This window comes from Daucus carota, chromosome 7 (genome assembly GCF_001625215.2).
Source record: "Daucus carota subsp. sativus chromosome 7, DH1 v3.0, whole genome shotgun sequence".
NCBI classification, from domain to species: Eukaryota; Viridiplantae; Streptophyta; class Magnoliopsida; order Apiales; family Apiaceae; genus Daucus; species Daucus carota.
The window spans coordinates 28,650,086-28,722,174 of NC_030387.2; the positions used below are offsets into that span (position 1 = coordinate 28,650,086).

Below are 72,089 nucleotides of genomic sequence, written 5' to 3' on the forward strand. Positions count from 1 at the left end.
TAATATTCTAAAAACGTTTAATATTAAACGTACATGTGTATTTCAATTATTGTTTCTTTTGAATTTATTTTACATATTATTTTACCATTTTTTGAAACAATATAGAAACAAGCATTTGTATTTTAATTGAATACTCCCTCCGTTTCTTTTTTCTTTTCCTGTTTGTAATGTCGGTACTGTTCATAACATGAGACAAATTACTAATTTACATCTAATCTATAAAATTAAATATAGTCATGAGTGATCTTGTTAGATTCGTATTCACGAGTACTTTAATACGGTGAAGTTTTTATATTTAATGCTACTACGAAATAAAAGATATGAACGAGTGTGTTGGCAAACGTGAAAAGTACAAACAGGAAAAGTATTTAGAGACGGAGGGAGTAATATTTTTAATGGAGTCGCCTAAAACAAAGATTACAATAATAGAGTAAGTAGAAATCTCATGTATTTTGATATTGATACTAAAATAATTATTTGTATTCTCATAAGAATAATTTTTATAGTCTTTTAAAAGCATTATAAAATTATAGTATGACAAAAGCACCCTCATCAAGTTGTAATGCATACAATATAAAAATTTAAGTGTACCACACATATATTTCTTGTATTATCACTAATTTAACTAAATAAATTATTTTTCTATCTATTATATTCTAGAGGAACTGCAATTCCATCATGGTTAGATTTTAAAAATTGATTTAAATATAATTATATTATCAAAGTGAAAGTGGACTTATTCTTGTTGGATTATATTTTACTAAAAATTATTTTAGTTGTGGTTATATTTATATTTTTTACTATAATATTTAAATATAAATTATAATAAATAAATTTTCATTAAACTTTATGTTTGTATATTCATTATCAAAAGAGATATTTAACTAATAATATCACAAATTTATGATGTGATTTATATTTAATTTTTTAATTATTGGAACTTTTGCTTCCTTTCAAATTGCATGTATTTGAGCATATTCTTATAATGGTCAAATCTAATATGTATCCATACATGACACATTGCAGCATGATTAATTTTTGTCACCCTTTTTTGATTGAAAAGTTGGTAAATAATGAAGAAAATGCTCCGGTACTCTTTCATTCTGTCTAGCAAGCTTCCCGCCTCAAGGTAAATGTAATATATTTGGTAGTTAATGAAATTTTTAGCCTATGGTGAATTTCTCTTTGCTCTATGCTCTGTGATTTTGTTTATCAGTTAAACCATATGTAATTTTTTGTTGGTCTCTTCTTATTTTTAAGTATTGATGTAGTGAAAAATCATTTATAGGTGGATTTACAAATATTTGAATAATTGGATGTAGCATTATATTCATGATTTTATGTAGTTCAGGATTATGTAACCTGCAATTTTTTATTTTTTTTTGTTTATAGCATTATTATATGTATACCCATACCTAGGTAAAACAAAGTGCCAATTTTTAGTTGAATTTGCATTGTTGTTTTCACAAATAGTTTCCTTTTAAGCATATAAACTTCATGTGAACTGTTAGGACCTCACACTCTATTAAATGATAACTAATGATTTTTTATAAAAGTAAATGCAAAGCATCTTCATTTTGTGTAATATATTATTATCATTAATCTATCATTCCACTGCTCATGATCATTATCTTTGAGAAATGTTTTGAGAATCATAACAATATTTTAGTTTTATACACAAGAGTTCATCTTTTACAAACTTGAGTAGCTGAATCTGCACACTTGCAAAGTTTTATTCGTGTTCTCGTGTTTCTCATCATATTGTCAATATAGCACAATAATGAAGATTAATATAAGCAGCTAATGTAAGTATAAAATTATAGCTTTTACCGATTATCACCCAACACTAATATTGGTTATAATGTCCATCATTATTAACTAGTTTAGTGTTTAATCTAATGGATTTTTTTATCAAGATATTCTTATTAAATGATTTATTTAATAATTTTAATGATACCTTGTTCACCTAATCTTAAAGCTAAAACTTCAATTAATCAAATATTGTCCCATCATAATGAGTACATGTCATGGTTAAAGTGGCTTATTATATTTTCACTATATGGCACTTTCATCCCAAGCCAGTTACAGTAAAGCAACTTGGTGATTGTCTGCACATTCCTCCCCACTACAACGGCATGCAGTGGCGGATCTAGAAAGTTTTATGTTGGGGACACTAAAAATTTTAACATACAAATTATGTAAGAAGATGTAATCAAAGGCATCCGTTCATTAACAAACAAGCGGTTTATATCTTAAACATATAGTTATTATAATGAGACTCTTCTGATATGGATTCAGGTGTACAGAGAAAATGAAATGGCAGAGGTTTCACCACTCTTCAATAATATTTATGATATACATGAAGATAATTATATAAAAAGTAAATAAAATAAAATTAATGAGGGGTCATGTGCCCCAGGGCCTTCAGGCAGATCCCCCTCTTCCCGCATGCTTCCATAAAAGTACCTACGAGCCAAATTTATGTGTCGGGTCAATCACCTTTAAAATTAAAATATTTATAAAAAAGGAATATATTATTATTTTAACGAGACGGCCTATAACTCCCCTTTTCGAAGGCCGTGTCATCTCCTTCACTTTGATGCTTGCAACTCTTTTTGTTTAATTCTCATGTATAGTTTTTTGTCGATATATATAACAGATTTTTTTCATCAACTGTATCCATATCACTTAAATATCTTAAGACAATAATTAATTATTTGTGTTGGTTGTATGAACATATAAATTTTAATTTTACTCGATTAATAAATAACCATTTCCATTTATCATGTGTATGACCCTCTTAATCTCTAACAGATTGATAATGTGTATATGAGGATGAATGTATATAAATTAATTGATAATGTGTACATATGAAATATATATGAATAAAAATCAGATATCAATTTTTTTTTTAAATCTTTAAATCATATATATCTTTAATTCTTAAAATCAATTAAATTAATAGGAATAAAAATCATATATCAAAATTTTGTGGTCTGTAGTACGTAGTACCAAACATATTGTAACATTGAGGATGCAGGATACATATGACTATGATTAAACCATTATCTAAGGCTTGTTCTAAGTTATTAATCTTGTTTTTGCTTTAAATTTGCTTTTGGATTAATTTTCCCGTGTTTAAGAGGAAATGAATCTTCTGATTCATATCCTATATGCATATCCCTCTAAATTATTCTAATATATATGTGATCTCATACTAAATAGTAACCAACTATTTTATTACATGACTTGATTTACCTAACTAGCATGTTTCTCGTCTTCCACTTTTGTGCTATACATAAGAAATTCATTTTTATCTACTCATCTAAGTAGTTTACTGTATGAAACAAAGCATTGAATTGTAGTTTATATTAAATACTTTATAGAAGTTCATGTTTCCGCTAGGTGTTGTTAGTAATCAGAAGGGACGACAATGCACAACCTTAATATTCACTACAAGAAAAGCGGCTATTTTCGACCGCTATTTTCGACCAAAATTTAATTTCGACCGTATTTGGTCGAAAATAAATGCGGTCGAAAATAATATTTTCGACCATATTTCGTCGAAATTATTCCGGTCGAAAATATGTGGTCGAAAATATGTTTATTTTCGACCGGCTATATTCGACCAAGCACCACGATTTTTCCCGCTCCCGGATTTGGTCGAAAATAATCTCCGGTCGAATATAATTCTGGGCGGGAAATTTGCCGCGCTTTCGGATTTCAAAAAAAGTCAAGGGCGCTGATTTGTCAAAATATAATTTCGACCAAAATATGTGGTCGAAAATATGTTTATTTTCGACCGGCTATATTCGACCAAGCACCACGATTTTTCCCGCTCCCGGATTTGGTCGAAAATAATCTCCGGTCGAATATAATTCTGGGCGGGAAATTTGCCGCGCTTTCGGATTTCAAAAAAAGTCAAGGGCGCTGATTTGTCAAAATATAATTTCGACCATATTTGGTCGAAAATATAATTTCGACCGTTTTTGGTCGAAAATATAATTTCGACCGTTTTTGGTCGAATTTAGCCGCCTAAAAACAGCACAGCTCACCTTCCTTTTCCAGTAGCCGTCCCCAACTTATCTTTCCCCTATTCTCTCTCCCTTTTTCTCTCCCAAGGTTATGAATTGCATATGAAACCCTCAAAAACCATCAAGTAAGTAATTTTTTTAGTCATTTATAATCTATATATACTTGTCTTTGTTGATTTTTGTAATTGTAGGATTTTCTTTTCACACATTTATGATTTTTTCTTGTTTCTATTGTTGTGATATATTTGCACATTTTAATTAGTGTATTTGTGTTGAAATGTATTAAAATAAATTCAATCTATTTATTTATTGTAGATGGCATCCGATCGTAGTTGGATTACTCGTAGTCGATATAATGAGTCAAGATATTTAACGGACGAATATAAGAATGGTGTTGAGGATTTCATTAGATTTGCTTGTGAGAATCTTAGTGGTGGGGTTATTAGGTGTCCGTGTGGAAATTGTAAGAATAAGCATTATAAGACTCCTACTGCCGTTAAACTTGATTTGTATCGGTATGGTATGATGCAATGGTATACTATATGGACTGCACACGGGGAGAAAATGCCGGAAGAAAAAATCGAGACTAGTACTAGAAATGTTGGGGATGGGGATGATGATATGTATCATGACGCCGATGATATGTTAAGAGATATTGGGGAAGCAAATAGGTATTTTGAGAATGTTGATGATGAACCGAATCCAGCGGCAAAAGAATTTTATAAGATGTTGCACAGTGCTTCGGAACCAATTTATCCAAGTAATGTCAACTATACAACCTTTGAGTTCGTGAATGAGTTACTTCATTTCAAGAACAAGCATAATTGTAGTAATAATGGCTTTGATGATTTGCTTAAGCTCATTGGATCAGTCTTGCCTGACAATCATAAACTGCCCCAAACCTACTATGCTGTGAAAAATATGCTTAAAGGATTGAATTTGGGATATGAAAAGATTGATGCTTGTGAGAATGACTGTATGTTATTTTACAAGGAAAATAGCGAGAAGACGCGTTGTGATATATGCAAAGAAAGTCGATACAAAGAACCAAAAGATCTTAACAAAAAAAAGATCTCACGGAAGATCTTGCGTTATTTTCCTCTCACCCCAAGATTGCAACGTTTGTTCATGGCTGGGAAGACTGCAAAATGTATGAGATGGCATCATGACAGAAATGTGGTTGAAGGTGAATTAAGTCACCCGGCAGATGGAGATGAGTGGAAACAATTTGACCGCAGGTTTCCAAAATTTTCAAAAGAGATTCGAAATGTGAGACTCGGACTTTCTACTGATGGATTTGATCCCTTTCGTGATGCACATGCGAGAGATTATACAGTATGGCCTGTGGTGGTTGTTATTTACAACCTTCCCCCATCTATGTGCACGAAGGCTCCGTACATGTTTATGCCTCTTCTTATTCCCGGGCCTAAGGATCCGACAAAAGACTTGCATGTTTATCTTAGACCATTGATTGATGAATTGAAAGACTTATGGCAGAATGGGGTGGAAACCTATGATAGGTTCTCATGTTCCAACTTTTTGATGAGGGCAGCATTGATGTGGACAGTTAGTGACTTTCCTGCACTTGCCATGCTTAGCGGGTGGTCAACTAAGGGGAAGTTGTCATGTCCAGTTTGCATGGGTGAGGTAAAGGCCAAACAACTGAAGCATGGTGGCAAAGTTACCTTTTATGGCACTTCTAGATATTTTTTAGAACCGGATGATCCATTAAGAAGAAGTACGAGGTTTGGAAGTGTTGAGACACGATCATGCACATGTCGTCATTCAGGAATAATTGCAAAGACCATGTGTGAGCAAATACAATTCCCCCCTCCAGGAAAGTCATCCAAGAAAAAAGCAAGGGATTATGGCGTGACACACAATTGGACTCACTATTCCCCATTTTTTGAGCTTCCATATTGGGAGACCCTTAGTCTTCGTCATAACATTGATATCATGCACACGGAGAAAAATGTTTTTGACAACATATTTTACACGATTCTTGATGATAAGCAAAAGTCAAAAGATAACTTAAAATCAAGATATGATTGTCAAGAATTACGTGTGCATCGTGAGCTGTGGATTCAAGAAGATGGAGCCAAACTACATGCACCTTATGTGCTTTCGAAGGAACAACTAAATAAGTTGTTCAAATGGATTGACACATTGAAACTTCCAGATGGGTATGTATCAAATCTATCGAGATGTTTGAATTGGGAAAAGAATTGTATTCGTGGGATGAAATCACATGACTGTCATGTTTTCATGCAAAAGTTGTTGCCAATCGTTTGTCGTGACCTACTCCCAAGACATGTGGCGGATCCTATTATCGAGTTGTGCAATTTCTTCCAAGATTTGTGCTCATCTACTTTGAAATACTCAGATTTGGTCAAAATGGAGAAAGATATAGTGAGAATTATGTCAAAACTTGAAACAGTCTTTATTCCGGGATTTTTTGATCCAATGGAGCACTTACCACTTCATTTGGCCACTGAGTGTAAGTTGGGGGGGCCGGCTAATGGTAGGTGGATGTATTTTGTTGAAAGATATTTGCACAACTTAAAATTGAAAGTGAAAAACAAAGCTCGAGCCGAGGGCTCAATGGCAGAACGCTATATCGAGGAGGAATGCATACACTTTTGCTCATTGCATACACTTTTGCTCTTCTGATTCATATCCTATATGCATATCCCTCTACATTATTCTAATATATATGTGATCTCATACTAAATAGTAACCAACTATTTTATTACATGACTTGATTTACCTAACTAGCATGTTTCTCGTCTCCCACTTTTGTGCTATACATAAGAAATTCATTTTTATCTACTCATCTAAGTAGTTTACTGTATGAAACAAAGCATTGAATTGTAGTTTATATTAAATACTTTATAGAAGTTCATGTTTCCGCTACGTGTTGTTAGTAATCAGAAGGGACGACAATGCACAACCTTAATATTAAGATGAACTTCTGAGATTATAAATATTTATTTTTCCTTTAGAAATATACCATGCTTAATGAGGTACAGGGACTAAATGTTGTGCTGATGATACAGATAACAATGAATGCCGAAACGACAAGCATTATGTTGTCAAACACCAGGCAGAGAAGGAAATCAACTAGTAATGACAGCAGACACAGAGCATGGGCCAGTTTAATACCTGAACTGCTTATTCAAATTCTTATGAAATTGGGAATTGTTGAGCTGTTGGCCTGCGCAGGTGTTTGCAAGGAGTGGAGATCGGTCACCAAGGACCATAGATCAACTCTCTTGCAAAACCAAAAACCTTTAGCACTTGTTGTATCAAAGTTCGCTAAAAGAGGGTGTTTCTTACATAACATATTTGATGGAACAAGATACAACACATTGCTACCAAATTTCTCTTCCAGATGGCTTATGGGCTTTTCTTGTGGCTACTTGATCATGCAGAGTCATAGGAACATTACTCTTAAGCATCTTATTACCAGGCATGAAATTATATTTCCTGAGATACCAGTTCTCAAACGACATATAAGCAAAGCCGTCCTCTTTTACTCAGAAAAGGTTTCAGAGAATCTGTTGATAGTTGTTAATAAACTTTATTGGCAAGTATATGTATCTCTGACTTCTACACGTGAATGGCACTGGATTGCACTCATTGGCTGTCGTAAAGAGCTTGTGGATATGGCATATTTCGACGGAAATATACTGGTCTTAAATAGGGATGCCGCTATTGGGATCTAACTTACGACCACATTTTTGGTATTTTCCCCATCAAATTGACGACCAGAACAAAGTGCATTGTCTGGAAGAAGTCATGAACTAGCGAACTTTATCTTTGCAATTTTCTGTTACATCTTGTACTTCTTAATATTGTACCCCGAACTTATTTGCATCTGAATCACATTGAACAATGTCTGTAGATTTGACATTTGAGATTTTGGTAACGATTGAAATATGTCAGAATGGTTTGGTAAATTTCTGTACTAGCTCGCTGGGGCCTGCACCTCACCTAGTTGTCCCCTTTTAGAGGTCTCAGAGTATTTTCAACAATCCAAAATCTTAGTTAAATAGAAAAAAAAAGATACTAAAAGTAAAACTTATAAAGATTGTGTAGAAGCATCTTACTCTTGTTAATCAAATGTCCTGAAGTTAATATATTTGAGAAACCTCTATACCTGTCGTTGTTGTTACCATGAATAGAATATTCTATTTATAAAGAAATAACAACACCCAATTTTTAGAATATAGATAATCATTATAGCTAATCATACCAGGTAAAATGGTCTTTAATATAATTTTAGCCAATTATTTTAGCGCTGACACGATTTAAAATGCTGTTATAATATTTTTTATTTCTTACAAATATGTTAGGCAAAGTTGTACCTAAAACAATTAAAAAACATAATAATTATAGTATTATTGTATTAGTTAAATTATGATTTATAAATTGATGGTGATATTTTTTAATAAGAAAATAATTTTATATTTTTCTTCATTGATTTTGTTACTCTTATTTTGGTGTTGGGGTTCACACCGACTACAATGAATTTTGCTTTAATTTTATATGCATACCCCTCTAAATTATTCTAATATATATATATATATATATATATATATATATATATATATATATATAAGTTGTCATACTAAATAGTAATTGACTATTTTCTTAAAGACTTGATATACCTGAGTAGCATGTTTCTCGTCTTCAATTTTTATGCTATACGTATGAGATTATTTGTCTCTACTCATCTAAGTAGTTAATTACTGTATAAATAAAGCATTGATTTGTAGCTGATATTAAGTTCATGTTTCGGCTAGGTGTTCTTAGTAATTAGAAGGGCAACAATGCACAAGCTTAATATCAGGTTGAAATTTCTGAGACTATAAATATTTATTCTGCTTTAAGAAATATACCATGCTTAGTGGGGTACAGGGACTAAATGTTGTGCTGATCAGGATACATATTAAAACCAATGCCGAATTGACAAGCATCATGTTGTCAAACACCAGGCAGAGAAGGGAATCAGGGAATCACCTAGTAATGACAGCAGACACATACCATGGGCTAGTTTAATACCTGAACTGCTTATTCAAATTCTTATGAAATTGGAAATTATTGAGCTGTTGGCTTTGGCAGGTGTTTGCAAGGATTGGAGATGGTTCACCAAGGAACATAGATCAACTCTCTTACAAAAGTAAAAACCATTGACACTTGTTGTATTAAAGTTCGCTAGATGAAAAGGGTGTTTTTTACCTAATTAACATTTTTTATAAAACAAGATATAAGATATTGCTATTGAATTTAGCTTGGAGATGGCTTATGGGGTTTTATTGATACACCTATTGTGCACAAATAACAGGCATTTTAAAAAATTAATATGTTCTTATAAAAATTCGTTCTTAGGCTAAACATATTTTGAATTTGACATAAGTAATTTCTTAGATAATTTATTTGGAAGAGTTTACTTTTATATTTTAATGTACATATTTATATTTATTATATTATCTTTTCAAATTTTAAAGTTTAAAGAGGTGGGTTTTAGTAATTTTATTAGACCGGGATAGTTTAGTCAATTTACTTCCAAACCCTAAAATATTGCATATAAATATACATTACCTGTGTCTTGCAACTCAACCCGCCGCTCCTCTTTTCTTTGTCGCCCCCTTTGTTAATTAGCTTACATCTTTCTCCTAACAGGGTGGCTCCCAAGCATTTAGCTTCTGGGCCTATATAAATCTTTAATCTATATACATCTCAGTCGGGCTAGAGTGACCAAGTAAACTACCACAAGGGGATTTTACTACCTAATTCGAAGGAAAATGTTGTCAAAATCATTATGGTATCCATTTTGTAATTTAATCACTCACATCTTGTTTCAAATTTTTGTATGTGTATATGATTATGTACAAATATGTTACAAGTTTCTCATGGCTCATCATGAGCCATCTTTGTTTCTTCTAAATTTAATGTTTAATTTATGTATAATTTTCTTTTAAATTTTCTTATGACGTCTATATAGTAGATCCATAATCAAAAAAGTTTTTGTGATTTTTCCAGAAGAAAGTAACATAGCTTATATATTTTTATAGATATTTTTCTCTCACCAAAGATTTTAGACGATCTACCAATAATTTTCAAGAATTAATATTCTAAAAACGTTTAATATTAAACGTACATGTGTATTTCAATTATTGTTTCTTTTGAATTTATTTTACATATTATTTTACCATTTTTGAAACATTATAGAAACAAGCATTTGTATTTTAATTGAATAATATTTTTAATGGAGTCGCCTAAAACAAAGATTACAATAATAGAGCAAGTAGAAATCTCATGTATTTTGATATTGATACTAAAATAATTATTTGTATTCTGATAAGAATAATTTTTATAGTCTTTCAAAACCATTATAAAATTATAGTATGACAAAAGCACCCACGTCAAGTTGTAATGCATACAATATAAAAATTTAAGTGTACCACACAGATATTTCTTGTATTATCACTAATTTAACTAAATAAATTATCTTTCTATCTATTATATTCTAGAGGAACTGCAATTCCATCATGGTTAGATTTTAAAAATTGATTTAAATATAATTATATTATCAAAGTGAAAGTGGACTTATTCTTGTTGGATTATATTTTACTAAAAATTATTTTAGTTGTGGTTATATTTATATTTTTTACTATAATATTTAAATATAAATTATAATAAATAAATTTTCATTAAACTTTATGTTTGTATATTCATTATCAAAAGAGATATCTCTTTTGATCACTAATAATATCAAAAGAGATATTTGTGGTCTCTAGTACGTAGTACCAAACATATTGTAACATTGAGGATGCAGGATACATATGACTATGATTAAACCATTATCTAAGGCTTGTTCTAAGTTATTAATCTTGTTTTTGCTTTAAATTTGCTTTTGGATTAATTTTCCCGTGTTTAAGAGGAAATGAATCTTCTGATTCATATCCTATATGCATATCCCTCTAAATTATTCTAATATATATGTGATCTCATACTAAATAGTAACCAACTATTTTATTACATGACTTGATTTACCTAACTAGCATGTTTCTCGTCTTCCACTTTTGTGCTATACATAAGAAATTCATTTTTATCTACTCATCTAAGTAGTTTACTGTATGAAACAAAGCATTGAATTGTAGTTTATATTAAATACTTTATAGAAGTTCATGTTTCCGCTACGTGTTGTTAGTAATCAGAAGGGACGACAATGCACAACCTTAATATTAAGATGAACTTCTGAGATTATAAATATTTATTTTTCCTTTAGAAATATACCACGCTTAATGAGGTACAGGGACTAAATGTTGTGCTGATGATACAGATAACAATGAATGCCGAAACGACAAGCATTATGTTGTCAAACACCAGGCAGAGAAGGAAATCAACTAGTAATGACAGCAGACACAGAGCATGGGCCAGTTTAATACCTGAACTGCTTATTCAAATTCTTATGAAATTGGGAATTGTTGAGCTGTTGGCCTGCGCAGGTGTTTGCAAGGAGTGGAGATCGGTCACCAAGGACCATAGATCAACTCTCTTGCAAAACCAAAAACCTTTAGCACTTGTTGTATCAAAGTTCGCTAAAAGAGGGTGTTTCTTACATAACATATTTGATGGAACAAGATACAACACATTGCTACCAAATTTCTCTTCCAGATGGCTTATGGGCTTTTCTTGTGGCTACTTGATCATGCAGAGTCATAGGAACATTACTCTTAAGCATCTTATTACCAGGCATGAAATTATATTTCCTGAGATACCAGTTCTCAAACGACATATAAGCAAAGCCGTCCTCTTTTACTCAGAAAAGGTTTCAGAGAATCTGTTGATAGTTGTTAATAAACTTTATTGGCAAGTATATGTATCTCTGACTTCTAGACCTGAATGGCACTGGATTGCACTCATTGGCTGTCGTAAAGAGCTTGTGGATATGGCATATTTCGACGGAAATATACTGGTCTTAAATAGGGATGCCGCTATTGGGATCTAACTTACGACCACATTTTTGGTATTTTCCCCATCAAATTGACGACCAGAACAAAGTGCATTGTCTGGAAGAAGTCATGAACTAGCGAACTTTATCTTTGCAATTTTCTGTTACATCTTGTACTTCTTAATATTGTACCCCGAACTTATTTGCATCTGAATCACATTGAACAATGTCTGTAGATTTGACATTTGAGATTTTGGTAACGATTGAAATATGTCAGAATGGTTTGGTAAATTTCTGTACTAGCTCGCTGGGGCCTGCACCTCACCTAGTTGTCCCCTTTTAGAGGTCTCAGAGTATTTTCAACAATCCAAAATCTTAGTTAAATAGAAAAAAAAAGATACTAAAAGTAAAACTTATAAAGATTGTGTAGAAGCATCTTACTCTTGTTAATCAAATGTCCTGAAGTTAATATATTTGAGAAACCTCTATACCTGTCGTTGTTGTTACCATGAATAGAATATTCTATTTATAAAGAAATAACAACACCCAATTTTTAGAATATAGATAATCATTATAGTAAAATGGTCTTTAATATAATTTTAGCCAATTATTTTAGCGCTGACACGATTTAAAAAGCTGTTATAATATTTTTTATTTCTTACAAATATGTTAGGCAAAGTTGTACCTAAAACAATTAAAAAACATAATAATTATAGTATTATTGTATTAGTTAAATTATGATTTATAAATTGATGGTGATATTTTTTAATAAGAAAATAATTTTATACTTTTCTTCATTGATTTTGTTACTCTTATTTTGGTGTTGGGGTTCACACCGACTACAATGAATTTTGCTTTAATTTTATATGCATACCCCTCTAAATTATTCTAATATATATATATATATATATATATATATATATATATATAAGTTGTCATACTAAATAGTAATTGACTATTTTCTTAAAGACTTGATATACCTGAGTAGCATGTTTCTCGTCTTCAATTTTTATGCTATACGTATGAGATTATTTGTCTCTACTCATCTAAGTAGTTAATTACTGTATAAATAAAGCATTGATTTGTAGCTGATATTAAGTTCATGTTTCGGCTAGGTGTTCTTAGTAATTAGAAGGGCAACAATGCACAAGCTTAATATCAGGTTGAAATTTCTGAGACTATAAATATTTATTCTGCTTTAAGAAATATACCATGCTTAGTGGGGTACAGGGACTAAATGTTGTGCTGATCAGGATACATATTAAAACGAATGCCGAATTGACAAGCATCATGTTGTCAAACACCAGGCAGAGAAGGGAATCAGGGAATCACCTAGTAATGACAGCAGACACATACCATGGGCTAGTTTAATACCTGAACTGCTTATTCAAATTCTTATGAAATTGGAAATTATTGAGCTGTTGGCTTTGGCAGGTGTTTGCAAGGATTGGAGATGGGTCACGAAGGAACATAGATCAACTCTCTTACAAAAGTAAAAACCATTGACACTTGTTGTATTAAAGTTCGCTAGATGAAAAGGGTGTTTTTTACCTAATTAACATTTTTTATAAAACAAGATATAAGATATTGCTATTGAATTTAGCTTGGAGATGGCTTATGGGGTTTTATTGATACACCTATTGTGCACAAATAACCGGCATTTTAAAAAATTAATATGTTCTTATAAAAATTCGTTCTTAGGCTAAACATATTTTGAATTTGACATAAGTAATTTCTTAGATAATTTATTTGGAAGAGTTTACTTTTATATTTTAATGTACATATTTATATTTATTATATTATCTTTTCAAATTTTAAAGTTTAAAGAGGTCGGTTTTAGTAATTTTATTAGACCGGGATAGTTTAGTCAATTTACTTCCAAACCCTAAAATATTGCATATAAATATACATTACCTGTGTCTTGCAACTCAACCCGCCGCTCCTCTTTTCTTTCTCGCCCCCTTTGTTAATTAGCTTACATCTTTCTCCTAACAGGGTGGCTCCCAAGCATTTAGCTTCTGGGCCTATATAAATCTTTAATCTATATACATCTCAGTCGGGCTAGAGTGACCAAGTAAACTAGCACAAGGGGATTTTACTACCTAATTCGAAGGAAAATGTTGTCAAAATCATTATGGTATCCATTTTGTAATTTAATCACTCACATCTTGTTTCAAATTTTTGTATGTGTATATGATTATGTACAAATATGTTACAAGTTTCTCATGGCTCATCATGAGCCATCTTTGTTTCTTCTAAATTTAATGTTTAATTTATGTATAATTTTCTTTTAAATTTTCTTATGACGTCTATATAGTAGATCCATAATCAAAAAAGTTTTTGTGATTTTTCCAGAAGAAAGTAACATAGCTTATATATTTTTATAGATATTTTTCTCTCACCAAAGATTTTAGACGATCTACCAATAATTTTCAAGAATTAATATTCTAAAAACGTTTAATATTAAACGTACATGTGTATTTCAATTATTGTTTCTTTTGAATTTATTTTACATATTATTTTACCATTTTTTGAAACATTATAGAAACAAGCATTTGTATTTTAATTGAATAATATTTTTAATGGAGTCGCCTAAAACAAAGATTACAATAATAGAGCAAGTAGAAATCTCATGTATTTTGATATTGATACTAAAATAATTATTTGTATTCTGATAAGAATAATTTTTATAGTCTTTCAAAACCATTATAAAATTATAGTATGACAAAAGCACCCACGTCAAGTTGTAATGCATACAATATAAAAATTTAAGTGTACCACACAGATATTTCTTGTATTATCACTAATTTAACTAAATAAATTATCTTTCTATCTATTATATTCTAGAGGAACTGCAATTCCATCATGGTTAGATTTTAAAAATTGATTTAAATATAATTATATTATCAAAGTGAAAGTGGACTTATTCTTGTTGGATTATATTTTACTAAAAATTATTTTAGTTGTGGTTATATTTATATTTTTTACTATAATATTTAAATATAAATTATAATAAATAAATTTTCATTAAACTTTATGTTTGTATATTCATTATCAAAAGAGATATTTAACTAATAATATCACAAATTTATGATGTGATTTATATTTAATTTTTTAATTATTAAAACTTTTGCTTCCTTTCAAATTGCATGTATTTGAGCATATTCTTATAATGGTCAAGTCTAATATGTATCCATACATGACACATTGCAGCATGATTAATTTTTGTCACCTCTTTTTGATTGAAAAGTTGGTAAATGATGAAGAAAATGCTCGGGTACTCTTTCATTCTGTCTAGCAAGCTTCCCGCCTCAAGGTAAATGTAATATATTTGGTAGTTAATGAAATTTTTAGCCTATGGTGAATTTCTCTTTGCTCTATGCTCTGTGATTTTATTTATCAGTTAAACCATATGTAATTTTTTGTTGGTCTCTTCTTAATTTTAAGTATTGATGTAGTGAAAAATCATTTATAGGTGGATTTACAAATATTTGAATAATTGGATGTAGCATTATATTCATGATTTTATGTAGTTCAGGATTATGTAACCTGCAATTTTTATTTTATTTTTGTTTATAGCATTATTATATGTATACCCATACCTAGGTAAAACAAAGTGCCAATTTTTAGTAGAATTTGCATTGTTGTTTTCACAAATAGTTTCCTTTTAAGCATATAAACTTCATGTGAACTGTTAGGACCTCACACTCTATTAAATGATAACTAATGATTTTTTATAAAAGTAAATGCAAAGCATCTTCATTTTGTGTAATATATTATTATCATTAATCTATCATTTCACTGCTCATGATCATTATCTTTGAGAAATGTTTTGAGAATCATAACAATATTTTAGTTTTATACACAAGAGTTCATCTTTTACAAACTTGAGTAGCTGAATCTGCACACTTGCAAAGTTTTATTCGTGTTCTCTGTGTTTCTCATCATAAATTTTAAATCGATTATTATAATTTATATGTTTGAACTATAATGTTACTTTCGCCTTTTGGACCAATTACACAAGTCTTGATTCTAATTAAAAAGCGTAACTCATATATTGTCAATATAGCACAATAATGAAGATTAATATAAGCAGCTAATGTAAGTATAAAATTATAGCTTTTACCGATTATCACCCAACACTAATATTGGTTATAATGTCCGTCATTATTAACTAGTTTAGTGTTTAATCTAATGGATTTTTTTATCAAGATATTCTTATTAAATGATTTATTTAATAATTTTAATGATACCTTGTTCACCTAATCTTAAAGCTAAAACTTCAATTAATCAAATATTGTCCCATCATAATGAGTACATGTCATGGTTAAAGTGGCTTATTATATTTTCACTATATGGCACTTTCATCCCAAGCCTGTTACAGTAAAGCAACTTGGTGATTGTCTGCACATTCCTCCCCACTACAACGGCATGCAGTGGCAGATCTAGAAAGTTTTATGTTGGGGACACTAAAAATTTTAACATACAAATTATGTAAGAAGATGTAATCAAAGGCATCCGTTCATTAACAAACAAGCGGTTTATATCTTAAACATATAGTTATTATAATGAGACTCTTCTGATATGGATTCAGGTGTACACAGAAAATGAAATGGCAGAGGTTTCACCACTCTTCAATAATATTTATGATATACATGAAGATAATTATATAAAAAGTAAAAAAAATAAAATTAATGAGGGGTCATGTGCCCCAGGGCCTTCAGGCAGATCCCCCTCTTCCCGCATGCTTCCATAAAAGTACCTACGAGCCAAATTTATGTGTCGGGTCAATCACCTTTAAAATTAAAATATTTATAAAAAAGGAATATATTATTATTTTAACGAGACGGCCTATAACTCCCCTTTTCGAAGGCCGTGTCATCTCCTTCACTTTGATGCTTGCAACTCTTTTTGTTTAATTCTCATGTATAGTTTTTTGTCGATATATATAACAGATTTTTTTCATCAACTGTATCCATATCACTTAAATATCTTAAGACAATAATTAATTATTTGTGTTGGTTGTATGAACATATAAATTTTAATTTTACTCGATTAATAAATAACCATTTCCATTTATCATGTGTATGACCCTCTTAATCTCTAACAGATTGATAATGTGTATATGAGGATGAATGTATATAAATTAATTGATAATGTGTACATATGAAATATATATGAATAAAAATCAGATATCAATTTTTTTTTAAATCTTTAAATCATATATATCTTTAATTCTTAAAATCAATTAAATTAATAGGAATAAAAATCATATATCAAAATTTTGTGGTCTGTAGTACGTAGTACCAAACATATTGTAACATTGAGGATGCAGGATACATATGACTATGATTAAACCATTATCTAAGGCTTGTTCTAAGTTATTAATCTTGTTTTTGCTTTAAATTTGCTTTTGGATTAATTTTCCCGTGTTTAAGAGGAAATGAATCTTCTGATTCATATCCTATATGCATATCCCTCTAAATTATTCTAATATATATGTGATCTCATACTAAATAGTAACCAACTATTTTATTACATGACTTGATTTACCTAACTAGCATGTTTCTCGTCTTCCACTTTTGTGCTATACATAAGAAATTCATTTTTATCTACTCATCTAAGTAGTTTACTGTATGAAACAAAGCATTGAATTGTAGTTTATATTAAATACTTTATAGAAGTTCATGTTTCCGCTAGGTGTTGTTAGTAATCAGAAGGGACGACAATGCACAACCTTAATATTAAGATGAACTTCTGAGATTATAAATATTTATTTTTCCTTTAGAAATATACCATGCTTAATGAGGTACAGGGACTAAATGTTGTGCTGATGATACAGATAACAATGAATGCCGAAACGACAAGCATTATGTTGTCAAACACCAGGCAGAGAAGGAAATCAACTAGTAATGACAGCAGACACAGAGCATGGGCCAGTTTAATACCTGAACTGCTTATTCAAATTCTTATGAAATGGGGAATTGTTGAGTTGTTGGCCTGCGCAGGTGTTTGCAAGGAGTGGAGATCGGTCACCAAGGACCATAGATCAACTCTCTTGCAAAACCAAAAACCTTTAGCACTTGTTGTATCAAAGTTCGCTAAAAGAGGGTGTTTCTTACATAACATATTTGATGGAACAAGATACAACACATTGCTACCAAATTTCTCTTCCAGATGGCTTATGGGCTTTTCTTGTGGCTACTTGATCATGCAGAGTCATACGAACATTACTCTTAAGCATCTTATTACCAGGCATGAAATTATATTTCCTGAGATACCAGTTCTCAAACGACATATAAGCAAAGCCGTCCTCTTTTACTCAGAAAAGGTTTCAGAGAATCTGTTGATAGTTGTTAATAAACTTTATTGGCAAGTATATGTATCTCTGACTTCTAGACCTGAATGGCACTGGATTGCACTCATTGGCTGTCGTAAAGAGCTTGTGGATATGGCATATTTCGACGGAAATATACTGGTCTTAAATAGGGATGCCGCTATTGGGATCTAACTTACGACCACATTTTTGGTATTTTCCCCATCAAATTGACGACCAGAACAAAGTGCATTGTCTGGAAGAAGTCATGAACTAGCGAACTTTATCTTTGCAATTTTCTGTTACATCTTGTACTTCTTAATATTGTACCCCGAACTTATTTGCATCTGAATCACATTGAACAATGTCTGTAGATTTGACATTTGAGATTTTGGTAACGATTGAAATATGTCAGAATGGTTTGGTAAATTTCTGTACTAGCTCGCTGGGGCCTGCACCTCACCTAGTGGTCCCCTTTTAGAGGTCTCAGAGTATTTTCAACAATCCAAAATCTTAGTTAAATAGAAAAAAAAGATACTAAAAGTAAAACTTATAAAAATTGTGTAGAAGCATCTTACTCTTGTTAATCAAATGTCCTGAAGTTAATATATTTGAGAAACCTCTATACCTGTCGTTGTTACCCTGTAGTTGTTACCATGAATAGAATATTCTATTTATAAAGAAATAACAACACCCAATTTTTAGAATATAGATAATCATTATAGCTAATCATACCAGGTAAAATGGTCTTTAATATAATTTTAGCCAATTATTTTAGCGCTGACACGATTTAAAATGCTGTTATAATATTTTTTATTTCTTACAAATATGTTAGGCAAAGTTGTACCTAAAACAATTAAAAAACATAATAATTATAGTATTATTGTATTAGTTAAATTATGATTTATAAATTGATGGTGATATTTTTTAATAAGAAAATAATTTTATATTTTTCTTCATTGATTTTGTTACTCTTATTTTGGTGTTGGGGTTCACACCGACTACAATGAATTTTGCTTTAATTTTATATGCATACCCCTCTAAATTATTCTAATATATATATATATATATAAATATATATATATATATATATATATATAAGTTGTCATACTAAATAGTAATTGACTATTTTCTTAAAGACTTGATATACCTGAGTTGCATGTTTCTCGTCTTCCATTTTTATGCTATACGTATGAGATTATTTGTCTCTACTCATCTAAGTAGTTAATTACTGTATAAATAAAGCATTGATTTGTAGCTGATATTAAGTACATGTTTCGGCTAGGTGTTCTTAGTAATTAGAAGGGCAACAATGCACAAGCTTAATATCAGGTTGAAATTTCTGAGACTATAAATATTTATTCTGCTTTAAGAAATATACCATGCTTAGTGGGGTACAGGGACTAAATGTTGTGCTGATCAGGATACATATTAAAACGAATGCCGAATTGACAAGCATCATGTTGTCAAACACCAGGCCGAGAAGGGAATCAGGGAATCACCTAGTAATGACAGCAGACACATACCATGGGCTAGTTTAATACCTGAACTGCTTATTCAAATTTTTATGAAATTGGAAATTATTGAGCTGTTGGCTTTGGCAGGTGTTTGCAAGGATTGGAGATGGGTCACCAAGGAACATAGATCAACTCTCTTACAAAAGTAAAAACCATTGACACTTTTATATTAAAGTTGGCTAGATGAAAAGGGTGTTTCTTACCTAATTAACATTTTTTATAAAACAAGATATAAGATATTGCTATTGAATTTAGCTTGGAGATGGCTTATGGGGTTTTATTGATACACCTATTGTGCACAAATAACAGGCATTTTAAAAAATTAATATGTTCTTATAAAAATTCGTTCTTAGGCTAAACATATTTTGAATTTGACATAAGTAATTTCTTAGATAATTTATTTGGAAGAGTTTACTTTTATATTTTAATGTACATATTTATATTTATTATATTATCTTTTCAAATTTTAAAGTTTAAAGAGGTCGGTTTTAGTAATTTTATTAGACGGGGATAGTTTAGTCAATTTACTTCCTGTTGTCGAGTATTTTCAAGAGTATCGTTCGCAGGGAAGGACTGATATCAATACTAATTTCAAATCTCTTATCTCTTGCAATTCAGAAGTGTGGAGAAGAATTTGGTGATGTATGGTTATCAACTAATTAATATAATAAATAAATAAACTATATAATAAATATGAGAGAAAACAACCCAAGAATTAGAGTTCTTCAATGGCTATCATGAATGTCTAATTTGTGTCTCTTGATTGCTAAAAACAATCCTTCAAATATATATAAAATCCTCTCCCAAGGTAGATTATAATGCCTACAATTATCCATTAAAAGCCACTCCCATGGTCAATTAAAGAACACTTGTAAACTATTAAGAACCAAAGAGTTGTCTAAACAAATCTTGTAACAATTTGTGGTTGAGGCCACAGCCTTATATATTGCCTTCTTACCTGAAGCCTGGGCATCATGTGCATCATTAATTGCCTTCTTTGCATAGGTCTCAACACTCTCTGCCTGTTTGGTAGCCTTCTCCAACTTTACCTTGAGATCAAGCCTTTCCAGATGATTATTTGAGGAGAGTGATATTACTTGAGGAGAGTGAATGTGAAGGGAATGATGATTAATTTCTAACACATGCATTGCCAGATGATCTCCGGGTTGTCCCTTATCTTCTTCCTCTGTGAGTAGCATGTTAAGATCAAGAGGATTCAGGCTGAGATCAATAATAGGGCTGACAGCTGGAGTGCGAATAATAACGGCTGAATCAGCATCACCCACATGAGGATGAGGGTTTTGTATTTCTAACTCATGGGTTCCATATGATCTCTGTGTTCCTCCTCATCTACTCCCATTTGTTTGGGTTCAAGATTTGTAACCTGCCAAATAATAAAAGTTAGCTAGCTAGATGATTGTTTTAAAAATAAAAATTGTTATACATGGAAGTATTTGTATGCTTGAATTAATACAAGTAGATGGTAATATTAAACTAATATTATTAAAACTTGAATGTATCAAATATAATGACACAACCAACAAAATAATAAAATTAAAAATATATATTAATATATCCAAATATCATATTGAATATTATTAAAAATATTATCAAGGGAATAACAACGATTACAAATTAGAACATACTTTTTTAAATAAAAGTAAATACATATCAAAAGTAGTTCTGCTCTCTAAATGATTGTTGGACTTATTTTAGACAAACTATACAAATTTTAACTAAATTTTTCTTAATAAACAATTCCAACTAATTTTTAAAATTTCCTGACTTTCTGCTTTATAAATCTGAAAAATATATGGAGTAATAAAATATTTTTCAAAATATATATCGAATATAAACATAATAAAATTTTAGAAACTCACGGTCAATAAAAAGTATACATGATTATAAGAGAATTCCAAAACAACAATTTCAAATACAAAATAAAAACAATATATAAGGAGGGTTACATTAACATACCACATCACCACCAGCAAGATGATGATTCTCCATCATCCAAACAATAGGTGTTTAAATCTGGTAAAAAATATTTGAATCTGGATCAAATAATGAATTATTGAAGGATATATAAGAACATATTAACATTTATGTTGCATTATAGGACAAAAACAAACAGGGATGATTGAGAGAAAACACTAAATAGCCATGTTGTATATGATTCAATACCTAGGTTGATGTTGGTGCTTGTTGATGGTTATTGTTGGAGTTTCGAGTGCTCTGTAAGTAATTTCATCTGATTTTTGTATAAGCGGCGTAATTGTAGGATAATGTAGAATACAAAAGAGTTTTTGTATAAGCGGCGCAATTGTAGGGTAATGTAGAATACACATGATCATATGTTATGCTTATATAGGCAGGGAACTGGGCTTTTTCATTTTTGGGCCAATGAATAACAACTCCAAGGGCTACAGGTAAAATTGCTTATGCAGCAATAACATGGGCTTCTTCAACGCAGCCCAATTATTAGCTAAATATTTATTAATATTATTATTCAAATAAATATCAATTAAAATCAATTTTTTCACAGATAATTAAAATTGTATGATGATTTAAATATTTACTTTTAAATAAACCGAAATTCATACGTACACTAGTATTTAAATATTCGGCGTATAATCATTTCCATCACATTTTATCTTATTTTAACACCTTTTATCTTTTCTTCCCGACTAAACATTTCACATCACTTTAATTTATATTTTATTATCTTCTAAATTTTAAAATAATATTGTAAAAGATGCTATTAATTAAACACTACAAGAAAAACAGGTTATTTTTGACCGGTTATTTTTGACCGCCTTATTTTTGACTGAAAGCGGTCAAATATAAGGTTAAACTCGCATGCCACCAAGTCAAGGCTAAAATTGACCGATTAATTTTGACCGCTCATAATTTTGACCGTTTTCGGTCAAATTTATCCGGTCAATTTTAAATGGTGGGCCCCGAAAAAAATGGAGGGAAAGTTCCCGCCAAACTTTAATAAGATGATGTCATTAAAATTGACCGGTCGCGGTCAAATTTGCCTGCGGTCGAAATTATTATCTAGGCGGGAATTTTCCGGCACAAATTTTTAAAAATGTGGGAAAACTATTTTTGACCGGATGCGGTTGAAACTATTTGCTAGGCGGGTCCATTTTCCCGCACAAAGTTTCAAAAAAACCCTGAAATATATTTTTGACTGAAGTTGGTCAATATTAACTAAAATTGACCGAAAATGACGGTCAATTTTATCCGTTTTTCTAGTAGTGAAATTTAATATATCAAAATAATAAAATTAGAAACATAAAGTAAGTAATATTTGAAAAGTCAGGTAGGACAAATTTGACCAAGTTCTCATTTTGTGTGCCAACTTGTCATGTTATTTTCAAACAAAGATGCCAAAAATGATGTCGGAGAGAAGATAAATAAAAATATTATTTTGATTAGAGGCAAATATGGCCTCACTTAAACCGTTGCAAAGTTTTGTTAGTCAGTTTCATTTTGAGTGAAATAGCTCATTTCAACTTGGGTCCTTGACGTGAACCTAAAAATTTCACCAATTAAGAATGAACAATAGACATCGTTGAACATATGATTATGTGCTAACATAGTGATCTATTCTGCACAACAGCTCTCTATGAAGCAACGGTAATATGAGCAAATCCAACAGCTTTTTTAAACGAATATATAAGTTCAATATAGAAAATGTGGCACCAAATTACGTATACTAGTAATTTCCTAAATTCCTAAAATATGGTCAAAATCACTAATTGTTTTTTATTTTTAGATAACCATTAGTATTTCTCTATATCATTAATTGAAAAAAAAAATCCCTTTTCTATATATGTTGATCCCCACTAGTTCGACAACGACGACAACAAATCTAGGACTAAGACACTATCTGGTGGGGAAAAACTCAAAGATGGAAGACTGCTTTCAAAAAAAAAAATACTCAGTTTGCAAACAGATTAAAAATAAAACTATTATCTTCTGATAATTATTATATGAAATCCCTTGCATCAAAGTTATCCCTAACTTGTCTTGTATACTCGGCTCCACGATCCTTTTAAGATCTCTTTCAAACATCTTCAAGATAAAAACAAACAAAACAAAGAAAATATGAGTTATTATATAAAATTTAAATATACTATATAATATAAAGAAAGTTAATAATATGTTATTAAAAATATGTTTGTATATATATCATTAAAAGAAAATAATATAAAGTCTAGTCAAGTGAAATTTTCAAATTAGATATCAAAGAAAATAAATAATAAACAAATAATAAACAAATACATAAATAAGGCAATAAAATAGCACGTGATTGCCTCCACATGCCAAAATATGCCACAATCAAGTAATTCATAAATGGTGCACTAATAGCTTTAAATTAAGACACAATTAGCGAATTATCTCATTCACAACTCTCCCCGGGCAGGGGCCCCACTTGAAAATTGTTCATCGATCGAGAACAATCGAACAAGTCTACCATTTGCACTCATTTCTACCCCTCCCTCCTCCGTAGGACCATCACTCTCAAGCACTCAGCCTCTCTCTCTCCCAACCTGCTGCCTAAACCCTCATTTGCGACCACATCGTGATACACACTCCTTCAATTCAGCTGTCAGTATCATTAACTCAACCAACACAACCGTCTCACTTCGATTTAGAGGGAAGGGAGGGGCACGAGGGAGGGGCACGAGTGAAGAAAACTGTACTAGTAAATTTGGTAATGAAAACAATTAAAACTTTGCAAGTATTTCCGCTATGTTACTTTACTAATTGAATGATAACAAATATCTTTATATTTCAGTAGTAAATTAAGTGTGTAAATGTAGAAAGAGAATAAAATGAATATGATTATTAGAGGTTCCGCAAATGTTGCTACACTATATATTAATGACACTAAAAACAGCCGATTCTACTTCTTTTCAGCATACAACCATTCACACAAATACCTGATTAGCTCAAAATTGGTGAAAATTTTATGTTTCGTTTTTCATAAAAAAGAGAAAATAAGCAAAGATATAATTTTTAACCTTCACTAATCAATATTTATATTAATTTCTCAACTTCCTTTATCAATTTTGTAGAACAATTATAATCTTATTTCACTACAAGAAAAATGGCTAAAAGCAACCGTCAAAATATGGTTGCTTTTAGATAAAAGCAACCGAATCGGGTTGTTTTTGACTAAAAGCAACCGAAAACTCTCGGTAGCAAATAAAGGGGTTGCTTTTCTTATTTCCGGTTGCTTTTATATAAAAGCAACCGACTTACTGGTAGCTTTTGTTTAATTTCAAATTTGTCCAGATTACTTAATTTTTTGGTGAAAATTTGAATTTCCCGCTGAAACTAAAAAAATTCTACCATAATCAGTAGCATTTCATAAGCCACCATGGTTGTTTCCAGTTGCTTTTATATGGTAATTTCATAAAAAAAAAACCTGCTACTTTTTTGACTACCCCAATCAAAAGATTCCCAACAACATTATATTCAATATACATCATCACATCAGGGGGAGGGGGTATTAATAAAATTAAAACAAAAAATATGTCAAACCTGCATAATATAAATATAATATTTTACATACCCTGTCCAACAACATCATCTCCTGTTTGATCTCAATCAAACAGTACATACCAAAACATTACATAAAACTAAATTAGCTAATAAATAACAATCCGACAAAGTCTAACTAATACATGTTTTAACTGACTACGGATACAGAGGATAATGAATCAATGTCCTATCCTCTTCCTCCACATTGAGCTCCCCATTTAACAAGAAATCATTCTCCACCGGAAATTCTGGAACATATGGAACCTCTGGAACATTTTCCTATAACTCAAACATAAAATATCAGGTTCTGATGTAGCAAGATTATCACAGAAAATTTGGAGTGTAAATTTGAGAAATTCTGCATTGTACTCATGTAAATTTGTTTATCCTTCCCGACAAGTAAACAGAGGCAGCAATGAAAATAGTATATATCTAATAAAACATAGCTTATCAATTAAGCCACATCTAAGCTGAAAGCTAAATTTGGAGTGTGCTGGACCATGTTGTGTTAGCCAATTGAATATACATGTTAAGAGGAAAAGTAGACAGCTACACTAGAAGTAATATGAAGACTTTACAAATTTAAGTCAACATAAAATACTAAACGTAAGACACTAAGATAATGGTGTCTTTGGACTTCTTTTTGTCGTCAAGCATTGTGTAAAATATATTGTCAAAGACATTTTTCTCAGTATGCATGACATCTATATCGAGCTGTGCCATAGAATGTAGGCTTACCACCATACTTGAGTTGCTTTGCTTTTACTTCTCCCATGCATACTGGACATGCCAACTTGCCCTTGGTCGACCATCCACTAATCATACCAAGTGCTGGAAAGTCGTTGATTGTCCACATCAAGGCTACTCTCATCATGAAATTTGAACGTGATGCCCTATCATATGTTTCAACCCCTGTATGCCATAAAATTTTCAATTCATCTATTAGTGGTCGAAGATAAACATGAAAGTCTTTTGTTGGATCACTCGGTCCAGGAATGAGAAGAGGCATAAACATGTATGGAGCTTTCGTGCACATGGATGGTGGAAGATTATAAACAACAACAATCACAGGCCACACAGTATATTCCCTTGCGTGTGCATCACGAAAGGGGTCAAAACCATCACTAGCAAGGCCTATCCTAACATTCCGTATTTCCTTTGCAAATCTAGGAAATCTACGATCAAATTGTTTCCATTCATCTCCATCAGCCGGGTGACTTAATTGATCTTCAACTACAACTCTATCATGATGCCACGTCATACACTTTGCAGTCTTCTCAGACATGAATAACCGTTGTAGTCTCAATGTAAGAGGAAAGTATCTTAAGATCTTTTGAGGGATCATCTTTTTCTTATGATCTTTTTGAGCTTTGTACCGACTTTCATTACATATGTCACAATATATTTTCTCACTATCCTCTTTGTAGAACAACATGCAATCATTCACACAAGCATCAATTTTTTGATATCCCATGTTCAAACCACTTACCAATTTCTTCACATCATAGTATCTCGTGGGCAAATTGTGATCATTCGGCAACACTGATCCAATAAGTTGAAGTAACTCATCAAAACCTTTATTACTACAACCATGTTTGTGTTTAAACTGGAGTAGTTTATTCACAAATGATAATGTTGTAAACCTCGTATTATCTGGATAAATGGGTTGAGAAGCACTATCAAGCATCTTATAAAAATTTTTTGCTGCTGCATTCGGTTCTTCATCATTCTCGAAATGTCCGGTTGCATTCACAAAATCGTCAAGCATTTCTCGTGCATCATAAAAATCATCTGTGCAACCAACATTTCTTGAACTCGTCCCGATGTTCACCCGTGATCTATCACCCTCCCCGTGAAAATACCATATTGTATATCCCGGCATAATACCATGACGATACAAATCCAATGTCACATCATCGGGATATTTATGATAATAATTCCCACATTCTATACATGGGCATCTTATTCTCCCCTTTGAATCATCAGTTCGCGCAATAGCAAATTTAATGAAATTATCAATTCCAATCTTGTACTCATTTGTTATTCTTTTACTCGAATCAAACCGGTGATTCATCCAACTACGATCAGATGCCATCTACAAGTGCAAATATACATTTTTTAATTATTCCACTTAAGATTATCTAGAGAAACAATTAAAATTAGCAACTAATTATTTTCAATTTTCTCTATAACAATTCACATCTAATTAGCAAGTAATTTCTAATTATACAAGAAACAAACAACAAGCAACATAAAAGAAAAGAGAAATAACACTTACTTTAAACTTAGTTGATGTATGAGCTTGGCAGAAGGAGATAAAATGGTGGAGAAGAGATTAAATATGTGGGGGAAGAGGAAGGAGAAATAGTGGATGAGAAGGGATGCTACGGGATGAGAAGAGATAAGGTTTGGGGTTTAAAATCTCCAAATAAAAGCAACTGACCAGTTTTGGTTGCTTTTATAAAAGCAACCGGTTTTGGTTGCTTTTATAAAAGCAACCGGTTTCGGCGGCCTTTATAAAAGCAACCGATTGCGGTTGCTATTATTTACAGAATTTTCGGATGCCCTGCGCGGGAATTTTCGCGCCTACGCATACACAACTTAAAAGCAACCACAAGAAACCACCGGTTGCTTTTATAATTAAAAGCAACCACTTAAAAGCGACCGTATATAAAAGCAACTAAACAAAAGCAACCGACTGTAAAAGCAACCGATCCTGGTTTCTTTTATACTTTAATCTCTTTAAATTTGATTGGACTCTAAAAGCAACCACATTCAGTTGCATTTATAGTTGGTGGCTTTTGATTGGTAGCTTTTGACCATTTTTCTTGTAGTGTTTGTAAAACTAGGAAACTTAACAGTATAAAAGTATATAGATAATAGTTTTTGTAATTGTTTTACCAATTTTAAATGATAGTGACTCGATTAAAACTTTAAAATGTCGCTGAAGGAGTATTGAGCAAAATTAACATTTGAAGGCTGTTTTATTTATGTTTTTGTAAATAATTTATGATCTTCAATGGTAAACACTGGAATACGAGGTACTGATCTTGTCGCAAACAAATGTGGCCCTCAAAGAGTGATTAATACAGTTTATTCTGAAATGTCAAGACGGGGAGAGTAAAATCGGCAGACTGCAGTATTACAATTGTTGTACTATTTATATATGTATAGTTCTCTTGTTTCAAGTGTGGCTTCTGGTCTACCCCTTTAAAACAACAGAGGCATAAGCACTTGACTCAAAAACAAGAGCTTGGAAATAAAACAAGAGAAATGAAGTTATATATGTTACTGAAAGCATCTTCCTTCTAAAACTGAAATTAGTTGGCCTTGACACTTGACAGTGAAGAACATAACTAAGACATCTAACAAAATGTAGAACTCCGGAACCATCCTCACGCATAAGTAAAAACGTATCAAAACCTTCTCCTAAAACTCTGAAGTTGTCTGTACATTCAAGAATAGTTACCCTGTAAAGCAACATTCTCTGCAAAACCTGTCAAGTGGTAGTCACCGGGTTCATCTTTTATAGCCCTGTCACCTTTAAGTCCTGCCATGTCGACTGCGGCATCAACCGGGGCCCTATTATCGTGTGGTATCTCCTCAATTAGCTGGTTTACGTAGTCCCCCAACGATCTGCCTTCACTGGTGGCCAGGTATGCAACAAAATTGCTTAAGCCAATCTTGTAACATTTCTTAGTTGCGCCGGCCTCGTAGATTGCCTTCTTAGCAGTGGCCTTGAAATCTTCTGCCTGTTTGACAGCCATCCCCAATTTCTCCTCAAGATGACGCTTCTCACTAAAAGCTTTAAGGGCAGCCTCTTCTATTGCCCTCTTAGCATAGACTATTGTTTCTTTTAATTCATTCACTTCACCAGCGGTAGCGAGAGAGCAATAGGCATAATGTAGTAGATTATTTGTCAATGGGCTGGGCTTGCAATAAAAATGGAACGGCTCAAAATAATTGGGGCTCTATTTCATTTTGTTGATAATTGTTATTTTGTATAGTGATTTAGAAGAAACCAACTTCATTTTTATGAGTGAAAACACTAGTTTATTGGGTTGAAAAAAATACATTTCAACAAACAATTAATACATTTTACCATCATTTAGTAATTATAAGCATAAAATACATATAAATTACGGATATTAATATCTTAATTTATAAATGAGACCATATATATATCACCTCATAAAATTTTATTTTCAATAGATGTAAACTTATTGCACATCACTAGATTAACCGCTTACAATTACAAGAGAAATGTGTCTTAGAGAAATTAGAAGGCATAAATTTATTTTATTTAACATATAGGCGTTACTAATTTTATTGAAACAAGACACGTTCAACAAATATGGCGGTGTCTCTGCAAATTGGACATTTGGTGATCCTCCTCAACCATATCTTTATACATTTCATATGATATTGATGTCCACATCCAAGACCTCCAACTAATTCCTCAGTTGCATGCTCATCCTGGCATAGGACACATATATCACGTTCACCCACACGAGGACGAGGGTTTTGTATATCTGACACATGGGTTCCTCCTCCTCGACCTCTTCCTCTGTGGGTAGCATGTTGAGATCAAAAGGATGCACGTTGAGATCAGGAACAGGGGGAACTGGTGTAGAGATAGTAGCAGCTGCATCCCTCAGCATGAGGGTTTTGCATTTCATTAGAAAGCAACAAAACCTCTGCTTCCCTGTCACCACTTCTTCCCATTTGTTCCCGTTCATCATTTGTAACCTGACAAACAATAAAAGTCAGCCAGGTTGATGATTATTTTTAAACGAAAGTTTGAAAAGAAGTATACATATGCTTGAATTAATACAAATACAAAGTATAAATAATTTTAAAACATGCATCAAATTTAACCAAACAAATAACAAACTAACAAAAGTAAAAAATTTATTCTTATATTCAAATATTATATTGAGTATATTTACTTAGTTTTTTAAGATAAAACAATACTTTTTTTTGTCACGATGATAAAACAATACTTATACATCAGGAAAAAAATAGAAAAATAAATAAATACATACTGAAAGTAGCTCATCTGTTTCAATGACTTCAATTTATTTTGGTTAAGTTTTACAAACGTTTACAAAAATATTTATTGCTAAATAACTTTAACTAATTTTTACATATTATTAAATTCATATTTTTTTGAATAAATATTGATTTCATATTTTAAAAATCAGAAAAAAACATGGATTAATAAAATATTTTTTAATAATATTCTTTCATTAATTATATTAAATACAAAACAATTTAATAAAAATTATAAACCTATTAGTTCCGCCCATTAGAATCATACATGATTACAAGAGAGTTTCAAATAACAAGTTTAAATACTAAACAAAAAACAAGTATAGGAAGATGTATGTTAAAATAATAAACAACAACATGATAATCAACTATCATGCCTATAATAGGTGTATAAAGGGGATAAAGAGTATTTGCATCACAGTAGATAATGAATTATTGAAAGATACAAAAGAGGATATTAATGGTGTAAGTTGCACTACCTAACAAAAAAAGGATGATTGAGTGGTAATTCTAAATAACTATAGTCTAGTATCATTTCATAGCTTGGTTGACGTCGGTGGTTGTGAGACTCTTCATGTTCAAGATGGTGTTCATTGTTGGAAGTTTCCATTGAGTGTAATTTTCTGAAGCAAATTCAAATTTAACTGGTTTTATTACAGGTGAGCGGGGGATTTGTAGGACAATATGAATTTGATAGGGCAATGTGTTATGATTATATAGGCGGCTAATTGGGCTTTTTCAATTTGGACCATGAAATTAGAAAGATAGTTTCTAAATCATGGGTTGTGCTACCTTGCCCACTCACGCTTCCAATGTAAACATCCTTGCTAAGACTATGAGTGTTACCTATATTTTATATGTAACCAGTTTTGAAATTAGCTTCTCATTAAGTAAAGGTAATATGAGGAAATTCAAGGCATCAAAGCTTGGTACAACAAATGTGGTAACAAATCATGTGTACTAGTAATTTCATCAACTATTGAGATATAGTCAAAACTACCGGTCATTTTCAATTTTTAGGTAAACACAAGTATTTTTCTATATCGTCCTTTGAAACAAAAAATAATCTTTTTTTCCAGGTTGGTCTCCATTATTTCCCACTTCCTACCTTTCTGTCCACATTATTTCTATATTAGTCGAAATATATACTAATACTAGTATTCATAACAAATATATTAACCACTTAATTATATATAATTATAAGAGAAATCGGTCTTAGAGAAATTAGGAGGCATAAATTTATTTTGTTTAACATATATGGGTTGCTAATTTGTAAGGCTACAAGCCTGTTTATCGCAGAAAGACATGTTCAACAAAAATGACTGTGGCTGCGGGGCCGGTGATCAACCAGTGCAGTCAGCCCAACTGCACCTGGCCCAAAATGTTTTGAGGCCCCAATTAATCCACCCTGCCTAATTATATGTATCAAATAAAACATTCATCCGGCAGGCTGTCACTTTTCAAATAAAATATATAAACTATTGTGAAGTTATGATCAATGTAATAAAAGTTTAAAATTTCTGTTAAGAATGTAGTTAAATTTTTATTTAATGTACATTTTTTTCCAATAAAAGGGCCCTAAATTTAAATTTAGCACAGGCCTCTTCTTTGATTGAGCGGGGCCTGCTCAGCTGCATACCCATCTAGCATATTGAAAAAATAACCTAATCTACATAATGTATATAAGTTGTTTAGACCTAAGAAATATTTGCAGAGAGGAAAACTAAAACTTCTCATATATATAAACTGATTAAATGGAACCGTTTAAATACTAATGCACATCAATAGTGGTGGCTGTAAAATAGGAAACTACGTGATAGACTTCTAGACTAATACATCTACTCAACTTACTCCACTGCTACTGCATATGACCAAGTCAGAATATAAATTAAACACTACAGCTAATTTATTCAAAACTAAATAAATAAACAAATACTTAAATAAGTTTAAGATTAAATTTTCAACATTCACCCCCATAATCTTAAACTTATGAACATAATTTATGAATCACTTCTCTTCATTTTGTGATGCACTTACAGAATTTATGAAGCAGTTCTCTTCATTTTGTGATGCACTTCTCACCACCATCTTTTCATTTTGTGATGCACTTCTCACCACTATCAAGTTTGATGCACTTCTCATCAAAAACAATTTTGGAGTATCTCTCTCCAAGGTGCACTTCTCACCCACAATTCTAAATTAAAAATTTCTTCCATGACCACTTGTGCCATGATTTTCTTCTCACAGACTTCTCCGGCATCGCCTTGTCTTTCTCGGCAGCCCTATACTACACATGCATCCCATAGTACACGTGTAGCTTTGCCACCATCCTTCTGCAACGCCTACTTAAAACTACATCTTCTCTGCAACACAAACGCCTCTGCAGCACAATGTCCGGCACCCGTGACGCCAACACCCAGCAACAACCCAAGGATCGGAGGAAAGGCTGTTAAGCCCTGGTACCCTCTCCCAACCTAGCTCTGATATCATGTTGAAAAAATAACCTAATCTACATAATGTATATAAGTTGTTTAGACGTAGGAAACATTTGCAGAGAGGAAAACTAAAACTTCTCATATATATAAACTGATTACATGGAACCGTTTAAATATTAATGCACATCAATAGTGGTGACTGTAAAATAGGAAACTACGTGATAGACTTCTAGACTAATACATCTACTCAACTTACTCCACTATGCTCCCACATTTCCTCTACTTAACGCTAATTCTCCTAATAACCTGCTACTGCATATGACCAAGTCAGAATATAAATTAAACACTACAGCTAATTTATTCAAAACTAAATAAATAAACAAATACTTAAATAAGTTTAAGATTAAATTTCCAACATATATAGGTTCTTGGCTAGGACTTGTAGTTGTAGCATTACAATATCTAATCTGTAAATGTTGCATAACTGTTCCCTCTGACGACAATCTGCTATCAACTCGTCCCATTCGCTGAAAATATGAATTAAATAATCTGACAAGTAGCTGTAGTTGGGGATTGTTAGATTTTTCAAACTCTTCAGAATATATCATAAATAATATCAGCTTGTGTGTACATGAGCAATCCTGGAATTATGGTGTGCTACTTATCTTCATGCATGCACGGTCAAAACAATACAACGGTCAAAACAATACAGCTCAATGTCGACAGGATGTATAACTATGCTAGAGTAGTTAAAGGAAGGCAACCATGTGAAACAAGGAATACTAGTTAATGCAGCAGCTGGTCATATGTTGAATCCAGGATATATGGTCGGCTATTTACATACAAAGGTGACAAGCAGGTGATTAAGTGGTGATGCAGCAGCTTGGTAATTTGAATTGTGAAGTTGTCAACATGCAAGTCAGATGTATTAATGAAACCGCGTAGATCATCTAAAGAGATGTTGCTGTCCAAGTTTGAAAAGAAATTTGATCCCATGAATTAAGGTGGCTAAATTAATACAGCATACAGTTGGGTAGTGTAGGCAATAAGATCAGTTAACATATGTGTGGCTTATAAATAGAGGCTATGTTTGTGTTCAATGTAATAGAAGTGAATTTAGAAATATAGAGTGCAAAAGAAAGGAGCCGAAGCTCTGGTCTTTGTGTTGTGAGTTTGTTACTCTATATTAAAGGAAGAGGCTGTAGCCTTATGTATTAATTATTGTGTGCGTAAAGAAAAACAAAAGTTTCATCTGTATCATTACAAATAAAGTGTGTTTGCTCTCCGGTTATATTACATATATTAGTGTATAAATGCCATACACGTTTCCAACAAGTGGCATCAGAGCCGAGGTTTCGTTCGAGAAAAAGAATGGTAAGTTTCCTGGAAGCCCAAGTTCCAATGTTGACGGGCACAAATTATGGAGACTGGAGTATCCAAATGAAGGAATTATTCCATTTTTATGATGTTTGGGATATAGTCGAAAGCGGGTATGATGAGTTCATATCAACGGCTGAAGTAGCACTGTCAGAAGCCGAGAAGACGACATTAAATGGGTGCAGGAGCAAAAACAACAAGGCATGTTTCATGATTTATCAAGGTGTTGACGAATCCACCTTTGATAATATTGCACATGAAAAAAAAGCAAAAGACGCCTGGGAAATTCTGCACAAATCATTCCAAGGAGTCGATAAAGAAGAAGAGGTGGAGCCTCAAGTATTGCATGGCGAGTTCGAGAATATGAAAATGAAAAATTCTGAAAATATTGAAGAAAATGTTACACGGTGACAAATGAGATGAAAAGAAATGGGGAAAGTCTGGATGATGTTCGGGTCATGGAAAAGTTTCTCCGTTCATTGACAAGAAAATTTGATTATGTTGTAACTACGTTAGAGGAGTCGAAATATTTGTCGACGATTTCGATTTAAGGGCTCGCGTGTTTGCTCCAAGCCCACGAGCTGCGGATAAATCGTTATGATGAAGAAATGAGAAATTTGAAAAGTATGTTACCACCGAAAGTGTTTGATAATTGTAATCCTAGCAGCGGACTCAATAATATTTCAGGGGAAGCGCCAAGGAGTATGCCGAGTCCGGATAATATCTACAAAGCAGCAAGACCAATACAAATAATTGTTGATGATTCAGTGTTTTGTGTTCAGACAAGCGACGAAGGCAACAAAATTCGGGAATCTGTGCATCACAAAATTGCAGGACGAGTTAACTACATGCCCAAAGAAATTTTAGATGATATATTCATGAAGTCATTGAAGTGGGGCATTTTTCACAAAGCGAAAAAAAAGAAGCTCGGAATGGAAATTCGAGTTTGAGGAGGAGTGTTGGAAATCAAACTCTCATTTACTAATAAGTTTGAATATGTTATATTATCTATATGTGTGTAAAAGAATAAAACAAAAACTACAGTTTGGAGATAAGGTTTGAAATATATAGCTTAAGGAGTTGGTCATGTACGTTCCAGGAGAAAAGGTAGCTGGCAAATGTGAAAGAGACAGAGAGCTCCTAAATATAAGGTGGGCTGAAGGAAACCAAAGTGCAGCTACACAAGTCTTCCTGGAAATATGGTAGGCTACATATATTGGAAGCAAGGAATGGTTGAAAAGAAGATATGCAGTTGTTATTTACTACCTGGAAAATAGCTAGTACACAGTTTGAAGTCAATAGTTGTAGGCTGGTAATAAATAATACAGTGAGGTAAGACATGTTGTAATCTAGCTAATGTAATGCCTAGGCTGACCTTTGTATTTGCAGAACACACTGAGAAAAACTACAACAGCAGTTGTGAGTGAGAATTATATGAGCTGAAGCTCTTGAGAGAAAACAAAGGCTGAAGCCTGTTAAGTCTGTATGTGAAAAACAAGTTGTATATGTGTTTGAATTAATATATCAGCTGTGTGTGTTTACTTCTCTATCACATTTATTCTGTTACATATTTTTTATACCGAAGTTTTTGGTTTAAGGCACATACACGTTTCCAACAGGGATCAAGTGCTCTTCGGGTCCTAGAGACTTCCTCCTACAAGAATTCAGAGATGAGGAAGAAAGCATATTAGATATAAATTTATGCCATGCGAATATTAAACATGAGTTACCTTTGGCTTGGATAGTAGCAGCTGCATCCCTCACATTAGGGTTTTGCATTTCATTAGAAAGCAGCAAAACATCTGCTTCCATGTCATCCCACTACAACAAAACTGGCATCAGACAACACTAGTCAGACGCTGGAAAAAGTGTTGGCATTACACATACTAATACTTACGTCCGAATTACAAAATTTTCTTGGTATTACAAATGAACAATACATATTTGCATATATGCATAATATAAATATATATTTTGATACAAAGAGTACAAAAACAAGAATTGATCAAGGAAATACGAATTTTTAACTCATTAAAATGAAAATTTATTATACAACGGTTTCCTTCCCATAAACCGTTGTCCACACTACTTTTATACTACGGATTTTCCATGAAGCGTTGTTTGAGCATAATTTAGACAATGGATTCTGTTACAACGGTATAACTTCGGTAACAGTTGTGTCATTTTCAATTATACAACATAGGTGCGTAGAAAAACCATTGTCTGTTAGACACTACATGACAAAAAATACCTTTTTACAATAAGACAAAATTTACAATTGACTAGTATTGTTAAAAAAACATACAAAATAAACATAAAAAATTTTGATTTTTTTTATACATGACTAATTTTGTTAGTTGACATCCGTACGGTTAGATCATCAAAATAAATTTTTATAAATTAATACAGAATTAATCGTATACATAACAAAGATTCTATCTAGTACTTTCTAAATTGTAAACATAAAACACATACTAATACTCACGTCTGAATTACTAATTAATAATTAATAGGATCAATTATTTTGTTTACTAGACACAATAATCCTACTATATTTTTGTAAAAGATCATATAAGATAAGTATAAAATATTTATTTTTTACACCACCAACTTTTTATATATTTAAAAATCTATTTTTATGATATTTTGATAATCAACTATAAATAAATACTTGAAAAGAATTCATTTTTTCAATAATTCAACTTCACAATATATTAAAATATAATATTTTTATTATTTATGATTCAATTTGGTATCTCAGCTTTGGAGACAAGCCATTTCATTTTCCCCACATAATTTTTAGTCCCCCAGCAATCCCAAATTTTCATTTCCCCCTCTAGCGTTAAACTCAAATTTTGGTTTCCCCCTCCCTCTCTTTGTATCTTTCTTCTTCTACATCTCCGATTAGTATGTAGAAGGTGAACACAGTACACCAGAGAAGCTATCGAAACAAGGGAAGCTTGCTCTTGCATCATATTCACTTACCGGCTTCCCCCTTATGCTTCTCTCTTTCAGGGGTCTCTCTTCTCTTCTCTCTCTCACGGGTCTCTCTTTTCTTCTCTCTCTGGCCATCTAGCTCTATTCTCTTCTCTCTCTCTCTCTGTCTCTCTTCTCTGTCCGGCTCTTTCTTCTCTTCTCTCTCAATGTCTCTCTTCTCTTTATCCTCTTTTTGTTTGTGATTAGGATTTGTTTTACATACTAACCGTTCTTTTTGGCTTGCTTTGTAAGTGGAGTGTGTTGATTCTCTGAAGCAGCTAAAGGAGAATAAGAATTTGATTCGCATCTTCATTCTGCTTTTGCAGGTCCAAACCCTAGATTCTCAATTTATATTTTTTTAATCAATTGCATATTGAGTATGAATGTGTCAATAATTGTTCCCACACCACAGAATGTGTGTGTTTTATATTATGCTTGCCAAATCTTACTGCTTCTGTAAATACTATATGTAAATATGAAAGTCTATGTGAAGCAAAGGAGACAACATATAAGCCAAAAGTAGGCAGTGCTAACTATTCGCTCTTGTTTTCTCTGCTAAATTTAGATCCCTTGTTTTCCTCTTTGTCATGAGCTCATCTTTTACTTATTATTATTGATAAATATTTCACTTTGTTGTTTACAGGAATGATATTGAAGTAGAAGCACTAGTGATGAATTGAGAAGAATACCAGGTATTATATAAACAAAATTAAGTTAAGTTTTCACTTTGACTATATCATATTAAAGTGCTCTTTGTAAATTCTGATTATATGGCTGCCAGATTAATTATTTTGCTTACCTTGTGTTTCAAACTTCTGGGAAGCGTAGCTAGCACTACCTTCCCTTCCCAAATGGCCTGAAGGATTGCTAATAGCATACATGTGTAAGTGACACAAATTGGGGGAGGAGCCCCTGCTGAAATTTTACTCAGAACCATTGAGTGTGTGACATTTTAATATATCAGTCCACACAGTTAACTAGTAAGTGATATTATAATTAATTTATACTTGTCATTATATTATTTTCCAAGTTCAAGTTATAGGTAAGTATGGTGTACTCTTAGTTCATTTAAACATGTTGATATCAGTGTCAACCAAATGTATTTCAAACCTCATACAGATTTTTGGTCTTGATATCTAGTAAGCTCTATTCCTTGTGAACCTATTCATTTTGTATTAAATGTATGTACGTGAATATTATTCTTACTCATAGATCACAAGTGAATTACTGGTGCTGCAACACTCTCTAGCTATCAGATTAGGTACAAGGGTGTTGGAAAGCAGTGTGGGCAAATAATTATTGTCGTACCATATTGTATAATTGATTCAAAGGCAGTTACTTAAAATATAGATTTCCTGTATTAGTCAAGATATGTATGATTTAAATCCTTGTTTTGAGGAGCCTATCAAGGCACTGATGTAATGTATAGTTTGCAATAGTCTATGACAGGTCCTGATTGGAACCTACCATGACTGGTAATTTTTAAAGCCTACAAAGTCCGCATAATGGCACCCTTCTTGCCTACAATAAAGATTATAGTTTTTATTAATACTTTATGTAGATATTGAGAATCATGTATTTTAAGCTTGAAAGAAGTAACGACTAGTTACTTGTTAGTTTGTTTATAGTGGTAGTGGTTATTACAAGCTGTTTTCTTTTTACTCCTTTTTCTGGTGCTTAATTGATATTCAAATATGTTATAGGTTCATGATACATCAGATCCAGTGGTGAAGAAGTTAGGTGTTGACTCACTTCCTACTTTGGTTGGTTGGACTTCGAACTGGGAGAAGCATATCTTAAAAACAGGAATCTCCGTAAAAGATCTAAAATCTGCAGTTCACGATCTTAGTGGTTTACTTGATGGTGTAGAGAAGAAGAATAAAAAGGCTGGTTCAACAAGCAGAAAAAAATAGATTTAAAGAAACAATATCTTAAACCAGCCACATTGCCACCCAATTTGCTTGCAAGCACCAGATTCTACTAACAAAAGCTCAACCACCAAGGTAGATGATACCCAAGGAGAAAGAGGTTCATCCCAAGCCTTACAAACAACACAATATTAAGAATAAAACCGTTGTCTAAGACATATACAAACAAGTAAATAGTAGTCACAAACCATTGTCTAAAGCAATATTACTCGAGCATCTGAAAATAAAAACCGTTGTAGAAAAGCTTTCAAGACAATTGTTCTAATATACAGACTAGTGTTATATGGGCCTTACACAAGTGGCCCATTCTACAAGACCGTTGTACAATGTAGTAAAACACAAGCCGTTATGACACAAATATTCTTGTCTGATACTCTTACTAACAAGTGAGTAAAATCAAAATCTGTTGTGGATACTCCTAATAACAACACAAATTGAAAATATGATTGTTGTTGTGAATTGCTTATAACAACACTTTGTTAAATGATTCCGTTGTTGTTACTGAATGTAACACAACACGCAGAAAAACATAAATCGATGTATTTCTTGATCTCACACAACAGTACGTACCGTTGTCTGAGGTGCGTATCAGACGGCATCTCAATAGACCACGGTTTTCTTGGGTATCAGACAACGGGCAAAAACCGTTGTCTGATGCTGTTTTTGTTGTAGTGTCCCTTCTACCATTTGTTCCCGTTCAACATTATTTGTAACCTGGCAAACAATAAAAGTCAGCTAGCTAGATAATTATTTTTAAATGAAAGTTTGAAAAGAAGTGTATACATGCTTGAATTAATACAAGTACAAAGTAATATTTAACAAAATAAGAAATATTTCAAGTTGAATAAGATGAAGTAGAAGTATACTAATACTTATCTAAGAACCATTAGTTAACAAATAAAATACGGAGGCATTAACTTAAGGAAAACTTTGTTATCGAAGTTGAAAGAAACCACAAAATTAGCAACGTTTTATCATTCACTACATATGATGCACGCAATCAACTGAAAAGAGAAAAAAAAAAATCTCCACACAAATCAAGTTGAATAAGACCAAGTAGTACGAGCACGAACACGATTGGATAGCCCTATCCTCTATTGTGCCTGGACACCCGGGTTCGACTCTGGCTCACCTGAAAAGTATTAGACTAGAGTCCGTAGTTAACATGCATGTAACCTCTCTGACCACTGTGTCGTAAATATTCTCAAACAAAAAACAAGTTTTTATAGCCCACTATGAAGCACATTTGATTTTCTAATCAAGGTGTTTTATATAATTATACTTGCTAACCCATTTAAGATAAAATAATTAGCACCTCCCCATAATTAAAAACTACCTAATTGGAGTTTGAGATTCAGACTGAATTTGGGCAAATTGTTTGGCAAATGTCCCATAAAAAAAAGAGAAGAGAAATATGTCATTTTGACTAGAATTATCTTCATATAGTGTGTAGGGATTAATATTGAAATATTGATATTGTGGCATATAATGAATTCCTAAACTAAGAAATGTGATCAGGTAGTATCTTAATAAATAACAAAAAAATTTATTATCATGGTGAATTAACTACGAGAAATTCAAAAAGTTTCATTCTCTGGAGTTTATATATAAACATTGACACCAAATACCAGTTTCTTTATGGCCTGCTATGTCATCCCTAGTACCCTAACTTTCATTTCTGTTATATTTATTAGAACTATTTTTTGGGTTTCTCTCATCGCCATGACATGAGATGGTGTAACTTTTACATCATACTGATGTACAAATTATACCATGATTGTTATTATATCATAGATAAAAACAAATTACATGGAAAATAGTATATTCGATCTTTATCGAATTTTATATATATATATATAGGCTCATGATCAAATAGAAATCACTCTTAAAATAAAAACTAAAAACCAGTTTCCCTACCACTATTTATAACTACGGGTATCACTAATTTATACTGCACTAATCACTGTTTTTATACAGTATGTAAACAGCGATTTTTATTATCAAAATTGAGAAAATCTACTTATCTAAACTATTGATAATCGATTATAGATGATCAATTTCATCCGTAGAAGGTTCTTGGCGGTAGGAAGCCGCAAGAGAAGTTGTATGATGATGGTAAGTAGTCGTTAGTTTTGTAAGTTATGATGGAAAGTGTATGTGATTATTAGTGATGATAAACAATGGTGGCAAGTCATTGAAACGTCTGGTAATGGTGGTAAGAGGTCCATTATTACGATTTAGGTGAAGATGATGGTTATATACGTTGCATATATGTGTGTATATATATTTATATTCGCGAGATATGCTATATATAAATTAGTGATATGTTATGTACAAATTAGTGATTTCTGTAGTTAAAAATAGTGATAAAAAATGTCCAGAAATTGGTTTTTAGTTTTTAGGCTAATTTAGTTTCTATTGGAGTAGGACTCTATATATATATATATATATATATATATATTTCCTATTTTATTATTTTATTTATTTCATTTTTCATGAGTGAAAACATATATAAGTTTATTGGTTTGAAAAACATACATCTCACCCAAACAATACATTCTACCATCATTTAATAATAAGCATAATATACGTATAAATTATGGATATCAATATCTTAATTTATAAATAAGACCATATGAGAGCTCATAATTTGATAACAAATTTATTTCAAAGAGATGTAAACTCATTGCTCATCACTCGATTAATAACCACTTATCATTACAAGAGAAATGCACTTATCATTACAAGAGAAATGGGTCTCAGAGAAATTAGGAGGCATACATTTATTTTATTTAACATAAATGCATTGCTATTTGTAAGGCATACAGCAAGCCTTCTTATTAGAAAAAAACATGTTCAACAAATATGGTTGTGGCTCCGCAAATTGGACATTTGTTGTCCCTCCTCAACCATTGCCTTATACATTGCACATGATATTCATGTCCACATCGAAGACCCCCAACTAGTTCCTCAGCTGCATACTCATCCTGGCATATGACACATATATCAGGTTCTTGGCTAGGACTTGTAGTTGTAGCATTACAATATCTTATTTGTAAATGTTGCATAATTGTTCCCTATGACAATCTGCTGCTATCAACTCGTCCCATTTGCTGAAAATGTGAATTTAATAATCTGAAAAGTAGCTGTAGCTGTAGCTGGGGATCAAGTGCTCTTGGGGTCCTAGAGACTTCCTCCTACAAGAATTCAGATGAGGAAGAAAGCATATTAGATATAAATTTATGCCATGCAAATATTAAACATGAGTTACCTTTGGCTTGAACGACAATATTGGCAAAATGATTAAGGTTCAGGGCAACTTTAAGTGGGTACTAAATCAAGAACAAAATTACAGAAAAATTTTAACAATGGAAAGAGGGAGATGAAATTACTTGAGGAGAGTGAATGTGAAGGGAAGGATGATTATTCTGGAAAACATGCATTGCCCGATGATCTCTGGGTTGACCATTATCTTCTTCTTCTGTGGGTAGCATGTTAAGATCAAGAGGATGGAGGTTGAGATCAATAATAGGGCTGACCCGAGTGGAAATACTAATGGCTGCACTAGCTTCACCCACATGAGGACGAGGGTTTTGTATTTCTGACTCATGGGTTGCCATATGATCTCTGCCTTCCTCCTCCTCCAATTCCTCCTCTATCGGTGGTAGCATGTTGAGATCAAGAGGATGCATGTTGAGATCAGGAACAGTGGGAATCCGTGTAGAGATAGCAGCTGCTGCATCCCTCAGATTAGGGTTTTGCATTTCACTAGAAAGCAGCAAAACTTCTGCTTCCCTGTCATCACTTCTTGCCGTTTGTTCTGGTTCACATTTGTAACCTGGCAAACAATAAAAATCAGCTAGCTAGATGATTATTTTGAAATGAAAGTTTGAAAAGAAGTGTATATATGCTTGAATTAATACAAGTACACAAAATAATAAATAATTTTAAAACATATCTGCATCAAATATAGCCAAACAAGTAACAATCTAGGTAAATTAAATATTCTTATATGCAAATATTATATTAAGTATATTTACTTAATCTTTTAAGGTAAAAACAATACTTATACATTAGAAAAGATAAAAATAAAAATAAATACATATCGAAAGTAACTCATCTCTTTAAATGACTTCAAATTATTTTACATTAATTTTACAAACGTTTAAAAAAATTATTTCTAAACATCTTCAACTTATTTTTATATATTATTGATTTCATATTTTAAAAATTAAAAAAAACATATAGAGTAATTAAATATTCTTTGATAATATTCTTTCATTAATTATATTTAATAGATAATATTATTTCATTAATTAAATTAAATATAAGACATTTTAATAGAAATTATAAAGCCTATTAGTTTGGCTCATAAGAATCATACATAATTACAAGAGTTTCAAAATAACAAGTACAAATACTAAATAAAAATCAATTATAAAGAGGATATTTCACGATCATGCCTATAATAATTGTGTAAAGGGGATAAAGAGTATTTGCATCATGTTATAAATAATGAATTATTGAAAGATACAAAAGAGAATATTAGTGGTGTAAGTTGCATTACCTGATCAATAGAAGGATGATTGAGTGATAATTCTGAATAACCATCCTCTAATATCATTTGATAGCTTGATTGATCGGGGTGATTGCTAGACTCTTCAACCAATAGTTGGTACCCATTGTTGGAAGTTTCCATTGATTTGTAATTTCTTCAAGCAAATTTAACTGGTTTTATATATAGGCGGCGGATTTGTATCTTGTAGGACAAAGTGGGTTTGATAGCTAGGGTAATGTGTTATGATTATATAGGCTGCGATTTGTGGCTTGTAGGACAGTGCGGGTTTGATAGGGTAATGTGTTATGATTATATAGGCGGCTAATTGGGCTTTTTCAATTTGGGCCCATGAAATTAGAAAGATAGTTTATAAATCTTTGGTTGGGCTACCTTGTCCACTCACGCTTCCAATGTAAACACCCTTGTAATTAAGGATTAGAGTGTTACACATATTTTTGATGTAAGGAGTTTTGAAATTAGCACCCTATTGAGTAAAGGTAATATGAGGAAATTCAAGGTATCAAAGCATGGTACAACAGTCAACACATGTGATAACAGATCATGTGTACTAGTGATTTGATTAACTATTGAGATATAGTCAAAACTACTAGCCATTTTTAATTTTTAGGTAAACACTAGAATTTTGTCTATATCATTCTTTGAAATATATAAATAAAAAAATCTTTTTTTTCAAGTTGGTCTCCATTATTTCCCACTTCCTACTTTTCTGTCTTAAACATTAGTCAGAATATATACTAATATTAATAATAGTGAAGATTGCGATGATGATTCCAAAAGAAAATCACACTAAGGTAAATACTGATGCTGCAGTTTTTGGGCCTTCTAACTGCTACAGTTTTGCGTCTGGATTAAAGCAAAACAATTAAATGATGTTATAGTAGAAACAGACTGTCTTGCTGCTGTCCAAGCAATTAGAGGGAGTGCTGCAATGACTTCATATTTTGGAGGCTTGATCCAGGAATGCAGGGACTTAATGAAGGAAGTAAAAGACAAAGGTGTAATCATGCATTTGCTAGATGTAGTTATTCTGTAGCTGACCGCATCTGGAAGGCGAATGAAGCCTCCCCAGAAATTATCCATGTACTCAGAAACGATTTTAAGTAGTGAAGTCTATTTCTCTGTTGGCAAAAAAAATATAGCATTGGTATTGTGGCATACAATGAATTCCAAACCTAAGAAATGTGATATAGCTAGTATTTTAAAAAAATACATAACGAAACTTTTATTGTCATGATGAAATTAACTGTGAGAAATTCAAAAAAAAAAATCCCATCTCTCAAATTTATAAACATTGACACCAAATAAGAGTTTCTTTATGAGATGCTATGTCATCCCTAGTACCCTAAGTTCCATTTCCTTCTCCCATTACATTTATTAGAACTGATTTTTGTAGGTTTCTCTCATCCCCACCACACTATATGGTGTTAATTTTTACACCATATTGATGTACAAACTATAGCACGATGGATATTATATCATTGGAGACCAAAAAGATAATGTTTTTATATATTTTATCTATTTTATTATTTATATTTATTTTTATATTTCACTTTGTTGATAATTGTTATTTTGCTAAGATCACAAAGTTTTAAAGGTAAACATTATATAAAATATTTAATTAGAAGAAACCATTCACATTTTTATGAATGAAAACACAGGTTTATTGGGTTGAAAAGCAAACATTTCACCAAATAATACATTTTACCATCATTTAGTAATACGCGTAAAATACATAAAATTATGGATATTAATATCTTAATTTATAAATAAGACCATATCAGAGCTCATAATTTGATAAAAATTTTATTTTCAAGAGATGTAAACGCATTGCTCATCACTAGATTAACCACTTATAATTACAAGAGAAATGGGTCTTAGTGAAATTAGAAGACATAAATTTATTTTGTCTAACATATATGAGTTGTTAATTTGTAATTAAGGCATACAGGCTTGTTTATTGAAAAAAACAGGTTCAACAAAAATAGCGGTGTCTCTGCAAACTGGACATTTGGTGATCCTCCTCAACCATTTCTTTATACATTTCATATGATATTCATGTCCACATCGAAGACCTCCAACTAGTTCCTCAGCTGCATATTCATCCTGGCATATGACACATATATCAGGTTCACCCACATGAGGACAAGGGTTTTGTATTTCTGACTCATGGGTTGCCATATGATCTCTGTCTTCCTCCTCCAATTCCTCCTCTGTCGGTGGCAGCATGTTCAGATCAAGAGGATAAATGTTGAGATCAGGAACAGGGGGATCCGTGTAGAGATAGCAGCAGCTGCATCCCTCACATTAGGGTTTTGCATTTCATTAGAAAGCAGCAAAACTTCTGCTTCCCTATCATCACTTCTTCCCATTTGTTCCGGTTCATCATTTGTATCCTGGCAAACAATAAAAGTCATCTAACTAGATGATTATTTCTAAATGAAAGTTTGAAAAGAAGTATATATATATATATATTTAAATATGCTTGGATTTATACAAGTACAAAATAATATTCTAATAATTATAAAACATGTCCACATCAAACATAACCAAACAAGTAACAAACTAATAAAATTAAAAAAAAAATATTACTTACACATTAGAACAAAACATAAAAATAAAAATAAGTACTTATCGCAAGTAGCACATCACTTTAATTTACTTCAATTTCTGAACATCTTAACTAATGTTTACATATTATTGACTTCATGTTTAAAAATGAGAAAAAATACATGGAGTAATAATATATTGTTTGATAATGTTCTTTCATTAATTATATTAAATATAAAATATTTTAGCTAGTAACAATTATAAAATTTATAAGTGTGGTCCAAAAAACATACATGATTATAAGAGAGTTGAAATATCAAGTTCAAATACTAAAGAAAAAACAAGTATGGGAAGATGTATGCTAAAATATCAAATAATAACCAGCAAATTGATAATTCACGGTCATACTTATAATTGGTGTATAAAGAGGATAAAGAGTACTTTCAACACTATAAAATAATGAATTGTTGAAAGATACACAAGAGGATATTAATGGTATAAGTTGCATTACCTGGCCATACGAAGGAGTATTGAGTGATAATTCTAAATAACTATGGTCCACTATCATTTGGTAGCTTGCTTGACCTGGGTGGTTGCTGGACTCTTCAAGTTCAAGATAGTGCCCATTGTTGGAAGTTTCCATTGAAGTTTCCATTGATTTGTAATTTTTTGAAGCAAATTTAACTGGGCGGCTGATTTGTAGGACAATGTGGGTTTAATAGGGTAGTATGTTACGATTATATAGAATGGGAAGGCTGCTAATTAGGCTTTTCAATATGGGTCCATGAAATTAGAAAGATAGTTTTTAAATCTTTAGTTGTGCTATCTTGTCCACTCACCCTTCCAATGTAAACACTCTTGCTCAGGCTTGGAGTATTACCTATAATTTTTTATGTAATCAGTTTTGAATTAGCTCCCTCATTAAGTAAAAGTAATATCAGGAAATTGAAGGCATCAAAACTTGGTACAACAAATGTGGTAACAAATTATTTGTACTAGTAATTTGATTAACTACTAAGATTTAGTAAAAACTACTGATCATTTTAAATTTTTAGGGAAATACAAGTATTTTTCTATATCATTCTTTGAAATAAAAAATAATCTTTTTTTTCCAAGTTGGTCTCCATTATTTCCCACTTCCTACCTTTTGGTCCACATTATTTCCATATTAGTCGAAATATATACTAATACTAATATTGATAATAAGGAAGATTATGATGATGATTTTTATAATAATGATAATGATGATGATGATGATGATGATGATGATGATGATGATGATGATGATGATGATGATGATGATGATGATCATAATAATAATAATAATAATAATAATAATAATAATAATAATAATAATAATAATAATAATAATAATAATAATAATAGCAGCAGCAACAAAAAATGATTAGACCGACTGATGTTGGAGTTGACATTTGAAATAGTGATAACAATTAATAAGATTCTTTATTTTATAATATTTATTTGGAATCCACTAATATATTATTGGTATTTTTATAGCTTGATTTTCTTTTCAAAATACTAATTGTGCTCATCATGTGCGAGTTGTGGACACAAACATAATTTGGTCTATGACTTAGTAGATGGATACTCATTTATCATAACCAATTCAGAACAAGATATTTTTTTACATAGAAAATAGTATATTCGATCTTCATCAAATTATATATATATCTTACCTATTTTATTATTATATTTGTTTATCTATTTCACTTTGTTGATAATTGTTATTTTGCTAAGATCACAAAGTTTTAGAGGTAAACATTATTTATAAATATTTAATTAGAAGAAACCGTCTTCATTTTCACGAGTGAAAACATAAGTTTATTGGGTTGAAAAACATACATTTCACCCAAACAATACAGTTTACCATCATTTTGGAATAAGCATAAAGTACATATATAAATCATGGATATTAATATGGATCTTAATTAATTTATAAATAAGATAATATCAGAGCTCATAATTTGATAAGATTTTTATTGTCAAGAGATGTAAACTCATTGCTCATCACTAGATAAACCACTTATAATTACAAGAGAAATGGGTCTTAGAGAAATTAGGAGACATAAATTTATTTTATTCAACATATATGCATGTCTTGCTAATTAGTAAGGCATACAAGCTTGTTTATTGAAGAAGAACATGTTCAACAGAAATGGTCCGGGCTCTGCAAATTGGACATTTGTTGATCCTCATGGGTTTGCACACTGAGACATCCTGGGTTGCTCTCTGCCGCATCCCTTTTTTATCCAACATCACCTTCCTGCCCTGGCACTTCAACAGCCATATCAGCTGGGGCCCTAGCATGAAAGGGGATTGCCTTAACAAGCTTACTTACATGGTCCTCCAAAGATTTATCCTCACCACTAATGCCCAAGGATACTACAAAGTTGTCTAAACAAATCTTGTAACAATTTGTGGTTGAGGCCACAGCCTTATATATTGCCTTCTTACCTGAAGCCTGGGCATCATGTGCATCATTAATTGCCTTCTTTGCATAGGTCTCAACACTCTCTGCCTGTTTGGTAGCCTTCTCCAACTTTACCTTGAGATCAAGCCTTTCCAGATGATTATTTGAGGAGAGTGATATTACTTGAGGAGAGTGAAAGTGAAGGGAATGATGATTATTTTCTAACAAAGTCATTGCCAGATGATAAAGAGTACTTGCAACACTATAAAATAATGAATTGTTGAAAGATACACAAGAGGATATTAATGGTATAAGTTGCATTACCTGGCCATACCAAGGAGTATTGAGTGATAATTCTAAATAACTATGGTCTACTATCATTTGGTAGCTTGTTTGACCTGGGTGGTTGCTGGACTCTTCAAGTTCAAGATAGTGCCCATTGTTGGAAGTTTCCATTGATTTGTAATTTTTTGAACCAAATTTAACTGGGCGGCTGATTTGTAGGACAATGTGGGTTTGATAGGGCAGTATGTTACGATTATATAGGCTGGGAAGGCTGCTAATTAATTAGGCTTTTCAATATGGGCCCATGAAATTAGAAAGATAGTTTTTAAATCTTTGATTGTGCTATCTTGTCCACTCACCCTTCCAATGTAAACACTCTTGCTCAGGCTTGAAGTATTACCTATATTTTTTATGTAATCAGTTTTGAATTAGCTCCCTCATTAAGTAAAAGTAATATCAGGAAATTGAAGGCATCAAAACTTGGTACAACAAATGTGGTAACAAATTATTTGTAGTAGTAATTTGATTAACTACTAAGATTTAGTAAAAACTACTGGTCATTTTAAATTTTTAGGGAAATACAAGTATTTTTCTATATCATTCTTTGAAATAAAAAATAATCTTTTTTTTTCAAGTTGGTCTCCATTATTTCCCACTTCCTACCTTTTGGTCCACATTATTTCCATATTAGTCGAAATATATACTAATACTAATATTAATAATAAGGAAGATTATGATGATGATTTTTATAATAATGATAATGATAATGATAATAATAATAATAATAATAATAATAATAATAATAATAATAATAATAATAATAATAATAATAATAATAATAATAATAATAATAATAATAATAATAATAATAGCAGCAACAACAAAAAATGATTAGACCGACTGATGTTGGAGTTGACATTTGAAATAGTGATAACATTTAATAAGATTCTTTATTTTATAATATTTATTTGGAATCCACTAATATATTATTGGTATTTTTATAGCTTTATTTTCTTTTCAAAATACTAATTGTGCTCATCATGTGCGAGTTGTGGACACAAACATAATTTGGTCTATGACTTAGTAGATGGATACTCATTTATCATAACCAATTCAGAACAAGATATTTTTTTACATAGAAAATAGTATATTCGATCTTCATCAAATTATATATATATATATATCTTACCTATTTTATTATTATATTTGTTTATCTATTTCACTTTGTTGATAATTGTTATTTTGCTAAGATCACAAAGTTTTAGAGGTAAACATTATTTATAAATATTTAATTAGAAGAAACCGTCTTCATTTTCATGAGTGAAAACATAAGTTTATTGGGTTGAAAATCATACATTTCACCCAAACAATACAGTTTACCATCATTTTAGAATAAGCATAAAGTACATATATAAATCATGGATATTAATATGGATCTTAATTAATTTATAAATAAGATAATATCAGAGCTCATAATTTGATAAGATTTTTATTGTCAAGAGATGTAAACTCATTGCTCATCACTAGATAAACCACTTATAATTACAAGAGAAATGGGTCTTAGAGAAATTAGGAGACATAAATTTATTTTATTCAACATATATGCATGTCTTGCTAATTAGTAAGGCATACAAGCTTGTTTATTGAAGAAGAACATGTTCAACCGAAATGGTCCGGGCTCTGCAAATTGGACATTTGTTGATCCTCATGGGTTTGCACACTGAAACATCCTGGGTTGCTCTCTGCCGCATCCCTTTTTTATCCAACATCACCTTCCTGCCCTGGCACTTCAACAGCCATATCAGCTGGGGCCCTAGCATGAAAGGGGATTGCCTTAACAAGCTTACTTACATGGTCCTCCAAAGATTTATCCTCACCACTAATGCCCAAGGATACTACAAAGTTGTCTAAACAAATCTTGTAACAATTTGTGGTTGAGGCCACAGCCTTATATATTGCCTTCTTACCTGAAGCCTGGGCATCATGTGCATCATTAATTGCCTTCTTTGCATAGGTCTCAACACTCTCTGCCTGTTTGGTAGCCTTCTCCAACTTTACCTTGAGATCAAGCCTTTCCAGATGATTATTTGAGGAGAGTGATATTACTTGAGGAGAGTGAATGTGAAGGGAATGATGATTAATTTCTAACACATGCATTGCCAGATGATCTCCGGGTTGTCCCTTATCTTCTTCCTCTGTGAGTAGCATGTTAAGATCAAGAGGATTCAGGCTGAGATCAATAATAGGGCTGACAGCTGGAGTGCGAATAATAACGGCTGAATCAGCATCACCCACATGAGGATGAGGGTTTTGTATTTCTAACTCATGGGTTGCCATATGATCTCTGTGTTCCTCCTCATCTACTCCCATTTGTTTGGGTTCAAGATTTGTAACCTGCCAAATAATAAAAGTTAGCTAGCTAGATGATTGTTTTAAAAATAAAAATTGTTATACATGGAAGTATTTGTATGCTTGAATTAATACAAGTAGATGGTAATATTAAACTAATATTATTAAAACTTGAATGTATCAAATATAATGACACAACCAACAAAATAATAAAATTAAAAATATATATTAATATATCCAAATATCATATTGAATATTTTTAAAAATATTATCAAGGGAATAACAACGATTACAAATTAGAACATACTTTTTTAAATAAAAGTAAATACATATCAAAAGTAGTTCTGCTCTCTAAATGATTGTTGGACTTATTTTAGACAAACTATACAAATTTTAACTAAATTTTTCTTAATAAACAATTCCAACTAATTTTTAAAATTTCCTGACTTTCTGCTTTATAAATCTGAAAAATATATGGAGTAATAAAATATTTTTCAAAATATATATCGAATATAAACATAATAAAATTTTAGAAACTCACGGTCAATAAAAAGTATACATGATTATAAGAGAATTCCAAAACAACAATTTCAAATACAAAATAAAAACAATATATAAGGAGGGTTACATTAACATACCACATCACCACCAGCAAGATGATGATTCTCCATCATCCAAACAATAGGTGTTTAAATCTGGTAAAAAATATTTGAATCTGGATCAAATAATGAATTATTGAAGGATATATAAGAACATATTAACATTTATGTTGCATTATAGGACAAAAACAAACAGGGATGATTGAGAGAAAACACTAAATAGCCATGTTGTATATGATTCAATACCTAGGTTGATGTTGGTGCTTGTTGATGGTTATTGTTGGAGTTTCGAGTGCTCTGTAAGTAATTTCATCTGATTTTTGTATAAGCGGCGTAATTGTAGGATAATGTAGAATACAAAAGAGTTTTTGTATAAGCGGCGCAATTGTAGGGTAATGTAGAATACACATGATCATATGTTATGCTTATATAGGCAGGGAACTGGGCTTTTTCATTTTTGGGCCAATGAATAACAACTCCAAGGGCTACAGGTAAAATTGCTTATGCAGCAATAACATGGGCTTCTTCAACGCAGCCCAATTATTAGCTAAATATTTATTAATAGTATTATTCAAATAAATATCAATTAAAATCAATTTTTTCACAGATTATTCAAATTGTATGATGATTTAAATATTTACTTTTAAATAAACCGAAATTCATACGTACACTAGTATTTAAATATTCGGCGTATAATCATTTCCATCACATTTTATCTTATTTTAACACCTTTTATCTTTTCTTCCCGACTAAACATTTCACATCACTTTAATTTATATTTTATTATCTTCTAAATTTTAAAATAATATTGTAAAAGATGCTATTAATTAAACACTACAAGAAAAACAGGTTATTTTTGACCGGTTATTTTTGACCGCTTTATTTTTGACTTATTTTTGACTGAAAGCGGTCAAATATAAGGTTAAACTCGCATGCCACCAAGTCAAGGCTAAAATTGACCGATTAATTTTGACCGCTCATAATTCTGACCGTTTTCGGTCAAATTTTCCGGTCAATTTTAAATGGTGGGCCCCGAAAAAAATGGAGGGAAAGTTCCCGCCAAACTTTAATTCGATGATGTCATTAAAATTGACCGGTCGCGGTCAAATTTGCCTGCGGTCGAAATTATTATCTAGGCGGGAATTTTCCCGCACAAATTTTTAAAAATGTGGGAAAACTATTTTTGACCGGATGCGGTCGAAACTATTTGCTAGGCGGGCCCATTTTCCCGCACAAAGTTTCAAAAAAACCCTGAAATATATTTTTGACTGAAGTTGGTCAATATTAACTAAAATTGACCGAAAATGACGGTCAATTTTATCCGTTTTTCTAGTAGTGAAATTTAATATATCAAAATAATAAAATTAGAAACATAAAGTAAGTAATATTTGAAAAGTCAGGTAGGACAAATTTGACCAAGTTCTCATTTTGTGTGCCAACTTGTCGTGTTATTTTCAAACAAAGATGCCAAAAATGATGTCGGAGAGAAGATAAATAAAAATATTATTTTGATTAGAGGCAAATATGGCCTCACTTAAACCGTTGCAAAGTTTTGTTAGTCAGTTTCATTTTGAGTGAAATAGCTCATTTCAACTTGGGTCCTTGACGTGAACCTAAAAATTTCACCAATTAAGAATGAACAATAGACATCGTTGAACATATGATTATGTGCTAACATAGTGATCTATTCTGCACAACAGCTCTCTATTAAGCAACGGTAATATGAGCAAATCCAACAGCTTTTTTAAACGAATATATAAGTTCAATATAGAAAATGTGGCACCAAATTACGTATACTAGTAATTTCCTAAATTCCTAAAATATGGTCAAAATCACTAATTGTTTTTTATTTTTAGATAACCATTAGTATTTCTCTATATCATTAATTGAAAAAAAAAATCCCTTTTCTATATATGTTGATCCCCACTAGTTCGACAACGACGACAACAAATCTAGGACTAAGACACTATCTGGTGGGGAAAAACTCAAAGATGGAAGACTGCTTTCAAAAAAAAAAATACTCAGTTTGCAAACAGATTAAAAATAAAACTATTATCTTCTGATAATTATTATATGAAATCCCTTGCATCAAAGTTATCCCTAACTTGTCTTGTATACTCGGCTCCACGATCCTTTTAAGATCTCTTTCAAACATCTTCAAGATAAAAACAAACAAAACAAAGAAAATATGAGTTATTATATAAAATTTAAATATACTATATAATATAAAGAAAGTTAATAATATGTTATTAAAAATATGTTTGTATATATATCATTAAAAGAAAATAATATAAAGTCTAGTCAAGTGAAATTTTCAAATTAGATATCAAAGAAAATAAATAATAAAAAATAATAAACAAATACATAAATAAGGCAATAAAATAGCACGTGATTGCCTCCACATGCCAAAATATGCCACAATCAAGTAATTCATAAATGGTGCACTAATAGCTTTAAATTAAGACACAATTAGCGAATTATCTCATTCACAACTCTCCCCGGGCAGGGGCCCCACTTGAAAATTGTTCATCGATGGAGAACAATCGAACAAGTCTACCATTTGCACTCATTTCTACCCCTCCCTCCTCCGTAGGACCATCACTCTCAAGCACTCAGCCTCTCTCTCTCCCAACCTGCTGCCTAAACCCTCATTTGTGACCACATCGTGATACACACTCCTTCAATTCAGCTGTCAGTATCATTAACTCAACCAACACAACCGTCTCACTTCGATTTAGAGGGAAGGGAGGGGCACGAGGGAGGGGCACGAGTGAAGAAAACTGTACTAGTAAATTTGGTAATGAAAACAATTAAAACTTTGCAAGTATTTCCGCTATGTTACTTTACTAATTGAATGATAACAAATATCTTTATACTCCCTCCTTCCCATTTTAATAGTCCACTTTGTTAGGAAAAAATTTCCCATATTATTTGTCCATCTTCTTTGTCCAATACAAATTTATACAACTTTCAATGTTAGCATTTGTTATCCCATACAATTTTCATGATTTACAATGTAAATTATGTTGACTTTCAACAATAATGAATGAAAACTTAGTACTATTTTTGTATAATCTATGCATGACAATGGTAACAACATATCACATTTAATATTTCTTAATATGTGTGATTTGAACAAAGTGGACAATTAAAATGGGAAGGAGGGAGTATTTCAGTAGTAAATTAAGTGTGTAAATGTAGAAAGAGAATAAAATGAATATGATTATTAGAGGTTCCGCAAATGTTGCTACACTATATATTAATGACACTAAAAACAGCCGATTCTACTTCTTTTCAGCATACAACCATTCACACAAATACCTGATTAGCTCAAAATTGGTGAAAATTTTATGTTTCGTTTTTCATAAAAAAGAGAAAATAAGCAAAGATATAATTTTTAACCTTCACTAATCAATATTTATATTAATTTCTCAACTTCCTTTATCAATTTTGTAGAACAATTATAATCTTATTTGTAAAACTAGGAAACTTAACAGTATAAAAGTATATAGATAATAGTTTTTGTAATTGTTTTACCAATTTTAAATGATAGTGACTCGATTAAAACTTTAAAATCACGGGGTTCATCTTTTATAGCCCTGTCACCTTTAAGTCCTGCCATGTCGACTGCGGCATCAACCGGGGCCCTATTATCGTGTGGTATCTCCTCAATTAGCTGGTTTACGTAGTCCCCCAACGATCTGCCTTCACTGGTGGCCAGGTATGCAACAAAATTGCTTAAGCCAATCTTGTAACATTTCTTAGTTGCGCCGGCCTCGTAGATTGCCTTCTTAGCAGCGGCCTTGAAATCTTCTGCCTGTTTGACAGCCATCCCCAATTTCTCCTCAAGATGACGCTTCTCACTAAAAGCTTTAAGGGCAGCCTCTTCTATTGCCCTCTTAGCATAGACTATTGTTTCTTTTAATTCATTCACTTCACCAGCGGTAGCGAGGTTTTCTTTGGTAAGTTTTGGAACAGCAAAAGAATTATTCATGGTTGCTGGCTCTGATACCAATTTGTTGGTTTTGAGTATAAGATTCTAGTATAATTTAAGTATATAAAATATAGAATAGAACATAACAAGGAATAGAAGAAGTATTTTTCTGGGAATATTTGTTGTTCTGATATCTTTTCTTCCTCTTCAAGCTTCTCCATTTATAATAGGAGAATACAAACCATCATACATGAATTAAACTGATACATCTCTTCAGTTCAATGAATTACATTTATTCTAAAATATTAAAAGCATCCTTCTAGAATATTTTCAGAAACTCAAGAGTTAGTTTATTTAACAAAACCCTTGTGAAATAATCTGGGACTTTGAATACAAAATTGCAACTTGTTTTAATCTCTATTGAAGAATCAAATGATACGGAAACCATGACCACTGATCAACTCATGGGATCATTACAAGCATATTCTGAAAGATTATTGAAAAAGGAGGAGACGGAATCCCAGGTGTTAAAAACTAATGCCTCTGCTGCGACCACGTCCTTGTCCTCGCCAGTTTGGTTGATTTGTCTGCTCTCTTCCTTCAAATCTATTGCTTACATATCCACGTCCTCTGCCTCGGTTAAAATTTTGATTTGCACATCCACGGCCTCTTCCTCTAGTATGTTGTGAATACAGCAGCTTGTCTTTGTCTTCAACAGAGGCAGAATATGTCTCAGCCTCTTATTGTGTTTGTCATGCTATATGGCTTAGAAGGTTACTTGGTGAATTAAAGATCCCACAGCAAAGATCAACTGAAATTAGAATTGACAACAAATCTGCAATTGAGCTTGCCAAGAATCCAGTTCATCACGAAAGGAGCAAACACATTGATGTTCGATTCCATTTTATTCGGGAGCATGTGAAAGAAAAGAATGTGCATTTACGCCATGTTGTTAGTCATGATCAGATAGCAGATGTGCTCACTAAACCATTGTCCAGAACTCTCTTGGTTGAAAAAGGATACTCAATTTTTATGGAAGAAAAGGCCATGTTCTTGAAGGACAAAAGTGGCAGAACAATAGCTCGTGTGGGAATGTCTCATAATCGGATGTTCAAATTAAACTTGAGGAATATACAGGAGACATGTATGCAAGTAAAGATGGAGCTGAGGATAAATCTTTGGAGGACCATGTAAGTAAGCTTGTTAAGGCAATCCCCTTTCATGCTAGGGCCCCAGCTGATATGGCTGTTGAAGTGCCAGGGCAGGAAGGTGATGTTGGATAAAAAAGGGATGCGGCAGAGAGCAACCCAGGATGTTTCAGTGTGCAAACCCATGAGGATCAACAAATGTCCAATTTGCAGAGCCCGGACCATTTCGGTTGAACATGTTCTTCTTCAATAAACAAGCTTGTATGCCTTACTAATTAGCAAGACATGCATATATGTTGAATAAAATAAATTTATGTCTCCTAATTTCTCTAAGACCCATTTCTCTTGTAATTATAAGTGGTTTATCAAATTATGAGCTCTGATATTATCTTATTTATAAATTAATTAAGATCCATATTAATATCCATGATTTATATATGTACTTTATGCTTATTCCAAAATGATGGTAAACTGTATTGTTTGGGTGAAATGTATGATTTTCAACCCAATAAACTTATGTTTTCACTCATGAAAATGAAGACGGTTTCTTCTAATTAAATATTTATAAATAATGTTTACCTCTAAAACTTTGTGATCTTAGCAAAATAACAATAATCAACAAAGTGAAATAGATAAACAAATATAATAATAAAATAGGTAAGATATATATATATATATATATAATTTGATGAAGATCGAATATACTATTTTCTATGTAAAAAAATATCTTGTTCTGAATTGGTTATGATAAATGAGTATCCATCTACTAAGTCATAGACCAAATTATGTTTGTGTCCACAACTCGCACATGATGAGCACAATTAGTATTTTGAAAAGAAAATAAAGCTATAAAAATACCAATAATATATTAGTGGATTCCAAATAAATATTATAAAATAAAGAATCTTATTAAATGTTATCACTATTTCAAATGTCAACTCCAACATCAGTCGGTCTAATCATTTTTTGTTGTTGCTGCTGCTGCTATTATTATTATTATTATTATTATTATTATTATTATTATTATTATTATTATTATTATTATTATTATTATTATTATTATTATTATTATTATTATCATTATCATTATTATAAAAATCATCATCATAATCTTCCTTATTATTAATATTAGTATTAGTATATATTTCGACTAATATGGAAATAATGTGGACCAAAAGGTCGGAAGTGGGAAATAATGGAGACCAACTTGAAAAAAAAAGATTATTTTTTATTTCAAAGAATGATATAGAAAAATACTTGTATTTCCCTAAAAATTTAAAATGACCAGTAGTTTTTACTAAATCTTAGTAGTTAATCAAATTACTACTACAAATAATTTGTTACCACATTTGTTGTACCAAGTTTTGATGCCTTCAATTTCCTGATATTACTTTTACTTAATGAGGGAGCTAATTCAAAACTGATTACATAAAAAATATAGGTAATACTTCAAGCCTGAGCAAGAGTGTTTACATTGGAAGGGTGAGTGGACAAGATAGCACAATCAAAGATTTAAAAACTATCTTTCTAATTTCATGGGCCCATATTGAAAAGCCTAATTAATTAGCAGCCTTCCCAGCCTATATAATCGTAACATACTGCATTATCAAACCCACATTGTCCTACAAATCAGCCGCCCAGTTAAATTTGGTTCAAAAAATTACAAATCAATGGAAACTTCCAACAATGGGCACTATCTTGAACTTGAAGAGTCCAGCAACCACCCAGGTCAAGCAAGCTACCAAATGATAGTAGACCATAGTTATTTAGAATTATCACTCAATACTCCTTGGTATGGCCAGGTAATGCAACTTATACCATTAATATCCTCTTGTGTATCTTTCAACAATTCATTATTTTATAGTGTTGCAAGTACTCTTTATCATCTGGCAATGACTTTGTTAGAAAATAATCATCATTCCCTTCACTTTCACTCTCCTCAAGTAATATCACTCTCCTCAAATAATCATCTGGAAAGGCTTGATCTCAAGGTAAAGTTGGAGAAGGCTACCAAACAGGCAGAGAGTGTTGAGACCTATGCAAAGAAGGCAATTAATGATGCACATGATGCCCAGGCTTCAGGTAAGAAGGCAATATATAAGGCTGTGGCCTCAACCACAAATTGTTACAAGATTTGTTTAGACAACTTTGTAGTATCCTTGGGAATTAGTGGTGAGGATAAATCTTTGGAGGACCATGTAAGTAAGCTTGTTAAGGCAATCCCCTTTCATGCTAGGGCCCCAGCTGATATGGCTGTTGAAGTGCCAGGGCAGGAAGGTGATGTTGGATAAAAAAGGGATGCGGCAGAGAGCAACCCAGGATGTTTCAGTGTGCAAACCCATGAGGATCAACAAATGTCCAATTTGCAGAGCCCGGACCATTTCGGTTGAACATGTTCTTCTTCAATAAACAAGCTTGTATGCCTTACTAATTAGCAAGACATGCATATATGTTGAATAAAATAAATTTATGTCTCCTAATTTCTCTAAGACCCATTTCTCTTGTAATTATAAGTGGTTTATCTAGTGATGAGCAATGAGTTTACATCTCTTGACAATAAAAATCTTATCAAATTATGAGCTCTGATATTATCTTATTTATAAATTAATTAAGATCCATATTAATATCCATGATTTATATATGTACTTTATGCTTATTCCAAAATGATGGTAAACTGTATTGTTTGGGTGAAATGTATGATTTTCAACCCAATAAACTTATGTTTTCACTCATGAAAATGAAGACGGTTTCTTCTAATTAAATATTTATAAATAATGTTTACCTCTAAAACTTTGTGATCTTAGCAAAATAACAATTATCAACAAAGTGAAATAGATAAACAAATATAATAATAAAATAGGTAAGATATATATATAATTTGATGAAGATGAATATACTATTTTCTATGTAAAAAAACATCTTGTTCTGAATTGGTTATGATAAATGAGTATCCATCTACTAAGTCATAGACCAAATTATGTTTGTGTCCACAACTCGCACATGATGAGCAGGGTTTTGTTTCTTGACAAGAGAATGGACTCAGGGCGCGTCCTTGGACATGTCCCCGGCCTGAGTGTCACCCTCTAGGCGCGCCCTCTCGGTTGTGGCCTCCTTGGCCAGCGTCTCAGCTAACTCTGCCTTCTTGGCGGCCATCAACTCTGGATTCTTAGAAGGGAACTCAGCCATAAAATCAACCGCAGCCTTCCCAAAGTTCGGGAGCCAGTTGTAGTTCGGTTCCCCGGAGAGGAAGGTAGCAACATAGCTGAATAGTCCATCTGTGAACGACGTCTCCACCGCCTTCTCCTTATCCTCCAAGAGTTGCCTGTTGTCACCGGCTAGAGAGGAATTCTTCAGTTTGAGATCAGCCATCTCTTTCTCAAAACGCGCCTTTTCAGCGTCAAGTTCTTTCTCGGCAGATATCTTGCCGTCCTCGGCCTTCTTGAGAGCTTTGTCGTGCTGCTTAGCCTCCCTTTTGAGTTGGGAGTTTTCCTTCTCAAGGTCAGAAAGGCGCGCCTCCTGGGCAGCTTTGGCATCATCACGATCCATGTTATGGATCAATATCTCACAGCTTGCCTTGAGGATCCAAGCATCTTTCTCAGAGTCCAACTTGGCGCGCCATGCCTGCAGCTCGTTATCAGAGATGATGGTGTCACCAATGTCACCGAGGACTCTTGAGGCCAGACTTGAAGGTTGAGCAGGGTTTTGTTTCTTGCTAACTCGAGGCTTCTTGAAGCGGGGTGTCTCCGTGGAGACAACATCAGGTTTGGAAAGCGGTTTCTGGAAGACAAGGTTAGACGCGCCCCGCTTTGACGAACCGGGTTTGAGAGACGCGTCCTCTCCCAGACTTGGCTTCTTCCTTGAAAAGAACGAAGGTACCTCGGCCATGCCTGCACATAGCAAAGATATGTTATTCTTGGTACAGAAAAGATGGCTATGAAAACAAATGGGTGCATACATAGGCAAATAATGAAAGATGCACATATAAAGAAAGGGCGCGCCACCAAGATGTGCTGTAAGGGCGCGCCTACATTCACCTCCAGGAGGAACAGTGTCAGATGTGTATACTTCAGGTTCTGCCTTGAGAACATTGTGTTCTTTACTCTTAAGAGGTCTCCCATCCCTAAAAGCGATCAAACCCACTTTGGTACCTATCTTGGGGGAAAGAAACCCAGCCTCGATTAAAGCGGAGGTAGTCACCAAGAGGTTCATGTTTTTCCTTCCGGGGGGCAAGTGAAGAATGTGTTGTGCTCTCTCGAGGGCCTCGTTATCGAGAGACGATATGCCACGTTCCACTAATGAAATAAGGAACGAATTAGTTAAGGGAAACAGAGAGAATATTAAGGGCGCGCCTTGGAAAAGAACATTCTTACCAGGAGAGATGTTAAATTGCGTCCTCACACTTTTTGTGTTATAAACATAAAAAAAGGGTTCCTTCCATTTTTTCACATGGGAGACGCGCCCTTCACTGAAACCTTTAAGGCGGTGCTGATGTCGTATGACAAGGAAAAAATAGCCAGGAGCGCTCCTAGTAAGTCTGAAGAAATAACTCAACTCCTCCATAGAGGGCTCATCATAACCCTCTCCCTTGTAGAGGATGAAAAGACCAGCAGCTAACTTGTAAGAGTTGGGAGACAATTGGATGGGAGCGATGTCAAACCATTTACAGATTTTTTCGAAATAATTGTGAAGGGGCGCGCCCACTCCCGAACTAACGCGCCGGGGAGTTAAGACCGTGCGAGGGATCCTATGATTCCCAATGTCGAAGCGATGGGGCCTCATCTCTTCAAGGGGCACCACGGCCGTTCCTTCCTGTTCATAGTAATCCATTACCCATTCCAACTCTTCCCAGGAGATGGTGGAGGATTGATCCACACACACTACAAGAAAACAGTCAATAGACATCGGTTTTTAACCGATGTCTATGTTCTTTCAGGACCGATGTCTTTGTCGGTGATGTCTATATATAGACATCGGTCAAAAACCGATGTCTGAAATATATTTAGACATCACCCCTACCATTTTTCATGATGTCCATGCAACCATTATTTACAAAACATGTTGAGAGGTAAATGAGTTTATAATCAAATTAGTCTTACTACATGATATTAAACATATAAGGAGCCTTGTATTTTTCCACATAGACATCAAAACCTTTCCTGAGTGTGATGTCAAAGTGAGGTTTAGACATCTTTTAACATTTTTGATGATGTCCATGCAGCCATTATTTACAAAACATGTTGATAGGTAAATTAGTTTATAATCAAATAGTCTTACTACATGATATTAAACATATAAGGAGCCATGTATTTTCCACATAGACATCAGAACATTTCCTGAGTGTGATGTCAAAGTGAGGTTTAGACATCTTTTAACATTTTTGATGATGTCCATGCAGCCATTATTTACAAAACATGTTGATAGGTTAATTAGTTTATAATCAAATTAGTCTTACTACATGATATTAAACATACAAGGAGCCATGTATTTTGCCACATAGACATCGAAACCTGTCCTGAGTGTGATGTGAATATGAAGTTTAGACATCGGTTTTTACAGTATAAAAATGATGTCTTTTAAGTTTTTAACATCGAAATATAACTGATGTCTTAAATTTCTTCAACATCTATTGTTGAAATATATTTGATGTCTTTTAAGTTTTTAACATCGTTGTTTGAAATATATTTGATGTCTTATATTGTTCTTTAACATTTGTTTAAAATATAAGTGATGTCTTACATTGCATAAACAAAAAATAAAACTTGCCAAAAAACAATAACCAACCATATATATATATATATCCAACAAAACCAACCATTCAATAACCAACCAGCAATATCTCCAATCAGCAATATCCAACCAGCAATATCCAACTAGTCCAAAATGACAACTTATCCCCAAAAGCAAACCACATACTTACTAGCTAGCAATTCAATCCATGCGGAAACTCATACCAAAACACTAGCTAGCTACCATACAAAATGACCATACCAGAACACTAGCTACTTATCCAGTACAACCAAACAAAATGACCATATATACCAAACTGTCCAACTAGTCCACTACATTAGCAGTTTACCACAAATTAAAGATCAGAATATGCAAAGTCATCAGACGTGATCTTGGATGAAGTGGAGTGCCTCAAGACGTACTTCATTTAGCTCGTCCTCAGTGTAAGAAGCTCGAGACTTGGGCAGCCACAACAATAAGGTACAAGCAAAATCAATAAATTACAAAAAGAAAGTATAGAAAGTATACAAGACACATAGCAGATAAGGTAGCATAAAATAATACCTTTTTAGCAAATGTCAATTTTGTGTCATTGATTATCTCTTTCATATACCGCATTACTACATAGGCGCACTCATGGCCACCAGGTTGCTTGGGAGATCCCTATCCCGTAAATTGAAGAAACATTAGACATGTTATATAAATAAGCAATATATATCAACTATAACTATGTACTCAAAATTCAGTATAATAGTACTTACACTGAGAAACTTTGCCTTGCCTATCTTCTTGCTGCCCCTACCAGTTTCTACATTAAATTTTTTCAATGCCCTGCATATAAACATAAATTGTGATTAAATTGTCAGAAGATTTTATTTTTTTAGTTTCCCATCAATCTCAGTTCAATACTCTGTACTTGCATTTTTGAATAATAAATCATGTGCAAAATAAATCATGCGCAAAATATATATATATTTTACCTTGCTAATGCATTCTCCAGTTCTGGAAACTGTGTCGGGTGAGGGAGTGGATTCAAAATATATATTTCGCCTTCCCAAATAATGGACAAAATCCAATGCATGCTGTTCACAAAAAACAGACCAGGCCAAGATAGTTTTGGCACATAATATATAAGTCTTTGTATTTTTGTCATTTAAAAAATTGAAATTTTGAAGAGAACATAACTTACTTCTTATTATGCGGCAAAAAGAATAGTCGATCCGGGTTACCCTCTCTAAACCGATTGAGAATGTAATCTTCAAATTCAGAATTTACAAAAAATGAGCTTGCTGGATCAACAAAAGCAAAAGTTTCCACAAGTTCCGGGTGCTCACTGATCTCAGCATGCAAGTGCCTACCGAAAAAGTACACACACAAATAAAAAAACTAGCCGAGACAATTGATAAATTACTGACACTGCTCACATTCATGTCATATTGAATAAAGGAACTTACGCCATGTACGAGGCAATTACAGCTTGCCCAAGCATTTTATACTCCAACAACGACACAACATTCTCATGCAGCACATATATTATCTTTTGAACGCCAAACACCTCTTTCTCGCATTTAATCTTAATCGAGACCCCTGTTGTTTTCATCCAAGTTGCTGCATGTTTGTACAATAAATTAAAGCCCTTTGGGACTTTTGCACTTGGCTTTACTCGATTGAATTGTGCCTTCAATTTTTCCAACTCATCATTTTTGCGGGTTTTTTCTGCACTTGCTCGAGACCTTTCTTTTCTCTGGATCTGGAGACAATAAAGCAGAAAAAGTATGAAGTAGACATTATAATAGCATAATATCCTCAAATGAAAATTTTAAATTTAAATTCTCACCACAGCAGTTGTGTAGGATATTAACTCGTCAGGCCATGCGAAAAAACAGCCAAGTGCATCGCGAATTGTCACCAAATCACCACCTATCTCAGGGGGGAGCACCGCATCTGGTTGTATCAGGCCATCAACAGAGACACATTGGTGTCCATCTGGTATAGTAACTCCATGCATTGAATTACTCAAATTATCCTCGCGAGGATACATCATACCAAATGCAACTTTATTCTCTATCGTCTCGATGGATAGCTCACAAGATCTCAGGCCCTACAATATTTAAATGACCAAATGAAAATCATAGAAGTATTTAAAAAAAAACTGAAATGTATGAAATTAGATTAATTTACCGAATCTTGAGGAGGTGAAGGCCTACGGGGGGCATCTGTAATAACGCATTCTTCATCATCAACTTTTTCAGGTGCCGAATGTGTCTTTTCCATCATTTCATTGTCAAGGTCCTTAGCTGCAGCAGGCTTATCTAGCTCCTCTTGGGGCATTGCTTTTTCAGACCACATTGGGGAATTAAGAGTACTTCCAGAATTCATAATCATCGTCTTCAATAGAGCAATCTCTGCCTCAAGAGCACTTGTTTTTTTCTCAAACTGTTCATCCCTTTGCCGATCACGGGCCATCAACTCGGCCTTTGTGATTCGAATTTTATTCGGCAAATTAAAATATCTTTTTGGAGTGACGTATCCTCCAACTGCCCTAACCCTGCCAGAATGTTCATTACTCCCTAAAGCTGTGGTCAGCACATCTTCACCACATTCGAATTGTATTTCACCCTTCACCTTTTTTTCCAACAATTCATCCTGTTGACATGAAATTTATGAGAAAACCGGAAATAATCTTATCGTATAAAATAGGCAATTATTCATAACTTTTAATATTATAAGAGACTTACAATCTTATCGCATACAGTTGACAAATCTTTCTCGACCACTTTGACTTCTTGGCCATTTCTTCTTTTACGAGCTTTTTTCCAAAATATTGCCCTATCTGGTTCTTCTCCCGGCTCCAGCCTTCCTTTTTTTATCTATTAAAAGTACAACAATATTAAAACAAAACTTACTCACACATTTAAGTTATTTTTAGACATTTTAATAATTTTTAGACATTTACTTTTGGAATAAATTTAGACATCTAGACAGTTATATTCAGCAATAATAGCAATTATTTTTAGAATCAGACACAATTAAAATCAAACTTACTTCATCCTCTTTTAAACCGATGTAACCTTTTCTCGACAATCGGTGATGATACTTTTTCTTAGAGGTTATTTCGCTCTGTGTTTGATGAATATCCTAAACAAAGGAATATAAAAGAACATGTCATACAATCCAGTTACTATAAAATCAACAAATGACAGAATTATATGAAACTGAACCATACCATCCACTTAGGATCAGTCCTCTGTTTCACAAACCTTCTCCAGGTTGACTTACTAACATAGCCATAGCCCCTTGGGGGCTTACTCAGTTTCTTCTTGTCTCCAAGAAAAGGCATCACATATTTCCTCGTCAAATCAGCCTTAAATTGTCGCCATTTGGTGCCGGCTGACTTTAGGACCAGATGCTGAGTATCTGATTTTACTTTGAAGGTAGACTGAAAAACACACAAGGTAACATATATTAGGAAAATTGTTCAGTTATATTAATTTCTAAATAGACAGTTTCTTGGAAAATTCTTCAAGTACCTGAAGATCTAGCCACAACTTGGATTTTAATTCAGGATCGACAGTTGGCCAAGAAGGAATGTCGATTGGAATTGTAGTCCTTGCCAACATACCAATATAGGACTGCAAACGGGCCCTAGTTTCCCCACATGGAATTCCCCATTCATTGGTTGTCACTTTAAACTTTTTCCCTCGAGCTTTCTTGACTATCACTTTGTACATTGCACAGACACCGCGCTTCCCACCCGACTTTCTTGTAGCTGTGTCAGTTGGTTGTTCATTGTCGGATGGTTGAGGTTCTGAGTTGGCTGGTTGATTTTCTGCCTCAATAGCCAGCTGTGCAGTGCCTTCACTACTTACTTTCTTACTTCCTCCCTTTTTTGATTTCTTATGCTTAGGTGCCATTCTCTCGTCTTGCTTTGATCTGAAAAAAACTTAACATATCTGACCAATTAGAACAAGTACAAATAATCATGAAAAATATGCAAAATGTTACAAAACAAATCATGGAAAATATGCAAAATGCTACAAAGTAATCATGGAAAAATATGCAAACTGCTACAAAATAATCATTGATACACTTGCAAAATATGCAAAATTCTACAAAATAATCATTGATACACTTGCAAATTTTGCAAAATATGCAAAATTCTCATTGAAATTTAGCTAGACATCTATGGACTTTTCAACCAAATCCCTTCAACATTTTCTCTTTTATTACTAACACGTGCATCATCGGAATCATGAGGGTCACATGTAGGGATCTGAGAACAGAATGGGGGAGGGTTCCAGGAGTTGTCTTCTGGAGCATCTTCATTGTACACATCATGGTAGTCTCTAGTTGCCGATGATAGCACAACAGACCAGTTTTTATCACTTGGATCCTCTACATAAAAAACTTGGTTGACTTGGTCCACTGAGACATATTTGTCCTTTTTGTGACCAGGCCGATTGAAGTTCACAAGCGTGAAACCAATACAACCTTCCGGATAGAATCGGTTTCTTACATAACCCTTCAATATTTTATTGAAACGTTCAAATGGATACATCCATCTGTAAAAAACTGGTCCACATAATCTCAATTCTCTTACTAAGTGGACTGATAGATGTATCATAACATCGAAAAATGATGGCGGGAAAATTTTCTCCAACTCACACAAGGTCAAAATAACATCTGATTGTAGTTTATTCAACTTTGACACATCGACAACTTTGTTGCACAAACTGTTGAAGAAAAAACACAATCTTATTATAGAGACCCTAACATTTTTCGGAAGCACTGATCGAATAGAAACCGGTAGTAGCTGCTGGAGGAGAATATGGCAGTCATGCGACTTAAGGCCATACAATTTCTGATCAATCATTGATACACAGTTTCTGATATTTGAAGCGTGCCCGTATGGAAGTTTCATGTTGTACAATGAGGACAGCATTGTTTTTTTTTCTTTCTTGGACAGGGTAAAAGGGGCAGGAGGTAAGTATGTCTTTTTTTCACCTATTTCAGGAGCTAAATCAGGCCTTAGTCCCATCTCAACTAAATCAAGACGCGATGCAAGGCTATCTTTCGTCTTGAATTTCAAATTGAGAAGTGTCCCAATTATATTATCACACACGTTCTTCTCGACGTGCATGACATCTAAACAATGTCGAACATGGTGATACTTCCAATACTCTAACTCAAAAAAAATTGATTGTTTTTTCCATGCAGATTCGACCTTTTTCGACTTCCCCCCCCTTTCCAAAACTAAATTTAAGAAGTTGTTGCTGCGCCAAAACTTCTTCTCCGGTAAGTGGTTCAGGCGCAATACCTAATTCCTGTTCTCCATTGAAAGCTGTCCTAAGCCTCCTATAGGGATGATATTTATCTAAGTAACGACGGTGGCCTTGGTAGGACATTTTCCTACTATGGTTTAAATACTTAGCTACAGTCTGATCACCACAAATAGGACAAGCCTTATAACCCTTATTAATGCATCCCGACAAGTTGGCATACCCCGGGAAGTCATTTACTGTCCACATCAGAACTGCCTTTAGAGTGAAAAAAGAATCAGTATGCGCATCGTACACGTTTGGTTCACCTTCCTCCCACAATTTTTTTAAAGCATCAATTAGCGGCTCGAGATATACGTCAATATTATTACCTGGTTCATGCGGGCCAGAAATTAATGTTGTTAACATCATAAACTTCCTCTTCATGCATAACCATGGAGGAAGATTATATGTTACTAACATAACTGGCCAGCAAGTATACCGGTTGTTTAATCCGTTATTGTGCGGATTTATACCATCAGCCGCTAATCCCAACCGTAAGTGTCTTGGCTCACTACCAAAATCAGGCCACCTATAATCTATATTCCTCCATGAAGGAGAATCAGAGGGGTGGCGCATCTTCCCATCATTAGACCGATTCACTGAATGCCAATCCATTAATTTGGCAGTAGAAGTAGATTTAAACATTCGTTTAAACCTGGGGATTATAGGAAAATACCACATAACCTTAGCCGGCACATTTACCCTAATTTTACCATCTTTCCCAATTTTCCAGCGAGACAAATGGCAATTTGGACACTCAGAAGAAGACTCAAGGAGTGGACCCCTATACAATACGCAATCATTTGGACAAGCGTGGAATTTTACATACTCAAGTCCTAAATCAGTCAAGGTTTTCTTGGCCTCGTACATATTAGATGGAAGCACATTGTCTTTCGGAAGAAATGACCCAACAGACTCAAGAAGATCAGTAAAAGCCTTATCACTAACCCCAAACCTAACCTTCCAATTATGTAATTTCAAGACTGTTTCTAGTTTAGTGCACTCACTTCCCTCAAATAGAGGTTGTTCTGCATCTGCAACAAACCTCTTGAAGTCTTCAGACTCATCATTATTGTAATCGTCCTTACTATAGGTTGCGTCGCATACGTTGTAGGTTTCTGTTGGTGGTGTGGGCTTTGGAGGAGGGCAACTACTACCAACAGCTAACGTAGTACTGTTACAAACCTCTTCACCATGCCAAATCCATTCAAAATATCCTAAACTAAAACCCGAATCATACAGATGACCTCTGATTATATCTACCGGGAATTTTTTGAAGTTAACGCAGCGTGCACAAGGACAACGAATTTTTTTTGGGTTTTTTGCATTATCCTCGGCAAATATCAAGAAATTTTCAACACCTATTTCATACTGTAAGGAATCTCTATCAGCTTTTATCCACGACTTATCCATTTCAAAGCACCTGGTATGTCAATAAAAAATTTAGTATTACCATAGTCATTAGTTATTTATCTATATCATGGCCTATAAGAGTTTTATAGGTTAATTATCTTCGATATGTCTTAAAACTATTCAAAATCAGGGCATTTCATACACGACTAAAGAAACTAATATTTCATGTTTAATCAATATAAATTTAATTACTCAGATCAGACCACATACATGCATACAAATAAGATGAAATTCAAATTAAATGTATAATCATAAGCATACAAAGATGCATAATGGATGTCTATTCTCTATCACAATTATAGGCTTATGTAATATGAAATTCAAACCATGCGTATGCACAATCAGAAGCATACAAAATGCATAATCAGATGCATGATTCGCATATATAGGCATACTTAAATATAACTTAAATCATCTAAAATATTTGGAAAATTTAAACTATATGAAACATGCATACAAATAATGATCATAGTTTGAGCATAAAATGAATAAGTCAGAGGTAAGAAAGGGAACGTGGGATTACCTCTGAATTAATTAGTCCAAGCTTGTTCCAACCTCTGAATTAGTATAGTCTTGCTGCCTCGGGTCAACACTGTAAACATAAAAAGAAAAATCATCAAATCTTGCTAACAAGATTAAATATACAGTCAAACATATAATATATCATCAACCAGCTAATAAACCCAAAGCAGGGCAATTAAACAATACAACAGCATAGAATTTCATAGCTTGTTTACAGTTGCTCTTAAGACATTTGTATAGATAATTGACAACTATATTGTCTCTCTAATAAAATATCTCTATATATATTAGCAAAGAAGATTGAATATAATACAGAGAATTAAAATACTAAAGTACTGGAACGGACAGAGCATCATCCTGCATGCTAATGAACGGTTTAATAACACATCAGCCCATGAACCTAATCTTATCATCACCCAACTTCATTCTAATTAAAATTATATCCACAATATTGACTAGAGTCCAGCAGATATACAAGGAGATGCACATATATAAACTAAATTTGATTGTGTGGTGGGAGTATATAAATTTGGATAAATATACCAACGTGTATGCAGTGTAAAACATCAAATGGAAACAACTAAACACATTATTTCAAATCAACACACAAGGCGACTAAAAATTTCAACACACAAACCCCAATTAAAATTTCAACACACAAACCCCAAATTTAAATTAATACCTGAAAATTTAATTCCTGAAGAAATGTCCTGCAAAATATACAAAGGCAGAGAAGTTAATAGGGTTTCGATTTGAAAAAACCCCAAATTTACAAAATTTGGGTTTCGATTTGAACAAAACCCCAAATATACAAATTAGGGTTTCGATTTAAACAAGATATGTGAGAGAGAAGACGTACCCACTTCGATTCAAGCTTACCAAGCTGAGTAGAGAGTAGAGAACACCGGAGATAGGTGATGAGTGGTGGTGAGCGGAGCGGCAGTGATGAGTGAGCAGTACTGTTGAGCGGAGCGGTGGTGAGCGGGCTGAGTGGGTGGTGAGCTAGCGGTGGTGAGTGGGTGGGCTGAGTAAAAGAGATGGTCGAGAGAGATGGTCGAGAGATCAGAGAGAGATGGTCGAGAGAGAGAGGTCGAGTGAGAGAGAGAGAGTCGAGTGAGAGAGTTTGTAAGAAATGTTATTTTAGTTATTAGTTTAGTTTTTTGATTTTAATTTTATGTTAAATATGTCTGAAGAGAAGGAGGGAAGCCTAAAATGTTCTAAGGCGGGGGAATATTTGGTTTTAAGGCGGGGTTTTTTTGACTAAGGAGGGGAGAGAGGGATGGCCGTGTGTTTTGAAATTTTTTAATGATATTTTAGACATCGGTTTAAATTTCATTGATGTCTGAAATTGCTAAAGACATCGCCTCTAGAAGGGGTGATGTTAAAAACATTTTTAACATCGGCGGCAAATCTGACCGATGTCTGACCTATGATGTCTATTAACAGTTTTCTTGTAGTGACAGTTCAACTTTCCCTGACCTTTCTTGATTTCCTCGATCATCTTGGCAGAAAGATTCATATCGTCGTATTCTGACCAGTCCACATCCTTCTCCCATTCTTCTATACGAGGGTGAACGTAAGGTTCAGGAGAGGATTCAGGTGAAGGAGGAATGGTGGATGGCCGCCCTCCGGGCGCGCCTTGAGAAAATTTTCTTCTGTGGCATCCTCAAGCAAGGACGCGCCCTTGGGTGGGTGCTCATAGTCAGAATCTTTATCACTTGGAGGAGAAGGGACGCTGTGGTCTGGCGAAGAGGAAATCAGCTGATACATCTTTCCTTTACTCCTGCGAATAGGCGCGCCCTCGGAAGTATCTGTCCACTCTTCAAATGGGGTGTCGTAGTCCATCGGTTGGTCGCCAGTAGCAGGATAGCTAGTGACCTCGATTGGATGGATGGTCTGATTGGTAGCCTGGGGAATAGCCGAATGAGAAGATTCTATTTCACTAGAGGAACAAAGAGTGCCCTGAGCTATGCTGTCCAGAATTTCCTGCCTTAATCCGTCGGGGATGGTCTGGGGAGGTCGCAGCGGAGATGGAGGAAAATATTCAGGTGGCGAGACTGAGATCCCAATGCGGCCAAGA

General features: G+C 33.0%; 4 protein-coding genes and 1 long non-coding RNA gene across 5 annotated transcripts; 2 read left to right on the forward strand and 3 right to left on the reverse strand.

Moving 5' to 3' along the window:
• Positions 1–4,070: 4,070 nt before the first annotated feature.
• Positions 4,071–6,704, forward strand: LOC108198181 (uncharacterized). Its single transcript, XM_064082027.1, has 2 exons — positions 4,071–4,159; positions 4,350–6,704. The coding sequence occupies exon 2, from the start codon at positions 4,350–4,352 to the stop codon at positions 6,702–6,704; it is 2,355 nt and encodes a 784-aa protein (XP_063938097.1). The 5' UTR covers positions 4,071–4,159.
• A 19,370-nt stretch (positions 6,705–26,074) lies between these two features.
• LOC108203286 (uncharacterized) lies at positions 26,075–27,815 on the reverse strand. Its single transcript, XM_064082028.1, has 2 exons — positions 27,665–27,815; positions 26,075–27,481 (listed from the first exon to the last, which is right to left on the reverse strand). Exon 2 carries the CDS (start codon positions 27,479–27,481, stop codon positions 26,075–26,077), a length of 1,407 nt encoding a protein of 468 aa, XP_063938098.1. The 5' UTR covers positions 27,665–27,815.
• Positions 27,816–37,437: 9,622 nt separating this feature from the next.
• Positions 37,438–38,330, forward strand: LOC108227835 (uncharacterized). The gene is made up of 3 exons (XR_001808105.2): positions 37,438–37,552; positions 37,870–37,918; positions 38,055–38,330. It is a non-coding gene; the product is annotated as an uncharacterized LOC108227835 (long non-coding RNA).
• A 4,007-nt stretch (positions 38,331–42,337) lies between these two features.
• LOC135147956 (putative RING-H2 finger protein ATL49) lies at positions 42,338–45,959 on the reverse strand. The gene is made up of 4 exons (XM_064082029.1): positions 45,680–45,959; positions 42,547–42,992; positions 42,426–42,486; positions 42,338–42,351 (listed from the first exon to the last, which is right to left on the reverse strand). Exons 1-4 carry the CDS (start codon positions 45,957–45,959, stop codon positions 42,338–42,340), a joined length of 801 nt encoding a protein of 266 aa, XP_063938099.1.
• A 21,980-nt stretch (positions 45,960–67,939) lies between these two features.
• Positions 67,940–69,487, reverse strand: LOC135147957 (uncharacterized). Its single transcript, XM_064082030.1, has one exon. It carries the CDS (start codon positions 69,485–69,487, stop codon positions 67,940–67,942), a length of 1,548 nt encoding a protein of 515 aa, XP_063938100.1.
• Between the last annotated feature and the right edge of the window lie 2,602 nt (positions 69,488–72,089).

Excerpts from the sequence above, each read along its gene's own strand:
- LOC135147957 (XM_064082030.1), bottom strand. The coding sequence starts at position 69,487 with ATGGATAAGTCGTGGATAAAAGCTGATAGAGATTCCTTACAGTATGAA.
- LOC135147956 (XM_064082029.1), bottom strand. The coding sequence starts at position 45,959 with ATGCTGCCACCGACAGAGGAGGAATTGGAGGAGGAAGACAGAGATCAT. Across the intron at positions 42,993-45,679 it reads TTTTTTCAATAAACAAGCCT|GTTACAAATGTGAACCAGAA; the intron begins GTATGCCTTAAT and ends ATTGTTTGCCAG. Across the intron at positions 42,487-42,546 it reads TTCACATTCACTCTCCTCAA|TACCCACTTAAAGTTGCCCT; the intron begins GTAATTTCATCT and ends TTCTTGATTTAG.
- LOC108198181 (XM_064082027.1), top strand. The coding sequence starts at position 4,350 with ATGGCATCCGATCGTAGTTGGATTACTCGTAGTCGATATAATGAGTCA.
- LOC108203286 (XM_064082028.1), bottom strand. The coding sequence starts at position 27,481 with ATGGCATCTGATCGTAGTTGGATGAATCACCGGTTTGATTCGAGTAAA.